The 64,279-nt window shown below is 32.8% G+C and overlaps 2 protein-coding genes across 2 annotated transcripts in view; both read right to left on the bottom strand.

Annotated features, from left to right (window-relative positions):
• Nucleotides 1-12,217, bottom strand: part of LOC134695099 (ubiquitin-like modifier-activating enzyme 5) — a 15,889-nt gene extending 3,672 nt beyond the window's left edge. The window contains exons 1-9 of the mRNA XM_063556287.1: nt 11,941-12,217; nt 11,383-11,428; nt 10,310-10,399; nt 9,619-9,728; nt 8,289-8,460; nt 7,720-7,824; nt 5,802-5,929; nt 1,459-1,594; nt 900-978 (exon numbers count right to left, since the gene is read on the bottom strand). Coding sequence (XP_063412357.1) covers nt 900-978; nt 1,459-1,594; nt 5,802-5,929; nt 7,720-7,824; nt 8,289-8,460; nt 9,619-9,728; nt 10,310-10,399; nt 11,383-11,428; nt 11,941-12,074 — 1,000 coding nt within the window. The 5' untranslated portion in view covers nt 12,075-12,217. The remainder of the gene's footprint in view (nt 1-899; nt 979-1,458; nt 1,595-5,801; nt 5,930-7,719; nt 7,825-8,288; nt 8,461-9,618; nt 9,729-10,309; nt 10,400-11,382; nt 11,429-11,940) is intronic.
• Nucleotides 12,218-26,323: 14,106 nt separating this feature from the next.
• LOC134695528 (chitin synthase chs-2-like) lies at nt 26,324-63,959 on the bottom strand. The gene is made up of 17 exons (XM_063556807.1): nt 63,725-63,959; nt 50,150-50,419; nt 48,314-48,704; nt 43,860-44,929; nt 43,040-43,139; nt 42,135-42,304; nt 41,219-41,298; nt 40,422-40,530; nt 39,189-39,342; nt 38,537-38,747; nt 37,605-37,805; nt 36,039-36,323; nt 35,181-35,293; nt 32,926-33,090; nt 30,136-30,392; nt 29,550-29,752; nt 26,324-29,156 (listed from the first exon to the last, which is right to left on the bottom strand). The coding sequence occupies exons 2-17, from the start codon at nt 50,353-50,355 to the stop codon at nt 27,685-27,687; spliced, it is 5,187 nt and encodes a 1,728-aa protein (XP_063412877.1). The 5' UTR covers nt 50,356-50,419; nt 63,725-63,959; the 3' UTR covers nt 26,324-27,684.
• Between the last annotated feature and the right edge of the window lie 320 nt (nt 63,960-64,279).

Here is a 64,279-nt window from a genome sequence, read left to right as displayed (position 1 = left end):
AAAGGCGACGATATTTACCCTACTGGATAAGCAAGTTATTGGTGTGATTTGTGTTTCAGTTTGTAGTTTTTTACATTATGTTTAGTTTTGTCTTTTGTATTATTCTACATGGCATTGTCAGTTTCTTATGGACTTGTGAGTTTTTAATGTCCTCTTGGTATTTTCGGTCTCATTTTAGAACAATGATTTTTAAAAGATTCAAGTAAAAAAATATAACGAATTATTGAAATCTTGAAGTTTGGAAATTTTTTAAAGGTATAAAGAAAGTAGTATTAATAAACTATAAGTGAGATGAGGAGAGAATCTTTCAGATTACAGAAATGTGATGATTTCAACCATGTAAATAGATATAGGAAGATGTGGTGTGAGTGCCAATGAGACAACTCTCCATCCAAATAACAATTTAAAAAGTAAATCATTATAGGTTAAAGTACGGTCTTCAACACGAAGCCTATATAAACAAAACGAGAAACACGTATATATTACATAAACAAACGACAACTACTGTACATCAGATTCCTGACTTAGGACAGGTGCAAACATTTGCAGCGGGATTAAACGTTTTAATGGATCCAAACCTTCTCCCTTTTTCTGAAACAATAGCATAACATCACAACATAGAAAAAACACGATAAAATATCAATTGGCAGACTTAACTCAATCAAAACACGTATGATAAAAGGCTGTACCTTGACCTATAATGGTTTACTTTTATAAATTGTAACTTGTATGGAGAGTTGTCTCATTGGCACTCATACTAAATCTTTCTATATCTGCTTGAATATGAGCTGGCTTCAAAAAGATCTTCCAAGGTAAAAATATTTAAATGGATAGAAAAACTAAACCTATTTTCATATGACTTTTTAATGTTTGATGCCTGCCTTGTGGAATTTCCTTACCGAATGGGTTCTCATCGTGTAACGGTGCAGTATCTACTTCTTCAACCACTACAGGTTTGGGCTTCAATGCTTCTCTTTTCTATAGAAAAACAAAACAAATATAAACATAGAGAAAAATATTTTAAAGTATCATTTACTTTAAACCCTGGGAGAAAATAATTTAAAAAATGATATATCTTTTAATCATTCTTTCATATACCTGTATTTAGATAGGGTATGTATGCAAGCATAATAACAAATATTCTCTGGTGCTAGCTATAATCCACCATTTTCTCAATAAGGAAATGCCTGCACCAAGTCAGGAATATGATTATTGTTTCCCACTCAACTAAGATTTAACTCAATTGCTAAAATTGTGAAGATTTCAGTAATTAAGCATCAACTAATGATGCTAGTACCTGATATATGTGCATCGTATTGTCAAAAACTACCCATATTTATGTAGCAGAAGCAATAAATAACTAAAAGTTTACATTTAAACAATTTTGTAAAACTGCTATATTTTGGGGTCTAAAAGAGGTCCTACTGAACCTTCTCCTTTACCGTATGTTATATGTACCTTAAATTCTTCTTGTTGCTTTCTGCAGTTACAGTCATCACATTCAGGGTTAGGTTTCATTGCCATCATTGGGAAGAAGTCTTTTAATGCATTGTAGCCTAAATAGTAGGTCACATTACCAAACTTTAATAAATATCTGAAAGGAGAAATTTTATCATTTGAAAAAAGATGCAAAGACAAGTCTATATGACATGTCTTATATGAGAGTTGTCTCATTGGCATTCATACCACATCTTCCTATATCTACAACAAAAAATGTTTATACATGTATATTCTTACTGTAAATGAAATGATTTTTGCAGATATATAAAATTACACCACTGCATCAAGTGTGTTGTGATATTTCTCACAAATCTAAAACATGAGGCATAAAATATTTGAAATTTAACTATAGAGAGTGGCAAATTATCGTAATACACAAGATATAGTGGTGGAATCTTGTTTGTCTAATGATTTAAAGAGAATATCTCGTCAAGTTTATCCTTCCTCTTCAAAGATTTGCAGAAAGTTGTGTTCTCTATATATGTGACGTCATCGGAAATGGTCATCTTTTTTTTATGATGTCACAAAAGAAAATTCAGAAAAAAAAGTTAATTATTCAAGATAATTTGAAGTCATACTTAAAAATTCAATCAATAATTTGCCATGTACAAAGTTTCCTCTAGCATGTCTAGAGAGGAGAAATATTTTTTCAGACTGATTGCGCCATGTCAAACTTGCAAGAAAGTAAGGCCAGGATTTTTTAATTTGTTGGTTTACAGATCTGCCGACCCGATTTTGCCGATTCCTAGTATAAAAATAAAATTGACTTTTCATGCTTTTTTATTCCCAAGACCCAAACAAATACATTATCGCTGAAAAATAATTAAATTTTTCTTTTTTTATGAAATGAAATGCATGAATCACTAACAAAATTGATAACACTCTCTGTTGTGAAAAAATAAAACTTCCAGTTTACGTTTCTAAAAATAGACAAATCAATTATTACTGACCTTGAAATGTCGTTTACCCAAATAATTTTGCAGAACGAAATTTGTGTTTAAAACCCATTACACAATAAGTTCGTTTCCCTTATTTGTCTAATCAGTCTGTAAGATGCATAATCTCATAGAAATAGACTTGTCCAAATGTGGACAGGTGGAAAGCACCTTGGAAGTAAAAGTTCTGAATATCAACAAGTCATTTAGAATTTTCTTGTTTCATGGATAATAAAAAAAAATATCGTCCATTTGGATTAAAAACGGGGATGCATGACACTAGATTAACCCGATATTCTCAATTTTTCCGTGGACGAGTCTATTACATTTTTGACACGTGTGTTGAAACTTATTTTCGACGATTTAATTTCGTCTTTGTCTGTGAACACCCCCCTTTTTTTACGGCAAATCATTAGACAATGTCATGCGATATTTATGACAGCTGAGCAAGAATATTTCATCGAACTAAAATTTGAAATGATGACAAAATATCATACAAAACATTTTGTAAGAAAGGTGAAATGTATATTTATTTTGCATTTTTTTTTCTGTGTTGAAAGATATTTTTTTTTCCCCCGACCGACCGACCTGACTTTTTCATGGGGAAAATACGTAAACCAACAAATTAAATAACCGTGGCCTAAGAGGCACACTATTTCTAAAGTAGTCCTGTTTATGCCCCACCTACAATAGTAGATGAGCATTATGTTTTCTGGTCTGTGCCTCCATCCGTCCGTATGTCATCCGTCCTTTGTCCCGTTTTAGGTTGAAGATTTTTTGGTCACAGTAGTTTTTGATGAAGTTGAAGTCCAATCAACTTGAAACTTAGTACACATGTTCCCCATGCTATGATCTTTCTAATTTTAATGCCAAATTATAGTTTTGACCCCATTTTCATGGTCCACTGAACACAGAAAATGATAGTGCAAGTGGGGCATCCGTGTACTATGGACACATTCTTGTTATAAGTGATTTTCTATTGTCCTGATCCGAGACCACAATTAATTCGTAGTGCATTTCTTTTAGAACATAAATGAAAATAAAAAAAAATCCCACCTGCGCTTTCTCAATGAAATTTTTACAGTGTGTTGTACTATTTTTGGGACAAATTACGTAAAAATTATAGAAAACTTCATTGCCTCTAACTCAAAATATGGACAATTTTGAGTTTAGGGTGTCTTGAAATCTTTTGACAGCTTCCGAAGTGCTTATTTTTAACCTTTTTCAGCTGGACCAAATCACTTCTTTCCTGTAAAATTCTGGGCCCAAAATTTTTTTTTTACAGTGTAATTTCAACCCCCCCCCCCCCTTTCTTACAATTTGAGGCATTAAACATGGAGAAATAAATTTGGAAGGGGTATAAAAATAAATGGCAAGTAACCCACTGTTAACACTAGGGACTATATTCGTGAACAACGAAAATCAAGGGACGACAATTATGGTCTCGGACCTAATAGGATAGAAAAAGTTGACAAATCTTAAACAAACTTGGTGTGATCAAAGCTTAATGTATTATAAGACTGCCTACAAAGTTTCATAGCAATAGGATATATATTATAGACAATATGTTAAATTCTATACTAATCTTTGTGTGTTAAATTTTAACGTTAAAATTGAAAAATTTCACTTAGCAACATTTTGGGCTTTAAAAATTAAAATATTGCAAAAAAATACTTTTTTAATGTCTTAATATATCATTTATTATGTACTGAAAGCATTAGAGTACTCATTTGATTTATCAGACTGAGCATAATTTTTCAAAAGTCAAATTTATATCAGCCTGGGCATAAAAATTGAGGTTTTTCAATGAAAGGGGGCCTTACATGAAGATGTAATATTTTCCAGCAATTTTAAATTTGTGAAGCTTTTTGGTTAAAAATAATCCTTACATATGTATTGAATGTACTTTAAATGGAATGAAAAGTCACAAATAACATATCATATTAGTTTAAAAGGGTCTTAGGCCAAGGAAGACTGGGAAAAAAACAAGGGTCAATTTAGGCCGTGCCACATATTTATATAAAAAAATGCTTATTGTGGCTATAAGAAATTAAAAAAATGTGTCTTTTTTATCATTTCTATACTCATGTGACATGATGCAACAAATCTGAGCACAAAAAGGCTCTTACAATTAACTTTTCTTGCAGACAGTATGGTCTGATACAAAGATTTTTGCCTTTTTAGTGAAAAACTTGAATGCAATTTTAGTCTCAACAGGCTTATATTTAAACCACTTGCTATCCTACAGAAGAAAAGAAAGATATTATGTGAAATGGAACAGGTACAATAGACATTGTAAAGTGCTTTTGAAATAAATTTAGTGAGGTCTTTATTGTGGACTTCTAACTTTATGTACCAAGAACTCTACTTTTGACTTCATCCAAACAGGGCGTTAGACAAGGGTCATATATACAACACATTTTGCACATACTGTCTGAGATAATCTTCTTTTCTGTAGATTCTGAGTTCATAAACAAATAAAAGAAGTAGATAAACTTAAGGCATAGAAACACAAGTATTGACGTATGAAAACCTGTCAGATAGAAAGTCCAGATGCCATGTATGCATCAATATTGAAAAAGCCTTAAAATGCCTATTTTGACCATAAAATGCCAAAAATTGGTCATTTTTGCAGAAATTCTATAAAATAAAAGTTTAAATCCTTCAGTTTCGTGCTATTTGACAAATTGACACCACCAAATCATTTAGGGAGGTTTCCAAAGTACAGATTCTATATTTACAGACTTCACCTCTTAGGTCCGAGACCACAATTTATTCGTACAACATTTCTTTTAGAACATAAATGAAAATAAAAAAAATCCCACCTGCGCTTTCTCAATGAAATTTTTACAGTGTGTTGTACTATTTTTGGGACAAATTACGTAAAAATTATAGAAAACTTCATTGCCTCTAACTCAAAATATGGACAATTTTGAGTTTAGGGTGTCTTGAAATCTTTTGACAGCTTCCGAAGTGCTAATTTTTAACCTTTTTCAGCTGGACCAAATCCCTACTTTCCTGTTAAATTCTAGGCCCAAATTTTTTTACAGTGTAATTTCAACCCCCTACTTACAATTTGAGGCATTAAACCTGGAGAAATAAATTTCGAAGGGGTATAAAAATAAATGGCAAGTAACCCACTGTTAACACTAGGGACTATATTCGTGAACAGCGAAAATCAAGGGACGACAATTGTGGTCTCGGACCTCCTAATGTATTCATATTACAATATATAAACTAGGCCATATGGTGACCTATGATTACTTTAAAATATGATTCCCATGAAGCATAATTTACCCACCCTTTCTATGTTTGCCCCTAGGGATGCAGATTGTGATATCTAATCATTCTATATATCTTACTTACTTTAATGTGTTTTGTATTAAGAACCCAGCAACAATTGCCATAGTGGTGGGAAGACTTGCTGCACAAACTCCTTCTCTTTTTAATGTCTTCTCATCTGTGTGTGTGGCTACAACAAGAGGTGGGGCACACTGAAAATGTAATTACCATATCAGGTTATTTAAAAGTACACCACATTTTTCTGGTTATTTTGAATATTTATCAAAAGTATTACATACATTCCTTATAATTTAATTCTAAATTCCATATTTAAGGACTAAATCATGAAAAAAACATTGATAATGTCACGATCACGTGACAAGAATGTCTATGAGCTGATAGACTAAAAAACTTTCAACCAAAATTTAAATTATAAATGCTGGTTATTCTGTGTGCAAAACATTTTTTATGTTATTTCTTCAAATAAAATATTACAGCCATTCCTACAATAAACATAATAAATAACTTACTGACTCCCATAGAATATTTACTCATAATTCTAACGCAACATCGTTTGTAATGTTCATTTTGATTAGGTAACTTACATAGAAAATTGATGTTCTGAAAATATGCTCAATCGCAGAAGATGAATGACAATCAGTGTTCTCCCCAGGCCATTTTAGCGCCGCGATTTTCAGCGCTATTTCAATTTCCCGCTGTCCTATTGCACTTACCGCAGCGCTATCCCACTCAACCGCGTCGCAATATTTTTTTTCGCATTTTTTCATTTTTTTTCAAATTTCCCGCTTATTTTACTCTTCGGATCACGTGATTGACTGGTTTACGATTTTTGAATGAATTATTTCCGTTGTATTAAAGTAACTCCGCGGGACCAGTCTAATAAAAATGGCGTCTTTGAAAGATCAAAATAAACAAAGATTTCGACATTGACATCTATTTTTTCAATTAAAAGAATATATAGAGGCATATATGAATGAAATGAGATGAAATGAATTGACCGAATTTCCCGACGACACTCACAAACTTGTTTTACGAACTTTGAACAAACAATGATTTTAAAAACGATCAAACACAGGGGTTTGTTGCAAATTATTTGCCGGGTTTCCTATCCATACAAACCCCGAAAATGAGCAAGTCTTTGAAGTATTAATTATCACCTATTCAAACTTATAATGGTTTAGTCAGAAATTCTACCATTTGAAAACAATTGAGAGGATATGTTTAGAAAAACAAACCCCAAGCTGATACGACTTGAGAAATTTCACTTTCTCGATGTTCAGCTTGGATGAGGCCATTTAAATATTATAAAAGGTTAAGGTCAGAAAAATGAGAAATCTTTATGCTAAAAAATGTCAATTCCTGTCAAACGTCGTAAGGTAAACTGTACACTGCTACAGTGGGTTACAAAACCAAACAGAAGCTGACAATGACTTTATTGTTGGTCCTACATGTTCTGCAACATTACCTGTTAGTGCTAAGAAATCTTCACATAGGTAGTCTGGTGTAGACCCATCATGGAAAAAGACTTCTCCTTCAGTTTTATACACTGATAGTATGAGGATTTAATATATGAATTTACAATGGAGGAAAAAAAAGAATCTTCTTCTATATCATGTGTATCCAGACAAAAACATTAACAAACAAAGGGGTACATTGTAACTATCATGAGCATGATGAGGACATCATTACAAGAGAAAACATCAATAGCATAGTATAATAAAAACACATCAAATCAATTACAAACAAAACGCGCGCCGCAATAAAGTTGCTGAGAAATGTCGAAAATAACGCGCTTACCACAGCGCTATCCAAAAATCCTGGGGAGAACACTGACAATTTTTAAATCAATCAATCAATCAATCAATCGTTCAATCTATCTACCTGATCTAATGCAATACAGTCTCTCCTACATGTGATAAAAGTTCATACAGAAATTTCATTAGAATATTTTTTTTTATTTTAAAGTTTTATTCACACTTACAGCAAAACATGATGTATCACCAGGTACTATAAACTGTATGTGACCAGAGACAGCATTCTCACTAACTCCTGACTCTATCCAAGACTGGCCTAATTCATTACATGCCTACAAAAGAGGAAAAAGGTTACTAGAAAATAACTCCTTTCATTCTTATAGCCTGGCCTATTTTGTTTTATAACAGATAACAAAAGTTACTATACTACACCCAGTACTCAACTAGCATACTGTAAATTCATTTATTTTTGTGAGGTACCATGTTTCATGGGTTTTAGAAAACTTACCTTATTTGGAATATGCATGTATGTGATTTCAGGGTTTTGTCAAAGTATGCAAACAACCTGATAGAAATTTTCATTTTGTTGAACATTTAAATTCGTGGTTAACGTGTAACCCCGAAACCCGAGAAAGTTGATATTCAATAAATAATAATGAATCCAAAAAGTAATTCCTTTCTACAAAAAAAAGATTTTTATTTCATTAAGTAATATTTTTCTTTGTGGTTTTGTTTGGAATTATCATCATGATCAATTTTAAAAGATGTAATCATTAATTAATTTTCCCTGACTTACAGTATTAATTGTCATCCTAGCTTCAAAGTTATCAACACAACTGAGAACCAGATCAACTGGTTTACCATCTGTTATCCCACCATGGCTAATTCTGTCCATAAAATGTTGGAAGTTATCCATTGTTGTGATGTTATAATTATATATCTCAAATATGACATCTGGGTTTATCTCCCTTTAAAAGAAATATATACTGTTGAATATTAATGGGTTATTTATTGCAAATACAACATGCACATATGTACAATGAGATATATACTGTAGATGTCATTCTTCAGGTACAAAAAAATGTACAAAGTTTTGTTGATTTAGTAAAAAAAATAGTTACCAACCAGTTAGTGATGTTGTAAATATTTAATTTTTTGGATTTATCTCCCTTTAAAAAAAGAAAATTACTGTTGATTGAGTTATGATTTATTTAAGTCCAATTGCAAATATTACAGACATTCTTGTATTCATTTTACAATTATTGTGTTTGTTGATCAATTAATGGCTTTCGGTTTTCCTGTTTGAATTGTTTTATCATTTATCATGTCACTGCCTTTTAAAGCAGCTGACTTAAAGTATGGATTTTGCTCATTGTTTAAGGGCACACATTTGAAGGACATAGATGTCTACATGTTGATTTATATTTTTTAATGTACCAATGATAAAATGTAGAAAATGTTTTGACAAGTTAGTGATATCGAAATCCCTATTGTAATAATTTTTAGTAATACAGAGATTTCTTTTTTTAAAAAACAAATATATATTGTTACATACACTAGCGAATTTTACAAGTTGAACGTCATCATTTAAAAATTGATAATGCAAATCGAGTTTACCTTAGTGTTCTCTCTGTGGTTCTTCTTTAATCAAATACATTGTTACATACATTGACAAATTATACAAGTTGAGATACATAAACACAATAAGATGGTGCCAATTCACCACTTTCAAGTTCATCCATCAATTAGAAAATTCGTCAATTATGCACGCCTTTATGACGTCATCTAACAGATAGAGGGGATCGCCCGTATCCCTGCACTATTTACGTTCATCAAGCGTCTTAGTGATCGTCATTGTGCAGGATTAACTAGAAATAATGTTTTTTCTGTATGTACTTAATGACAGCAGTGGTGATTGTCAATTTTTTAGAATTCAATTTACCGTATAATTTGTACAACATAGAATTCTAGTTTTCCAACCACTCGCTCAACATTGGAATGGAAGTGACAATGCCACATAACACACAAATGACGCTCACTAAAACCAGAGTTTTTGACAGAATTGCATGGAACTCGAAAGTTGTCTATTGAATGTCACCCTCTTAACATATAGATGATTGGTTTACCTTAATGTTCTCTCTGCTGCCTCTACTTTACTCATTCCAGCTTGATTTGGCTGATAAAATAATCTGTTCATGTTGGCTAACTCTACCTTGTCGTAATCAAACAGTAATAGCTGAAAATATATATATCATTAATAGAATCTAAAGCTCAGGTAGATTTGTTTTCTTCATTGGTCAAACATGGCAAAAGACAATTCTGCTTACTTCATTTTTGTACTTAATTGAACTGGATATTCATTTCAAAATATTGATTTCAAAAGCTTTAATCATTTTACAGTGAGTGCATAAAAAACAGCAATTTTTCCATTAGACTCTAAAACAGCAAATGTGACGCTACCAAAATTAAAACATAATTTGAGTAATGTCATTTATATGGTAGTTAGCATTGTGTACAAGTTTCATAACATTTGGTTAAGGCAAATTAAAATTAGAGAATGAAAAACCAATTTTGGAATGTACATGTGCAGACTGACATCAGTAAAACTTTATGCATCCTCCGCTACAATAGGTGTACTAAAATCAGTACAATTGTTTGCAAACATCATTTCCTGCAAAGAATTCAAAATAAATGTGCAAAATCTTTTCGTTTCATTCTCTGTCATTTGTCTGTACCTTTATCAAATAGTTTTAAAGAATAAACTATCTATCTAACCTTCCCTATTATTGCCTATGCCACATCTAATTAACAACTGACCTTCCCTATGCCACATCTAGTTAACATTTCAGCGGCCACAGATCCTACTCCTCCAACTCCCACTACTGCCACAGTATAATCTCGGATTTTCTGGAGAGAAAAATTCAAATTTATAATACAGTAATGAGTATTCACCGTTTCAGAATCTAATGCATTCTGGGTAATAGTTTCAAAAACGTACAACAAAACATTTTGATTGGTCAAAAATGTTCTAAACAATGGAAATTCAACCAATGATTTAATTTCATTTTCATTTTGGCGTACGAAAAGGAAAGTACCCATGGTTTTTCTGATTCTGAAACTGCCAATTTATGAGAGCTGTTTTATTATTAAGATTACTAATTGGCTCTTACATGCTTAAAGACAATTTCAATGTCAAGCATGGTTCCTCCTAGTCATGGATGTTAACAATATTCTGCTGCACTTTTTAATAGCAAGTGAACTCAGAAGGCTACAGAGTCATTTTCATATGAGGTTATAATGCATGCAACTATAAGATAATATCTTTTATATGGGGACAAAGTCCCCTTTTACAGTAGAAAATTCAATAAAAAAAACCTTTTCATTGTACTTATGAACTCATAATCGTTAAAAAAAATCGCGTTTTTGGGAATTTCTGGATCTGCTCAGAAATCTTCTTCTTTTTTGGTCTTGTTTGCATGAGACTTTGAATAAAATGTATATTTTTCAGTCTAAGAAAGGAACTTAATACTAATTATTTTTAAAAATTGTTAGTTATAAAAAAAAGGTTACCTGATGACAGCATTTCTTTGTTTACATTGAATATGTCGTCATAACTTAAATAATGTGATGTCATGTCACGAAAATCGGAAACGTTACGGTATTGCTGTTTCTCTTTTTAACATGTTTGATTAAAAAAAAGAAATACAGACTTCGTCCCATTTACAGGTAATGCCTGGGACCTCATATCAATTTTAAACATCTAAGGAAATATCTAGTTTTAGAATTTACAGGAAATAATTTACATTACTACATAAATTCTGTGAACTTGTTGTTATTTGAATGTTGTATATGTATTGTTTGTATGTAAATTATGATTCTTATATATTTACCTCATAATCATCAACGATTCCCATTCTCTTCAATGCCATTAAACGACTGAAAAAAGAGTATAATATAATTATAATGATATGGACATGTATGATAAAAATGTTGATGTTTGAATTGTTTAACATGTTTAACACTATTGAGGGGGGTAGGACCTTTATCAGGACTCCCGGATCAGGTGATTTTAACCTCCGAATTTCAGGATTGATCCTTTCGGGATCACTGAAATCTTTTTTTGAATTTCGTGATGTCTGGATTTAAATTTTTTTAACCCCCCCCCCCCCCACCACCACCACCCTTATCACTTTGGGAATCTTGTGAGCCAAGGTTCCGTGTTGAATACCATGCTTTGACCTGTATAACACTTTATACTTTGACTACAAATGTGATATGGGTGGAGAGTTGTCGGGGCGAACTGACTTTGATTAGGGTTTGAAATGGACTGAGTTATTGTTATGAAAGTCAGATTTTGAAGAATGGGGAAATATTGGCTTTTCAAGATTATCAGGATTTGACAGAAACTGAGGCCCTTTAAGACATTGGTAAAATATCATTGAGTTTACCTGTACGGATTTGAATCAACAACTTCTGAGCTCATCTGAGAAATTTTTGTTCTTACTGCACCAGATTGTCTTGATTTTTCCAGTTCCTCTTCTAATTGTTTCACCTTCTTTTGTAATTCTTCGATTGACGACATTGTACTGATGTTAAATTTGTAAAAGCAAATATAAAAATATGACTAAAACGATATTTATCTGGGAAAAATTGAACGAATATTCTGACAGCTGTCAACGTGTGTCAAATCCGGAAGTTGCACAATTTCTGACATTTCCTGCCTCCGGGTTTTAGAATTAGGAAAAGGGAGATAATTCATAAAAATAATTTTGACATTCACAGTACACTTATATTATTATAGTTATTTCGTACCATTTTGAAAACTCGTACCAATATCAACTCGTACCAATCTAAACTCGTATCGCTGCTAACTCGTACCACTGTCAACGTATATTTTTTCAATCATTATGTTTTTCTTAACCTTTACTTTTACCTATCCTGTATTTGCCACCTCACCACAATTATTTGTTGACTTTAATTTAAACTGTAATTGTAAGTACTGCTACTCGGGGCGTCTTGATTGCCGCACATAAAAATTTCGTCAAATGCGTTTTGTTTAAAAATTCTTTTTCACTTTTTTGGTCTTACCAGTTTTGTATATATTTTATGCATTTCCTTAATAAAGATATATATGTACTGAATGTTCTAATCAACTGAATCAACTAGTCTATTCAAATCATGTTAAGTATAAAATTGATAAAGGAAATAAGGAATGTGTCGAAGAGACAACAATCAGACCAAAGAGCAGCCAACAAGGGGTATTCAATGCAGCGAGAAACTCCCGCACCGCAGGGCTGGTGTGTTTCAGCTGACCCTTAACGAAAATGTATACTATAGTTCAGCTGAGACTACTATATATGTGTTATAGTAGTTTCACTGAGTTAAGTGATAATGGACGTCATACTTAAGGGCATACGATACAGTTACAGGGAAGATAATGACGTTGCTAACGTAATTTGTTATTTTCGCGACGTGTAACTGTGACATATCGGGAAAAGATGCATTTTTCGACTGATTTTTATCATTCAAACCGATTTAATTTGAAAACGAGTTCATGGACCCCCATTTTTCAAAACGGCCTTTTGTTTCATTTTGCAGGGAGATTATGTGACCCAAATTTTATAAAACTGTAAATAGAGGATTTTTTTAAATTTTGATAAACATGCAGTAAAAAATCACGTTTTTCCTCAATTCATGAACATTTGATAAATATGAGGTATTTCTGAATAAAAATTTGCATATTTTTTTAGGATATTTATAAAATACAGAAATTACCGATTATTTAACAAAAACAATTTGTGTTTATCTTTTATAACAAAAAAGTTATGTCTTTATTGCGAAAAAGAAATTACGGCCACAAATGTGAATTTTGAGCAAATATACAAAATTTCGACCTCATTTTACTCAAAAAGTAGCATATGAAGGTATATTTGTTATTACCTATTTGATTTAATCAGGTAAAAAATAGCCTATCTGCAAATTTTCATGAACTTGTAAATACAGGATCAAAACTGTATCGTATGCCCTTTTAACTCCGAAACATGAACAAGAAACGAAAATTAAAATAATGCAAGACTAGCAAAGGCCAGAGGCTCCTGACTAGAGACAGGCGGGAAAATGCGGCGGGATTAAACATGTTTTTTTTTTTTTATATCTTTATAGTTAACCATCTACTATACCTCTATATAGCTAATTGTAGAAAATAACAAACATATAACAATACGCACAGTAAAACTCGGTTCAAAAGGGTAGAATCAATTTGCGCCAATTGCAGTTTTCAGAAGTCCGATATGTTTCGTCTTGTATTCATTATATTAAAATATAATTATTCTGCCATTGCTACTAGTACGAGCACTGTGAATAAACTTATTTGTATTTGTAATTGTGTTTGTTACGTAGTTGTTTAACCGACTGTACAAGACGCTCATGGTACTTGATGTCTTTGATTAAATAGGTAATCGGTAAATCAGATATTCTTTTCTTTTTATTTTGATTTGCAAAATCAATTCATAACTTTTTATTTACTTTTTAATTAGTTTTCTATGTTGTGCTTTGTGCATGAACACTTGTCTATTTGACTTTTTTAGCCATGACGTTGTCAATTTGTTTTCGATCTATGAGTTTGAATGTCCCCTGGTATCTTTCGCCCCTCTGGTATATACTTTCGTCCTTCTTTTCTAGTTTATTAAAGGTACATCCAAAAAAGATCCGAGTTCATAGGTTCGATAAGGTCATAAAATGGCCCCATCGCTGGCTAAAATTAAACATTTGGATTAATAATGACCAATACAAAAATAAATCATAGCTTATTTTGTTCACGCATCGTTGTCAAAATAATGGAATTTGATGCCACTGTCATACAAGTGAGAGGTTTAGTTAGCTATAAAACCCGGTTCAAACTCCCATTTTCTACATAAGAAAAAGCCTGTACCAAGTCAGTATATATATGACAGTTGTTATCCATTCGTTTGATGTGTTTGAGCTTTTGATGTTACCATTTGATCAGGGGATTTCGAAAATATATATTACTTTTGAAAATTTACGTATTTGCGCTCTGTTCATTACGTCACAATTATCACTCATTTTTTAATTTCGTCGAAAATTGATTGAAAATGGATATATTTTGATTGATTTCTTGGTTAGGAAACATAGAGCGCAGGCGTCGACAAAAAACATCTTCTAGCATAATATTTGTTATGGCATTCTACATTTCTGACACAAATATGTAGTTTGCAGCTGTCGACGAGGCCTGCGCTCTATGTTTTAGGGCATATATTTAGTTGAAATTTGCCAAAATCTCAGTTTTATCATGTAAAAATCCACGCTTCAGAATACAAATTTAACAACATGTGTACTATTGTTTTTCTGTTTGTCTTTTAAATTTTTAGCCATGGCGTTGTCAGTTTGTTTTAGATTTATGAGTTTTACTGTCCCTTTGGTATCTTTCGTCCTTCTTTTAACAAAAATACTTCTATCAAACTTCCTCACATCAAGAGACATTCTTGTGTTCGTTATCGGGAAAAATTAAGAGAACACCCCATTCCGGTATAAGTGTAATCGCCCAGGAGTATATATAAGTGGGTGAATTAAGAATACAATCTGGGTTTGTCGATATCCTACAAAAGAAGACCAGTGCAAGGCTATACCGCATGTCCATTTAAAGTGAGACATTTCGCCGACCGGAGAGAGGCGAAATTTTTTTGGGCCCTTTCTGTTATGGGGTTCGGAAACATGAAACGGAAGAAGCTTATTTCAGCATTACTATCTATAATAAAAAAAAAATATAACAGAAACGCGTTTTTTTTTATTAGCTAGTCTAGAAAGTAACAAAACAAGTTTCAATATTAAAGTTAATCTCTGTTGGTCAACCAAAACTTGCTGATTCTCCTGTGACCTGTACTATCAAAAGGCTTCAACACACGTTCTTATGTATATATATATATATATTTATATATTTATGTCCAACAGCAAGTTATAAGCTTCTAAAGGACGATAACATATTATAAGCATCAATTAGGATACATTTATTATACATAATCATTAACCATAAGAATAGGTACAGAGAAGACTAGACCAACATTGTTACTTAACCAAATGTTTGACGTTCTAATGTCACAAGTGATCACAAGTTATATGTAAACATTCTGCTGGAAGACATGTCAATCTACCTGGACACATTATTCTTCCATTTTTAAGTCATTGGTCGGACCTACCGTTTAGGGTTCGAACCCACGACCTACCGCAATAGAATCAATGGAACACGTAAAACGTCACGCACGCTGTTCCTACAACCCCTATGATTTAAAACAGAATATTTGAAATTTCCTCCAAAAAGCAAAATAAAATGTTAACAAACACTTACCACTATAAAAAAAAACTAATTCAGTATATGTTTTCCTTTATGTTCTTATAGCTCTTAGTCATATTCTTAGTAATATCTAGTATATTTGAGGATTAAAGCAAAAAAGCTATGTGAAAAAACGGATGTCAAACGTTACATTTTGGAACAACTGTTTTATCTCTTATGTATAGTGATCCTATTTCTTATTCTCTCATCTTCCCGAAACTTGACAGAAGCAACGAAGAGTGTCAGTTCTTGGTTAAATCAAAGCCGTTCTTTTGTCGAATTGTGTTTGACTTGGTGGTTGCATATTAAGCTGGAATAAGAAAAATGTCAAATGACGTTTTTCGTTGACATAACGGCTGAAAGGTAGTTTAATAAGTAGACATAGCTAAAAATGTCTAAAAAATGTGAGATAATTATAACATCTACCGAAAAAACAAACATTTGCCTCATTGTTCGTGAGTTCAAAAATTGTAGATTCTATAAAACCATCTCACACAGTCGTTTTTCAAGCGGTAGCCATTTTGTCCAAGTTGATATTTCATTTGTCCAAGAAATTAATGCGGGTTTTTTACCTGATATTTCAATAAGTAATGTATAATTTGGATAGATACACGAAAAGAACATAAAGTCTAGATTCTTATTTTATATACTGCATGTTTTGGTCTTACAGGAATAAAAATAAAAAAAACATTACAAAACGGTAGCCATTTTGTCCAAACGTCGAAAAACGTTAAAAAAAAATACAAACAAACGCTATTTTTTCGACGTTACATGTGCAAAATTTGTCCCATAGTATATTCCTGGTACTTAAAACGAATCGCGTGGTGAAATTTAAAAATAAAATTGCTGGTTGTCGAAAAAAAAACCACGGTGCATGTTGTGCATGAAACAGAGGTAACTGAAAGACTTATCGGAAACAGCGGCAAAAACAGTTTCATAGAATTAATGCAACCCGTATTATACGGACGATTCAGGAGAAGATTAGTCCATTTTAAAAGCAAGCAACTTTCAAATGACTGGGAAAGTGATTTTCAAGATCGGGTTATAATAATTTTATTTAATGGTAAGTTATGTGTCAAGCAAATTTTTAATACAAATCAATTCAAATTAATCAAGGGTGATATGTTTTAATTTACTTGTAGAGTGTCGGATATAGTTGTATTCGGGTTGAATCAAGATATGAAAAATTTACAATGACAGATGATTTGCACCATGCAATTTTAGCAGCCTGCGATTAAAGTTTTGTTATAATTCATTTATTGAATACCGTATACTTCTGTCTCATTTTTCGCCTTCCTTCAAGTTAATTACTGGTAAATTAGAGAGTATTCCACGATGTGAAATACTTTGTCAATATTGTAATTTGAATGTGACTGAGGATGAACGCCATTTTTTGTTGCAATGTCCTCTATATGTAACTTCAAGAACCATTTTACTTGATGATTTATTTATGGAATATCCAAAACTAAGAATACTTAATTCGCAAAACCTATTTATATGGATTATGACAAATGATGATGATAATTTTATTAAAAAATTATGCAAATTTTTAACTTTAAACTTAGAAGTGAGAAATAAAAATTAACCAGTTTTGTAACGACATAAATAAGCTTTGTTTCAATTTTTTTATTTTGATTTGTAACCGGGACACTTATATTTTCGTCACCGCTATGGTAGAATAATTAGATTCAGAATCGCTGCTGCAGATTAGACACACTGTATGTAGTGTGCATGTAGATTGAAACTCGAAACTCGCATATTGATAATGTAAAATAAATTCCCTCCGCTCCCATTTCGATGTAATAAAACAAAAACTCAACACATAAGTAATGATAATCATATTTTGGCATAAATAACAATTTACAATCATACATATACAGTAGTTGTCGTTTGTTTATGTAATATATACGTGTTTCTCGTTTCTCGTTTTGTTTATATAGATTAGACCGTTGGTTTTCCCGTTTGAATGGTTTTACACTAGTAATTTTGGGGCCCTTTATAGCTTGTTGTTCGGTGTGAGCCAAGGCTCCGTGTTGAAGGCCGTACTTTAACCTATAATGGTTTAATTTTTAAATTGTTATTTGGATGGAGAGTTGTCTCATTGGCACTCACACCACATCTTCTTATATCTATATGTCATAAATAAATTTCTCATTTAAAGTCCATATTCTTGATAAATATTAATTTCCAAAATATATAAATGCACCAGTCACTTCCCAAACAGACATCAAATTCATCAATCTGCATTATCTGAAAAAGACTAACTTCTTCTATTTAATAAGGTATAACACATGTACAAAAATATCAAATAATACAAAAATAAAATGGGCGGGAGGGTGGGTAAATTTAACGTGTTGAACTGACCAGTAAACTTTTCGAAATGACTAGGAAATATTTATGAAAAGTTACCTGAAGTGAACAGGTATTTCTGTTAACCAATCAAATGCGTATAAATTACGAACGATAAATTTTTGTACAAACAGGTAACGAGTAATGTCGAAAGGTAACGAGTAATGTCGAAAGCATCCGAGATGGAATTAAGTATTTTTAATTAATTAAAAATTTACCAATTCCCTCCGCTCCCATTTCGATGTAATAAAACAAAAACTCAACACATAAGTAATGATAATCATATTTTGGCATAAATAACAATTTACAATCATACATATGTCATAAATAAATTTCTCATTTAAAGTCCATATGCTTGATAAATATTAATTTCCAAAATATATAAATGCACCAAACCAACGGCCACTATAAAGTGTACAGTATTAAAGAAAAAATTACATTATAATATAAACATACCTGATAATACATACAACAACAGTTACTTCTGGAATCCTGCAAACTAAATTTAGGTTCACAGGTAAACCAGATGTAGAAGTAATGGTCTAGCCCAGCTTTCGTGACCATCATCTTCTGAAAAATAAAATTAAAAACCACAAAGTATCTTGAAAAAAAATACATTTAAATACAACATTGTATAATTACAAATGATTAACTACACCTATAAAAAAGTTTCTTAAAACTGAAACACCAAAATAACTTAAGTGTAATCTATCTTTACAAAAACATTTACTTTTATAAATAGATCCTGGTTGCTGAACAAATTGCTTATAAGTTTTGACAAATAAAATATTTCTCTTTAAAGTAAGCTTACCCAAACCTTTATTACATTCTATTACAGTTTGTTTTGTGTCATCAAAATCTATAGGTCTTGGCAAAATTGCTGAAACTATTATCTTTAAAGAAGGAAAAACATTGCAAATAAAATCAATTAAATTATTATAATATTGAATAATCAATTTACTGGATAAACCATTCCCAACATCATTTGTGCCTACATGCAATAACAAATGTGTGTATTTTCTTAAAAGTGATTTGTTGTCTTTTCACAAATTGATGAAGAGTGTATATATTAGCACCAGATATAGCATTGCATTCCAGCCAGTTAATGTTATTTACATATTTACAAGTAGAATCTGACAGCAACAAAACCTTATTTTTTGACACAATGTCTACAAAAAAATAAAATAAGATAAGATAAACAAACAATATTAATTCAGAATCTCATCAGCCATAGCTCGTGAAATAGACAATTTGTCATGTAAATCAAATTCTAAATAAACTTTATATGCGTCACTACGCCAATCCCCGTGAAATTGTATCAACTCGGAAGGAACTTTACTGTGAAAAGCCCATGTAGCCCCTCCTCTCCGAAAAGAATGAGAGGAAAATTTGGAAGAATTTAAACCACACTTTTCTAAAATGTCCCGTAGTCTTTTCTGAAAATTAGAATAACATAAAATTTTAAATCCTTTAGATTGTGGAATTAAAAAAGCGGGTTTTTCACCATCGGCTGGTATAAGAGTGCACATACGACTGTACGCGTTGTACGGACAAAGTGGAGACCCCTTTATCTTAACCAATGGTAACTCCAGTTTCCTATTACCGTCGTCAGAAGAATACAACAAACTCATTGTCACTTTCCCTGGAAAACCTAATGGAGAAAACAGCTCAGAACTATGAATGTCTTCTTCTGACGACGAATTCGGATTACCAGTTGTACCAATATTGTGTAGTGAGTTATAGTTAATGCGCTGAGCCTTTCGCGTATCGTACGGCATTACAACTGCATCATCCAGGTTGGGAGAAAATGAACATTCACCTCTGTCAACTCCCAACTGCGTAACTATCAGCGTGGACACCACAATGCATAGAGCACCAACCAACATAGATGTAAACCAAACCATGAATTCATAAATTTAACGTGTTGAACTGACCAGTAAACTTTTCGAAATGACTAGGAAATATTTATGAAAAGTTACCTGAAGTGAACAGGTATTTCTGTTAACCAATCAAATGCGTATAAATTACGAACGATAAATTTTTGTACAAACAGGTAACGAGTAATGTCGAAAGGTAACGAGTAATGTCGAAAGCATCCGAGATGGAATTAAGTATTTTTAATTAATTAAAAATTTACCCATGAAGTTAAAAAAAAATTGACACTTCTAGAGTTTGATCGTCGTTTCAAAAGTGAGGCATTTGCCTCATTTGCCTCAACTACGTACGCTGTTATGAATATGGGATAACACCAGTTTACTCGGAACTATACAGACTTGGGTTAACTATAACCAATGTTCATTCGGAAGACGACTACGTCATATCAAGAAATTCCGGGGTTTCACATAGTATATTTGACAGTCATTACCCTAGTTGTTATCCAGATCGGACGTCCCCAGTTGACGAGCGGCCTAAAAGATAACTCAAGCCAAGGATTATGATATTATAGGTAAAACATCTCATACACTATCCCTATAAAATCATCACAGTGGTGTCAGAAGTCGGCACGATTCCACTGATTTCCACTGCGGTTTGTGGGTGACATTTATTCCCGCCGAATATCATATTTATTTTCTTCTTTGTTTTTTTGCGAAAGGAAAATCTTTGTTTCTTCTCTCCCGCGATTGTATTATTTGATGGCGCGCTGATTTATCAATACTACTGATATTTGCGCGAGTGATATATTCGTTTGATATTTATATTGTGATTATCAGACTTTCCGTGTGATAAAATTCCCATCCCCCTTTTTGTAACACATATATATAAAATACACAGATTTGCATACACCTTGAGAATAAGACAAAAGAACCTTATAAACAAACTAATAGTGGATAGTTTTTGATTATCTATTTGGTTTATATCAGGTTTTGTTTATTTATATTAATACAAATCAACACATTTTTTTTTCATTCATCGATATTCCGTTGAGCGTCAGATCTTCTGATGTCAGATATCATTTACATTTTTTTCTTTAGTTTTTCATAAATTATTGATATAACTGTGTGCGTCAGATCTTCTAATGTCATAGTTGTTATCATTTTTTTCCTTCATTTTGTTTAATTGTCTTCTCGGTTTTACCGTCTGAAAAGTGTTCACTCATTAAAGAAAGTACTACTATTTGTTGTGAATTGTGTATACATACATCATTGTTTACAATTTCACACCTGTGTTTAAATAGGTTTTTTCTGAGTTTATGAATTTGTATATTTGATATTGAAAAGAAAGACAAGTATAAAAATATTTGATTGTGTCACTTATATAGATATAGGAAGATGTGGTGTGAGTGCCAATGAGACAACTCTCCATCCAAATAACAATTTAAAAATTAAACCATTATAGGTTAAAGTATATGTTTATTTATTTGTATGCATATGTGAAAGTTTGGAATATTTAGGTCCCTTGACTTATATGATGATATAAACAGGGTTATTAAAATTAATCAATTCCTGAAGCAGCTTTGCGCGTCAGATCCTCTGATGTCATAGGTGTTTTCAGATTTATTAATTTTTTGCTATACTTTTGTTTTCATTGGCAAATCAGAATAAAATCAGTATACCAGTGTTTTTGTATATTGTAGTGCAAGGATTTTGTGTTACACAATTTGTATATATTGTATATGTTTTTTGTGTCATTCCTTGTAATTTTCGTTTTTAAAAGCTTTTATTGTAATCGTAGTTGGTAAATCACAACTCAACCTAAAATATGAGTAACTCAAGTAATTTTGATGGAACAGTGTCACTCGCATGGTCTCTGCTGAAAGCCAATATTGAGTCTACAGGTTTTGAGAAAGGGTGGAAATGTGAACAAAAATTACAAGCATTGGTATCTAGAATTACTGGAAAAGCACTGAAATTCTATAAGAACCATTCATACACGATACAGATAGACTACGAAACACTGTGCAAACTATTTAACGACCGATTTGACTCAGTTGGTAATCCATTACTCATTAGGGAAAAAACTAGAGAATATCTTTCCATATACAGATGAGTTATTGGACGAATTTACAGACAGGATTGAAGAGTTGGTAGAAGGGGCATTTCAAAATGAATCAGAAAATGCAAAAGAATATTTGGTGATAAAGTACCTAACTAATGCTTGTTGTGATGAGGAAGGGAGAGAGTTAGTGAAAGCAGTCGCCGAAGGTTTTGTTTATGTAGCAAAAAGTTATCTTTGTGTATTGGCAAAATGTAATAGATATTTAAAGCTCAATAGCTTATGAGAACCTGAAATGGAAAACAAAAGAGATGATCCCAATTTACAGATTGAAAAGAATGAAGACCAGGATCCAGTGGTAAGAAACCAGGGAAGAGAAGAATTAGCTGATTTAGAAGAGAAAGTTGACAAAGTACAAGTACATAACAATGAACCAGAACTGTATACCCCTTCTAAACATTTGAGTGAAGTGGAATGGAATGGAGCTATGTAAAAGGACGGAGCTGATACCAATTTGATGATAGAAAACACGGAAGACAACAGTCAAAGAAAAGAGCAAACACCTCATAAAGGAGAAACAATTGAGAAAGTATCAAACCCTACAAAAGAATACTATACAACACCATACCATTCCAAGGATGTCATGGCGGATGCAGTTTACTCAATGGAAAGTCCAAGTCCCAAGTACGAACCAGATTGTTTCAGTGAAGATGATGATAAAATACAGTCAGAGGAAAGTCCCAGTAACAACTACAAACCAGATGCAATACGTCATGCCGATGAAAAGGGGCAGAAAATACCTTCCAATTCCCACTGTTTCAAGGAACACAAACGTGATTGTGAAAAGAAAACAAATCCAAGTAAGGTCAATGCAGATATACAAAAAGAAACATCAAGGTTAATAACTCGACACAAACTCCATCTTCTGGTTCAATCAGAAGATGGAGTTTCTGTAAAAGAAAATAATAACTTAGATAAAAAGAGGTCAACAAGCAGACAGGAATATATTTTAGAAGAAACCATATACGTCAATGACGATTCACAGTGTATACTAACATAAGAACAAGTCAGGCAAACTCAAACCAAACACGAGAAAGGAGAAAATAAAGACCTAAAACAGTTAATCAACAAAAATTCATACCAAAAACAATTTAGTCAGTCAGAACTAGAATTGCTTAGCAACATCATTGACCGCCTTACACCAAATTCTGTATACCATCAAGATAACCTATTGACGCTTGCACTTAAGGACAAGCAATACCGTTACTGGATGACATCACATGGCAATACGGAGACCCATTATCATGATGAAGGAGAAGATAGAGAACGAGATAATAATATAGAGGGGAACAGTCTTCAAAATACTTTGGATAACTGCGTCAAAAGACAAATATTGAAGACAGAACAATAGACACAAACTGATGGACTATCTTCAGGAAAATAATCCAGTCTTATAAAAAGAAAGGAGGTGAAAGATCAGAGAACACAAGCAATAGATGTTAAACAAACTTCAATACACTTTGATCAAGAACAGAAAATGAGCATGTATTTTAAACAGACAGACATCAACCATCACAAAACAGTCAAAGCAGAAGATGAACATATTGATCCTGGTTTCCTTGAAGGAACACAATTAAAAGAAACCCCACGTACAGAAAAACTTCAGAAAGCAATGAGATGTACAAGAGCAAACGGGAACAACAATCTAGTCAGGGATAGTTTGAAAGATACAAAAAAGAAAGCTTACGTAAAGACTGAAACGTCCAAACACAAGAAAATAAAAAAAGAACAGCAGAGAAAACTAATAAAGCACAACAAGTTGATCACCGAGAAAAAAGAAAGTGATACAAATAAAAGTAAGATAATCCTCAATGCTCTTCAATTTTGTACTTGTTTCACTTAATAAATATTTTGATATGAACGTCACTGATGAGTCTCATGTAGACGAAACGCGCGTCTGGCTTACTAAATTATAATCCTGGTACCTTTGATAACTTTTTACACCACTGAGTCGATGCCACTGCTGGTGGACGTTTCGTCCCGAGGGTATCACCAGCTGAGTAGTCAACATTTCGATGTTGACATGAATATCAATAAGGTGGTCATTTTTATAAATTTCCTGTCTATAAAACTAAATTTTTCGAAAAACTAAGGATTTTTTTTTATCCCAAGCATAGATTACCCTTGCCGTATTTGGAACAAATTTTTGGAAATTTTTGTCCTCAATGCTCTTCAACGTTGTATACGTACTTGTTTCACTGTATAACTATTTTAATATGAAAGTCACTGACAAATCTTATGTAGACGAAACGCGCGTCTGGAGCGCTAAATTATAATCCTAGTACATTTGATAACTTTTTAGATAGTGTTTATCTTCTTTCCCAATTTTAATAGAGTCTAAATATGTCTGTCTGTCTATCAGTCTGTTAAATGTATATTTAAAATTGATAATGGAAATGGGGAATATGTCAAAGAAACAACAACCCGACCAAAGAGCAGACCATAGCCGAAGTTCATGAATGGGTCTACAACGCAGCGAGAAAATCTTGCACCCAGAGGTGGTCCTCAGCTGGCCTTTAAATAAAAAAAATGTGTACTAGTTCAGTAAAAATGAACGCCATACTTAACTCCAAAACATATAAATGAACTACAATTTAAAAATTTCAGAGATTCTTGTTTTTAGACAGGCGCCAAAATGCGGCGGGATTAAACATGTTTTGTGAGATCTCAGTCCTCCCCTATATGCTGGTGAATGTGGAATAAAGAAACACCCCGCAATATGCACCATAAAACTCAGTTTAAAAGACGTCCGAGTCCGATGTCTTTCGGCGGACTGTTGTCTCTTTGAATTTATTCCTTAATTATTTCCATGAACTGATCAGGAACGCAAAAACCAAATTGATCAATCATGCATCAAAAGTATGGATGTTATTGATTCAGTAGTTTCATAGAAATATTTTTTTAAAGTTTAACGACCACGAAGGAAGCCAGATGGATGACATATGTCAGATAATCATTTGGCACGGTATAAGGCCGTTTAAATATATTAAAGTGTAATATTTTTTCATTCACCTAGGCCTAGATCTAGTACTTGCAAGTAAGCTTTGCCTAAGTCATCTTGTGATTTGTAGGAAATACAATCTCTGTGAAGTTATGAAGACTTTTCCATACCCCATTGTTCATTATTGCGCCCACGTGAAAAACAAAATCAAAACGCCATACACATTTTATTAAAAAAATAGATAAAATATAGTTATCAGTTTCAGTTCTAAAGACCAAATCTACAGTGCAACCGTATGTCTAGATCTTTATCTACAGTGCAACCGTATTGTCTAGATCTTTATCTGAAGTAATACAAACATAAATAAGTATCAATTAAATGTAAACACAAATTTAAATATGCGAAACCTATTTTAAAATAAATCCTTCAAAAACTACATCTCTAAGCTAAACTCGTGTATTATGATATTTGAATCAAGCGTAACTATAACAATAGTAAAACCGAGTGAATGTCTTCTTCTATCAGGAAGTTCGATTTATAGAGGTTTCACTGTAAATATACAGTACAGGTCTGATGAAACTTAATAGGTTGTGTGGCACATGAGCGACCATTTTTCATCAATAGCGAGGAGTCAAGACGTCATTTTGTTTTAGAATACATTCCGTTTGTTCATAAGGTAAAATACACATCTTAATCAGCCTTAATTATACCAGACATGCATTATGGAACGACCATTTAGCTTTATAAAAGGGGGAGGGATGCTATGTTTTTTCCTAAAATAATATTCTGATCCTCAATTCGACGAACAAATTATTGTGATTACAAAAACATATTCTGAATCCAGATTTTCTCCTTTCTTTATCAGTTGAAAGTACTAAATTTTGAAGAATTTCTTTTTGATTGATAGTTTAGTAAAACTGATAAAAATATTCAAACTCAGACAAAACTCTATAAACCTCGCGATGAAGTGCAATTTTAGAGGGGGGGGGGGGGGGGGCTCATTGACCTAGTGGTCAAGTAGTCGAACTACTATGTACTATATTACTAGTCTGTCGACACTGGGATTGTGAGTTGAAATCCCGCAAGAGGCAGGTGACTCTTAATTGATAAGCATTGTCAGTTTTACTACAGAACCAGTGATTTTCTTCTAGCACTCCAGGCTCCTCCAGTTCCATTAATGATAAATGACCGCCACAAAAACGGCGTAAATTTAAAACATAAATCAATCAATCAATAGTAATCGTTTTCATACCATGAAACTTGTTAATGTATGTGATCTGAGGTCTAGCGGAAATCTATCATGGTCTACACAATGTTTCAATGAGATTTATCATGGTCTCCAAAATGTTTTAATGAGAGAAAAAGAAAAAAAAATTAGAATGAGGTGATACGTTTGATTTCTTTGTCATCTAAGAAAAAGTCAAGATTTGAGTAAAAACATGTAAGTTGCGTTACGGCACGTGCACACAGTATAATTGAAAAGAAATGCAAGTATAAAAATCTCTGACGCATATTAAACTTAATTATATAGAGTATATAGCGAACAAATATAAATCTACCCATGTTGCGTTATAAAAATAAAAACTTTGGAACATACAAGGAATAGAATGTAGTCCACTAATTAAAAATGAAAATACTTTATAAAGACGTCATGGTTAAACAAGAACAAAATTATAAAAGGTATATTCCTTACATGATTTATTTTTTATAGATAAGATTGCGATTATTAGCACCATTTAGGGTCGACATCAAAAGTTTAATGGAGGATAAAACAAACTTATTTCACATAGTTTTTCACAGACCACCCACCAACTATTTTCTTAATTTGGGAAAAAATGATTGACCAATATGGATACATGTAAAATTGATTTCAAATAAACAAAACTTGCAGCAATTTTTACCCCCCCCCCCAAACTATTTGAATTAAGTTTTTGTTATTCTTCATTGGTCTTTTGAAGTCCCCCCTTACTAGACATAGCTTTTTCAACACCAAAACTGTTTATAAAAATACATGAATGAAATGAATGATAAATAAATATTATTTCAGGAAAAAACAATTATTGAGTACAACATTTTAACTCTATATAGACCTACAAATAGATATACTAGTATTCATGTTCAGTGGAACACATGTTTATATTTAGATAAAACAGACTCTTTACAGAACAAAAATACCGACATGCATTTAACACATACAATTCTTTTCTCCAATTGCAATGGCTCTGTTTTCTAGTCATTAGAAACTGTATTACAATGGTATCTATCTTTAATCCCTATCATGTAAAAACATCATTAAATGTATAACAAGGGTAAGACCAATGCTATCTTTTAAAGGGATGCCATAATATAAATACCAATAAAATAGATATTATTATTATATTTTCCTTTTGAAAAAATAAATTCAACACAATTTGTGATTCTGAAATAGCGAATTTAAATATGTTCAATACTAGGACGCCATTTATACTACTGTGAATAAATATCGCTGAGCTCATTTTAAATGAACTTTCTACACTGTTTCTGCTTTAAACACGTCTATAAGTATAAATAACAATGGAGATTTTAAAACAAAACGTCTGCATCAGCTAAACTGTTTTTCGAACTACCATCTGAATTTACTCGGAAACTTCCCCTAACCGGACGTCCACTCGGATCATCGCTGTCATTTGAGGAATCATCTTTATCGTCATCGTTGTTATCTGAATCACTGTCCGATGCACTTTCTCTTTCATCTTTTTCATTGACAGAAGGGAGCCGCTTAGGTTGATTTTCTGTACCTGAAGTTTCCGTATTTGGTTTCGTATCTTCATCGAGATCCGGTTTCATATTTTCGATTTCACTATCGAGTTTATCTAGTCTTTCTTTGTGCTTAGCTTGTGAGACAATATTGGCAAAGTTTAACTTCGATACGCCACCTAGCTTAGGTAATACTGATCTGAGTTTTTCTCTCGCTCTTTCCTTGCGTAAATGTTTAAGCTTATTCAAATGCTCTGTTTTTCTTCTTACTTGTTCTTTGATGTCGTCATTTTTCATCATGGTGACGACAGTGCGAATGGAACTATGGGTAAGTCGTTTCGGACCAAACTGTTGCAGAACAAAGTTCGTCCTATTTATCTCAGGATTCCTCTCCATTTCTTCCATAGTGTTGTGCGAAGTACTCATTGTTTCCTCCGCGTCAACAGCCTTCTGAAGTTTGGAATAGTTCCTCATGAAATTCCGACTTAAAGTGCTACGCGCCATTTCCGTTTTTCGTTTTGCAAGTTTATTCCACAAGGTTTTCCCTTTACGTTGCCCAACCGAATCGTCCCCGTATTCAGATTCGTTGTCTGTTATGTCTGTTGCAAATGACTTCACGGAAGAGGTGTCAGAGTCTGTTTCTTGCTTATTACTCTGAAATTCTCTCACAAGTTTCAAGCCCTCGATTACTTTTATTTCTTTGTCTGCTTCTTCCTCAGCAGATTCAAAGATAGAACCTAGGAGTTTCTTTTTGAAATTTATTTCAGCTGAAGGTGAAGCTATGACGTGTAGAAGGGTGGAATAACGATGAAAGAGCATGCAAATGAATTGTACTAACAACATTATTCCAAAAACAGCAGTAAAAGCGAACGAAATAGGCTCAATATAACCCTGACCATAACCCTTTTCATTCTTTTGCTTCCCGTTGTCACAATTCAATGAAATAGACAATGACCCCAGCTCTTGTTTGTTTACTTCCGTCAACGTGTAAACAATGGTTACGAATAGTGCATTCATCAGAAGAAATGCCAAACAAACTTTGTTCCTAAGTTCTCGCAGATCTTGTTTGATTTTCTTTTTGACTTCGTTGGACATATCTAGTGGTTTCAGATATTTTTCAATGAATTTTTCCCAAAAATTAATTTCATTCGGAAGCATATACTCAATTTCACCATATCGAACGTCAGGATCTTCGATCCAGAATGGACAGACCAGTTCATCTCTAGGTTTATCTCGAAGGTCTTTGAGAATTTCTCTAGAGTTTTCTCGTTGCTCTTGCCTTGCAAACATAGGATTATCTACAATGACAATGCTAACGTTTAGAATAATTACATATAATCAAATGTGGTTTTTAGAGATGATGATTTTTTTTAAGAATTGGTCTATAAATGTTTTTTGTTTTTTTTAAATCGAACCCATCTTATAATCTTTTGTGTGAACATTCTTGTCAAGTTTGCTTAACACTTGTCGTGTGGTTTCTACAAGTTTCAAGAATATGCATGTCCCAAGTCAGTAATTTGACAGTTGTTTTCCAATCGTTTGAGCTGTTTGAGCTTGTGATTTTGTTATTTTATAAAGGACTTTCCGTTTTTAATTTCCTTTGGAGTTCGGTGTTTTGTAATTTCACTTATTTCAGAGAAGATTGAGAAAATGTGCAAAGTAAACTGTCGACTAAAAAAATGATAACTTACTGATTACTTCACCTGCCCTTTCAAAGGCTTCTGGTTGGCGAGAAAAGGGAGTGATATCTTCTTTCGTGTCATTTTGCTTGTATGATGCCACGCTTCGTTGACTGAATGATGTTATTCTGGTATCCATGTCATCAAGTTTCTCGATAATAGCCCGAAGTCTTGTATCTTCTGTTTCCGTTCCAGACTGAGGACAGCACATGCATCTGTTTAATGGAAAATGATAATTAACCTGGAGTGCTTCGTGTTTCACTAAATTTCCGTCCTCCTTTCCAGAGCCCTGAGATCATCCCCAGAATTTGATGGGGTTCGTGTTGCTCAGTCTTTAGTTTTTTATGTTGGGATTTGTGCACTATTATTTATCTGTTTATCTTTTCGTTTTTAGCTATGGCAGTGTTAATTTATTTCGACTTATGTGTTCGAAGTTCCCTTTAGAATTTTATCCATTTTTAATGCATTTTTATTTTGATGTACATATTATTTTTTAACTTCTCTGTAACCTTTGTACTTGCATGGTTTTATGAGAATAAACTATATATATATATCTATCTATCTAGGTTCCTTTCGCTTTTTTCAAAAGTAAAATTACCTGAATAAATTTCCAAACGAGAACTGGTAATCGGATGTCTTTTTATCAGTAGTTCCAGGGCCCATAACCCAGCTGCGAATATCATCCAATCTTGTCCGATTTTGCGGTAAGCTCGCAGGCGTTCCAGCTGCCGTCCCAGTATCTCTTGTTCCCCATGAAATATCATCTAGGTTTCCCAAGGCATATATCATCATTAGCATGGACATGGACGGGATTGCCAAGAAATACAGAAGACCATGTGCTAAACACCATACTTCCTGAAAAACATCGATAAATATGTATTTATTTAAATGGGTACACATATACCCTTATGGAGTACTTGATATCAGCCCAAGTTTTTGATAGGATTCGTGTTGTTCAGTCTTTGGTTGTCTATGTTGTGTTTTGTGTGGTCTGTGTGTATGCTTGTTTTTTTTTAGCCATGATGTTGCCTGTTTATTTTCAACTTATGAGTTTGAATGTGTCTTTCGTATCATTTGCCTCTTTCTTTTTTAATAACATATTTTTTTGTTTTGCGACTGTCTTAATGGTTTTGATTGCAATGAGCTCGCTCAGAGTGAAAATATTAGGGTAAAATTCCTTATCACAACAACAAAACGATTTAATTTCCATTTTGCGCTTTCATTTCTTTAGGCATATGCCATTTAGTAGTGGATGACTCAAAGTCAAAGTAATAGTTTCATTTTGATATGATATGTCTTAATGCTGACTGTACATGTAATAATACACAATGCGCATTTCGACAATACATGTCTCTTCAGTGATGCTCGTGGCCAAAATATTTGAAATCTACTTTGTCAGCAAAGTTGCGATTGTACTACACAACACTATTTCATATTTATAATATGCCAGTTAAACACACACCCCATTGTCAGTTTATAAATGAATAAATTATTATGAAACTAAGGTTCAACTCCCTAAGGCAAAAGGGATCTTGATTTGGCTATAATTGTTTGTATGCTCCTTTAGTCATATAGCCTTAAACGTGTTTTTTACAAACATTTAGGTTTGATCTTTCATGTGAATGGTTATTTTTAATTCTAGATAAGCGCTTCAGACTCATACAATTTAAAAAGTTTTTTTGGAAGTGTGATTTCCTTAAATGAATAAAACGTATATTAGGAAATGAGAGAGACACATATTTTTCACTAAGGAATATCATAAAAGTACTGTAAAGATCGGTCCATTATCCCAATATATTATGATTGTTGATAAAATTTGGTGTTGAACACAACTTTTAGCATAATATTTTGTGAATAACAGCCGGATTATATTTGGTTGACAAAGCTCCAATTCCATTGACTGTATGCTGAAAGAGGGACAAAAGATACCATAGGGACATTCGAACTCATAGTCGTCAGGCAAACTGGTAATAACATTCAATGATTATCGAATTCAAACGCACAGTATTTCCCTCATGCAAAGCTCTGATTCCTTTCACGAATTTTACTATACTTTTTGGACCTTTTGGATTATAGCTCTTCATCTTTTATATAAGATTTGGATTACAAATATTTTGGCCACGAGCATCACTGAAGAGACATGTTTTGTCGAAATACAATTGGTACCGTTGATTTGATTACTACCACTGGGTCGATGCCTCTGCTGGTGGACTATTAGTCCCCGAGGGTATCACCAGCCCAGTAGCCAGTACTTCGGTATTGGCATGAAAATACGGATTGTTTGTGTTATTAAAATTTGCTGTTACAAAATATTACAAGTTATTATAAATTAAGGAATGTATCTCCCTCATGCAAAGCTCTGATTCCTTTCACGAATTTGACTAAACTTTTTGGACCTTTTGGATTATAGCTCTTCATCTTTTATATAAGATTTGGATTACAAATATTTTGGCCACGAGCATCACTGAAGAGACATGTTTTGTCGAAATGCGCATCTGGTGCAACAAAATTGGTACCGTTGATTTTATTACTACCACTGGGTCGATGCCTCTGCTGGTGGACTATTAGTCCCCGAGGGTATCACCAGCCCAGTAGCCAGTACTTCGGTATTGGCATGAAAATACGGATTGTTTGTGTTATTAAAATTTGCTGTTACAAAATATTACAAGTTATTATAAATTAAGGAATGTATCTCCCTCATGCAAAGCTCTGATTCCTTTCACGAATTTGACTATACTTTTTGGACCTTTTGGATTATAGCTCTTCATCTTTTATATAAGATTTGGATTACAAATATTTTGGCCACGAGCATCACTGAAGAGACATGTTTTGTCGAAATGCGCATCTGGTGCAACAAAATTGGTACCGTTGATTTTATTACTACCACTGGGTCGATGCCTCTGCTGGTGGACTATTAGTCCCCGAGGGTATCACCAGCCCAGTAGCCAGTACTTCGGTACTGGCATGAAATACGGATTGTTTGTGTTATTAAAATTTGCTGTTACAAAATATTACAAGTTATTATAAATTAAGGAATGTATCTCCCTCATGCAAAGCTCTGATTCCTTTCACGAATTTGACTATACTTTTTGGACCTTTTGGATTATAGCTCTTCATCTTTTATATAAGATTTGGATTACAAATATTTTGGCCACGAGCATCACTGAAGAGACATGTTTTGTCGAAATGCGCATCTGGTGCAACAAAATTGGTACCGTTGATTTTATTGTAACGAGTGGAATTGAACTTCTCATGGTAGTGATCACGATACATGAACTTATTTGACCTCTAGGCAGCTTAGATATCTTTTTTTGATTATAAATTACACTCTGCGGGCTATTAAGTCTTATAGACCTACTACACATTTAAAAATCAAATTGACACAAACCTGTGGATGCAATAACGCTGAAATCACAAACGCCGAGGCAACAAACACCAAGAAGAACGTTGTAACAGAACACCATTTAGCTTCTACCGTTTCTTTAAGAAGACCAACTATCACAATCATCATCAGAAGAGCGTAAACTGTAGACAATATGGCGGCATAACTAAGCTGAAATATGAAATAATCGTCATAAGATCTATTACAATGTATTAGAGTAGACAATATGGCGGCATAACTAAGCTAACATATGATATTTTCATCGTGAAACTATTATCATAGACATTAAACGGCATAACTAAGCTAAAATATGAAATTATCATCATGCGAACTATTACTATAGACATTAAACGGCATAACTCAACTGAAATATGAAATTATCATCACGCGAACTATAACTATAGACATTAAACGGCATAACTCAACTGACATATGAAATTATCATCATGCGAACTATTACTATAGACATAAAACGGCATAACTCAACTGACATATGAAATTATCATCATGCGAACTATTAATATAGACATTAAACGGCATAACTCAACTGAAATAAGAAATTATCATCATGCAAACTTTACTATAGACATAAAACGGCATAACTCAACTGAAATATGAAATTATCATCATGCGAACTATTAATATGCCACGTCCACTTGTATTTTTGTCCATCTGATGAGTTAAGCCTTTTTCAACTGATTTTTATAGTTCGTTCTTATGTTGTAAAGTTATACCACTGTCCCAGGTTAGGGGGAGGGTTGGGATCCCGCTAACATGTTTAACCCCGCCACATTATTTATGTATGTGCCTGTCCCAGTTCAGGAGCCTGTAATTCAGTGGTTGTCGTTTGTTTATGTGTTACGTATTTGTTTTTCGTTCATTTTTTTTTTAACATAAATAAGGCCGTTAGTTTTCTCGTTTGAATTGTTTTACAGTGTCTTATCGGGGCCTTTTATAGCTGACTATGCGGTATGTGCTTTGCTCATTGTTGAAGGCTCTACGGTGACCTATAGTTGTTAATGTCTGTGTCATTTTGGTCTTTTGTGGATAGTTGTCTCATTGGCAATCATACCACATCTTCTTTTTTATATTAAACGGCATAACCCAACTGAAATAAGAAATGATCATCATGCGAACTATTACTATAGACATTAAACGGCAAAACCCAACTGAAATATGAAATTATCATCATGCGAACTATTATCATAGACATAAAACGGCATAACTCAACTGAAATAAGAAATTATCATCATGCGAACTATTATTATAGACATAAAACGGCATAACTCAACTGAAATATGAAATTATCATCATGCGAACTATTACTATAGACATAAAACGGCATAACTAAACTGAAATATGAAATTATCCTCATGCGAACTATTACTGTAGACATAAAACTACATAACTCAACTGAAATAAGAAATTATCCTCATGATAACTATAACTATAGACATTTAACGGCATAACTCAACTGAAATATGAAATAATCATCATGCAAACTATTACTATAGACATTAAACGGCATAACTCAACTGAAATAAGAAATTATCATCATGCGAACTATTTAATTCTGTTGACAATAAGCGGCAAACCCCAACTGGAATATGAATTCATCATCATAGGGACGCAAAGTGACAAAATATGGCGGCATTACCCAACTGGTATACGGAATTATCGACATACGGACTTCAGCTATAGATAAGTATGTGGTTTAACTCAACTGGTATATATAAAATTGAAGTATGATTAAACTTCCAATACGAACACTGTTTACAATATGGCAGCATATCTCAAATGGAATTAAAAAAAGGGTGTATATTTAGAAAAAGTCCCTATTTTTTTTCATTTCTGAATTACACCTAACACAAATCTCATCTGTAAATCAACTGATAATTTTATATGAAAAGTTCAAGAATCATGAATTGCGAAATTAAAATTTTAAAAAGTATTGATAGTTCACGAATTTTAACCGTAGGTTGTCCAATTAATCTTTAATCTTGAATAATATTTACAGCTAGGTTATGGGTCATATAAAGGGTCTAGCTAGGTATCAAACCAGGTTCAATCCACCATATTTTACATAAGAAAATGCCAGTACTAAGACAGTAGTATAACAGTTGTCATCCATTCGTTTGATGTGTTTGAGGTTTTGATTTTTACCATTTGCTAAGGGACTTTCTGTTTTGATTTTTCCTCGGAGTTTAGTATTTTTGTGATTTTACTTTTTATGGGTCATATAACTTCTGATAAATAATTACCTGAACTTCTTTCTTGGAAACAAAACAAAGAGCTACCATGATAACAACGGGAATCAGATTGATGAGAAATGCTGTCCACGGTTGAACAGAAGGAAAAGCTGTATACAACGCACCTGCAACAAACGGAACAAATGGAATCTTACATAAAAAAATCATCAAGATCAAAGCATTTAAAAAAAACAAAAACATGCTTATTGACGTTTCGAACCAGACGAATGTAATTTATTAGATGTTTATTTTTCATTTACAAGCCCTGGGCGATACCAGTGCCTATACACTGTAAATACGTTGGGTATTCGTCAGTGCTTCAATACGGACATGATAAATGATGTATTTCTTATTATTAAAAAAGACAAAGGTTCAATATCCCTCAGGGAAATAACGGAATTATGGAGAAAAAAAAAGTAAGAACTCTATTGTTTCGTTGTTTTCCTCTTATAGTTGATGTATATTCATCGGGATTTGTTTTCTCTCCATCGATGTTTTAACTTTTGAACAGTTGCATTTATTTAGACAATGATATCAGGTGAATAACGATATTATTAAGAAACAAATGTACAAACTCCTTTAGGCAATATGTACTTTAAATTAATATTATTATTTATGTATTTGTCCTTTTTGGGCACATAGCTGCTATCGGGTTTACATATTTATACATTTCTAGCCTTTAAATGTCGACCTTAGATGGGGTTGGCTGTTTTAGTAATACAACTTTTCCGTGTATATAAATTCTTAGCTTTCAAATATTTGGCTTTGAGCCTTCCTTATAGAAGTAAATTCAGGAAAGTGCGTTTGACTCATACAGTTAATAAAGAATGTATTTCCTTTATTGTATTATTAAGTAATAATAATGATTACCTAAAACCATAAGCAATATAGTTCCAGGTGTGAGAAGAGATGAGGCAAGCAAAAGCATTTGATATCCCACACACAGAAGTGAGATGTCGTCATTCTTTTCTGTGACATTCTTCCAATCCATCAGTAGATCTATAATGTTCGCCATTGTTGACGGAGACCAACGTCGACGTTGATTGTAAAACTCGTAAAACCCTTCCGGTGCAAAGGTCAAAGCGTCAGACGCAGCTACATATTCAACTTTATATCCTTGCTGGAGCAAAAGTGTACACAGCCATCTGTCTTCACCTGAAATTTTAAATTTACAATGTATTCTATGTCATAGGTAATGGAATAATAAAGTCTTTACAATTTTTCAGGTTGCACATGTAATGACCATAAAATGTGTTACTCCGTTTTTCCGTTTCCTTTGATCTCGATGTAAGATTTCCAGGATTTGGCAGTTGGTGTCCATTCGTTTGATATGATTTAGTTTTTAATTTTGTCATTTGATCATGTTGATTAGGGACTTTCCCTTTTGAATTTTCCTCGGAGTTAAGTATTTTTGTGATTTTGCTTTTTAGGATTTGGAGTAATAAAATCTACGGAATTTTGCGGTTAAATAAATGACGTTTTGGAAATCTGTAGACTGATGCCCGACTGTCATTTGACAAGTTTGCCTATTCCGAAGACATATCGAATATTTTACATAAGAAACCATTGATTGAGTTAGATACAAATAGTCGTAGCATTGTATCGAACAACAATTCTGCATGCCTTAAAACCAGGTTCAACCCACCACTTTTATTCCCCTTTAAAAGTGTCCTGTACCAAGTCAGGAAGATGGTCATTGTTATAATATTGTTCGTTTCTCTTTGTGTTTCATTTTAACGTTGAGTCGTTTGTGTTTTCTCTTATTTTTGAGATATTGAGATAAGACGTGGCACGGTACTTGTCTATCCCAAATTCATGTCTTTGGTTTTCATGTTACATTTGTTATTCTTGTGGTGTTTTGTCTGATGATTGGTCTGTTTCTGTGTGTGTTGCGTTTCGGTGTTGTGTCGTTGTTCTCCTCTTATATTTAATGCGTTTCGCTCGGTTTTGGTTTGTTACCCCGATTTTGTTTTTTGTCCATGGATTTATGAGTTTTGAACAGCGGTATACTACTGTTGCCTTTATTTATCTAACATAAAACGACAACCAATACTGTGATTGCATATACTAGCATAAAAATAGTAATACAAATTTCTTTTCAGTTTTGAAAGAATAATGATTTGATAATGTGTGAGCATAACTGTCATAATGTTTTTAAAAAGAAATGTACTTGACCAAATTTAATTGCATCGAATACCAAAAAGACACAGAAATCCTATATAGCTATCAAAGTGACTATTCTAGTGAGTTGCCATTCGCCGAGGAAAACATACCATGTCGAAACTTATATAACTATGTATGAGAATGGCAATTGATACCAAAGGATAAATAAACTGACAACGTCGTGGCTAAAAAAAAGAGAGACATGTTTTAAATAATGTCATTACCCAAAATCCCATGCATTACGATCACAATGTCTGCTTGCTATGTATTTACCTTGATCATACTGAACATGCTGATATGCTTCAGTTGGTACTGTTGTATACTTGGCCATGACATTGTCATCCATCAATGAAAAGCCTCTAAACAAACTGAAACATCCGGGACTGCACAACACACAGCCAATCATATTCTCTGCTGCTTTCTGTAGCCAATGACTGACGGCGTACTCAAACTTTTGGTACCAAATCATCGGACCTTTGAAATGAAATACAATATGAGTGGCAAATCAGTATGAGTGCTACACTTTAATGTAATTGAATCATGAATTTATGATAAAATTCTATTCATTTTTTTAAATTAACAGCGAACGTCATACGCCACAATAGAACGCTCGAAGAAAGAGTATACAGTTGTACTCTTTCCTTTATTTAAATCTAATAAAAAATCTACTGATTTTAAGCTTTGATAATGGTACAGATATACATATCTTAATTCCAATTTTCCTTCCCAAAGAGAAGGTGTAAGCAATGCTCGGTTATAGAAAACCTTTTAACTTTATATAAAAAAAGTAAATAAACTGTGTGATCGACAGAACTATTTGATTAACCCTGTCTTGCACATATCAGTTAAATGTCTTTACAAATTACCTCGCACATGTCACCTGTGAAGATTTGTTTACATTTTTCTCTGTTAATTTGTTTTCCATTTGATGGTTGAAAGACTTTCCGTTTTGATTTTTTTCTTGTAGTTTGGTATATGTGCTATTTTGCATTGTACCTGCAGATATTTATACGAAAAGGCTGCTGAATGATAAAGACAACAGTATGCTACCGCTGTTAAATAGTCATAAATCGATCTAACTGAAACAAATCAAAAACTAGAACCGAGGGAAACTCTCCAAAGCTACCCATTTGTTTAGTTATCTAATTTGAAACTTTAAAAGCTTCAAAAGCTTCGTTAAAGATTTTTGTAAAGTTTTCAATTACCTGCCCCTATCGGATGAATCCTTCCACATGCTGCTCCTACGTTGAGATTTTTCTTCATTCGATCAACAAGAAGCTGTACTGCAGACGGTTGAAAGTCTACGTCGCCATCCAGAGCTAGGATAAATGTGTTCTGTGCAATTGTTTCTTTGGCTTTTTTGCTTTTCTTTAAGTTCATTAGTTTGTGTCCAAGGAAATAGTACATGTACATGACCTATACAATAAAGAAACAACTATGTCTAATTCATTTATATTATGTACCAAGCTCGAGTACATCAGCTGAAATATAAATATTATATTATATATAGACTACTACTAGCTGCATTGTGGAGCTTATGTATTAATATTCTAATGGGGATAACTTCTTTATGACTGCTTCGATAACAATTTTAAAATGTTAACATTTATATATTTCTTGATGCAGGGTTGGATTTGTAAATGAAAATAGATACGGGTGTTTGAAGAATGTCAAGCAGTCACAATTACTTTATCAGTAAAAGTGCAGGGATCATGTTAAACGTTTAAATGACGTGAAAAATCGAAATATAGTAAAAGTGTTTTTATGGTAATGGAAATGATATAGATAAAACTTATTTATTACTTGCTATGTTTTTATTTTGAAATTATTTTTTTTTATATTTTATTGGTATGTTACCTGGCTCCACCTTTTCTTGTGTCGAATTTTCTGCTTGTCCTTCAAATGTGCGATGATTTTGTTTCCACCGGGCAATTTCCACTCCAGCTTACCACCATACGGTGTTGGTATCTTTGTTGGTGCTTTGATTTTGGTAATAACATTGTGAACAGCTCTAAATCAATAACATTGTAAACAGTTCTGAATTGATTAAGTTATTTTTTCAGAAAATATCATATCAAAAACAAACAGAACAGTTGTATTTTTTCTCCCAACTATACCATCTTACTACGAAATTATCTTGAAAACAATTTCATTGTTACACTGTATAAAAATCTTAGCACAATATATGTAGTCAGCACTTTTTGTGCTGACATGATTTATCATTGATATTGTTATATTGATAAAGTAACTGTTTACAAAATTTAGAATTTTTTGAAATACTTAGGCTTTTCTAACTCGGGCATAGATTACCTTAGCTGTATTTGGCAACACTTTTAGGAATTTTGGATCTCAATGCTCTGCAACTTCGTACTTTATTTGGCTTTTTTTTTTTTACTTTTTGGGATTCGAGCGTCACTGATGAGTCTTTTGTAGACGAAACCTGCGTCTGGCGTATATATAAAATTTAGTCCTGGTATCTATGATGAGTTTATTTACATGAAGTTTACAAACTACCAACAATGATTAAGCATTTTGATTTGCAAATCCAGGAGACTTTCGAAGGCTCAATGATACGGCACACTCTAAAATTGTAGTAACTATGTCACTTTTATATATGTAAAAACTCAGTATCGCATGAATCGACTTTGTCAATCCCTTTTTTACATTGCTTTTTGGAAAATTTCGAGAAGCTTTATAACATTCCTAATATAGGCGAAGCAAGATCTTGATTTACAAAACAAATATGTATGTTCAAAGAAAAGAAAAAAAATATGCAAATCAGAACCTAATTTGAACATTTAGTTCATGGGGTATGTACTGTTGTTTGTCTGCTGGTTCCTTTTGTCTTTTTTAGCCATGGCGTTGTCAGTTTATGTTCGACTTATGTGTTTAAATGTCCCTCTGTATATTTCGCCTCTTTTAATGTACAATGCAAGCTAACGTTTTATTACTTGACCACAGTATTCCTATTTAGGTCAAACGTTAAGTGAAGAGGTAAATGCACGACTCCGATTAACATCGTATTTCCTTAGCAAACTTCGGAAAAGCATAAATTAACGAATATCAACTTTCTGTAGACTTAAAACTTACGTTGCAGCGACGTCGATACATTCAACCAACATCTTTACATAGCTGTTGACAGTATAATCATATTGCCCTTCACCATGCGGCTCAAAAGCATCATCAAAGAAGATATGTGCTGAATGAAAAGTTTAAAAAATATTGTAAAACTGTAGAAAATGTAAACATAAAAAGTTGTGAAGGGAAATATATTCAAATCTGGTTTCACACTTAGACACACCATTTTCTTTAGAAAAAGCCTGTATAAAGTCGTCTATCATTTGATTCGTTGGTTGATAAAGTCCTCTGTTTGTTTATTTCAGTGTTCGTAGACTTCTCCTTAATGAATTTATCTTGGGTTTGGTATTTTGTAAATGCATATTTGTATTGGGAAAGATACAATTGAAGATAATGAACTGATAATTTTTTTTCGAAAAACAGCAAATGCCACTCATGTTCCAAATCATCGATCTTTAGAGAATAAAAGGGTACCTATACATTTTAAATAGATAAACGGCCTATGTTAAACTTTGTTAGCTGGTGTTATTAAATTAATTCCAGTGCCATTTTCAACACAGAGACCGAACATACTCGGGTTATTCTAGCGAGAAAATGACTACTCTAGTATCTTAAAACATAAGACCATTAAAAATGTTGTTCTTTAATTGATACAGCCACATTTTTTGGTTTATTCCCTGTGTCTGATATCTTATTTTCATGTTGCCACGACATTTATCTAAAATTGAGATTGGAAATGGCAAATGTGTCAATAGAAAAACAACCTGACTAAAGAGCAAATAATCAGTTATCTGTATATTATGGCCTACCTTCAAATTCGTAATAATCTGGGTCTCGTATTCCAAAATAAAGCTGAAGATTCCGTCTAGCACATTGATCCTCGTCCATTCTGTATAATAATTGAATATGAAATAATTCAACGGATATGCATGATACATAGTGATCAAAATTACAACGTTGACTGATGTACCCCTATTTTTGAAATTTTTACGTATTATGTCTGTTTGTTTTGTTCAAGCATCGTTGTCAATATAATGGAACTTTGTACATCTGTCATACAAGTGAGAGGTTTAGCTATCTATAAAACAAGGTTTATTCCTCTATTTCCTACGAAATGCCTGTACATATTTTTTGTTTTTATAGTGATTAAGATTATTACACAATGTTGAACCCCTCTTTTTGACACGTTTAACTATTATGTCTGTTTGTTTTGTTCATACATTAGTGTCAATATAATGAAATTTTATGCAAATGTCGTTCAAAAGAGGGGGTTTAGCTAGTTTTAAAACCAAGTTTAATTAATAATTTTCTACACAATGACGGTACCATGTCAGGAATATGACAGTTGTTATTCTTTGGTTTGATGTGTTTGAACTTCTGATTTTGCCATTTAGGGACTTTCCATTTAGAATTTACCTCGTAGTTCGAAATTTTTGTTATTTTCTTTAAGGTATTTATGATGAGTTTTTGTACTATCTACTACACCTCTTTTGTTGTGTGTTTGAAAAATTTATATGAATGATTGTTTGAAGTCTTTAGTCCTTGTGTGTTATATCTGAGATTGATGTTTACACAGTTTGTGCTGCTGAATCCAAATGATTGCCATACTGAACTGTAATGTTTTTTTGTTTTGGATGCTCACCCAATTTAATCAATTCACAGGAACTATAAACAATTGTCGTACATAACGTTTATATATAGATTTCATGCGTTTATTTTTCATACCTGCAAATAGACTTGAGAACCTGTGTCATTTCGTTTAGTGTTTCATGCCACATAGTGGCACACATGTATATCATAGGAGTGCTATCCTTACGTAGAACTGACCAATCATCATTAGGATTGTACTCGGGGTTCTCCGTCCAGTCAGGTATTGGAACCTTCGAAGGCTTATTCTATTTAATACAAAATATAATTTAATAAAATGAAATTTAATCAAATATAATATAATTTAATAAAATAAAATATAATTAAATAAAATATAATATAATTTAATAAAATATAATATAATTTAATAAAATAAAAAATATAACAATTTCTAATTCATGCTTATTTTATTTTACTTTCATTGTGGTTTAGGTGTGTGAAACATATCTCTCTGTGTATGTATATTTTTGATAGACAGTGTCTTAATCCCTCTGTGTCAAATTAAGGCACTTGTCTCTGAATCCCCCCTATATACCGTAATTTTGCCAAGGTACTTAACTCACATGTTTGACAAAAGTGCGAGACCGGGTGACACTTTATTTAAGTAACTTGTGTTGTATAAAGGACATTTTTTCAAAGACATAGAAATGTATCGTTTTAGAAAAAAAGCTGAAGTATTTATAACAAGAACTTTACTTAAATAATCCAACTCGACTTAATCTTTGACTACCGAATTTAAATTATCACCGGGTTCATACTAACAATATCAGCACGATGGGTGCCACATGTAGAGCAGGATCTGCTAATCTTCCGGAGCACATTAGATCACACCGGGTTTTTGGTGTTGTTCAGTTTTAAGTTGTGTTTTGAGTAATTTTGGTTGTCTTTTGACTTTGCATGCGTTGTCAGTTTAGTTTAAAGTTTAAATGTCCCGTTGTCATAGTTCGTTTCTTTCTTTCATTGACTAAGTATAGCTATATTACCGATTCTATCGTGGTCTTAAATTCCTCGTCAGTTCGTCTTCTATTCAACATGAAAGATTGGTCCAATAAGACTCCGCAATACAATGGCTTAACAAATAGTCTGAAATTCATTCACATAGACAAGGCATTAACGATATGTTTTATGGAATACAAGTTTTGTATCTGCGCGAACTCTCAGATCTGTAAGTTTTTGTGTTTTTGTTTATAAAAGTTATTTCAAGTAGTGCTAAGTTAGATATTATGTTAGTTTTGAAATATTTTATTCACCCAAAGTAATTCAGTATTATTTACCCTTATCTGTTTGCCTAGATTTTGCCTAGATTGACAATTCTAAGATTTACTATGAACATAATTTTTCTAAATGTTTGGTTCGTCGTGCTCAGTCGTAAGTATTCTTTCTTGTATTTTGTGTACTGTTGTTTTGTTGTTTTGTTGTTTTCATTTTTAACCATAGGTTTGTGAAAATTATTTTCGAATTATGGGTTTAACTCCCCCATTAGTATCGTTCGATTTCTTTTTGGACTTACGATTCTAGGAGTTTTCGATTTTTTTTTCATCTAAAGGCCATCGTCGTGCAAATTGGGTCGCGCTGAATCGTAGGCTTGACAACATTCAAAATGTATAATTCAGTTTAAGATTAACAAATAAAGGGAACAGTAGTATACCGCTGTTCGAAATTCATAAATCGATTAAGAAAAAACAAATCAAGGTTACAAACTAAAACTGTGGGAAACACTCAATTCAACCCATATTAAATAACTTCCACAAACAAGTTTCCAATAATATAAAATATAAAAAAAAGTATTTCTATTTGACTTACTTGTCTGTTGACTGGAGTCGTTCTTTTTTTGGATTCCAAATATAATTTGTGATCAGTAGAAGAGATAAATAACTGATTATTCCCCCGGTAACTAGTGGCCAAATATCGGTAAATCTGTCTAATAGATTTAGTATTGGATTGTGTTCATTATCTGTCCAGTGCGGAAATTGAATTTCACATTTCCCAAACCAGAATTTCCCAATATTGTCGTTGTAATCTCCGGTACCATTCGAAGACATAAGCACAAATAAAACGACCAGTGCTATTGGCGTTGCCATGGCTAGAGGTAACCCGAATGCCATTCTCTGCGCAACTACTTTGCAAGCTGCCTTCGCTATCTTATAACACACTCCGTTCATTATAATATACACAAGAGCTATCATGAACGGAAACAATTTTTTAAAAGTCGGGCATTCATTTAAAATCGTTCCGTCCGTCAACATGGTGTTCATGATTGACGGCTGGCTGTTAGCTAGGAGATCATCTTCTGAATATTTAAAGTACAGCATATCTATACAGTCTTTTCCACATATAAGGCTACCATGTATTACTGGAAGAATACACGTAGACAAGATTATCTTCCAACAGATTGATACAAATAGAATTTTACTCTTACTTTGCATTAAATATCGTTTAATTTTTGGTAAACCATCTGAGTAGGATCTTCCTTTTGGCACAAAATTTTCCCACCAATACACAGATATAAAAATAGATGATAAGACTAATAAAATGGCAATAATTTGTCTCTGGTCTTGCGAGACGTTATTTCGAAATGACGCTGGCGGATTTAAAATGTAAAAACACGTAAGTCCAAGCCCTCCTATATGTATTAAAGCAATAACGATATTCATAATAACTGATGCAAATATTTTCCCAAATTTCATTTGATCTTCTGGTTCCCTTTCATGGCTAGGTAATCGGTTTCTGGATGGATAAATAATTTTCAAGAGTCCCGGAATCGTACCGACATTTAGAATAACAATAGCGGATATAACCGGATCTAGATTTGGCAAGACTACGAACATTAAGATATACAATCCAATGGTATGCATGGTTTCAACTAGGAGAGCCTAAAATAATATGAATACAATCAAACAAGTTATATTAAAATAATCAGAATAATAGGATAGGAAATAAGGATAATAATAATATTAAGGAACAATAATTTAAAAGCAAATAACAACCTGAGTGTCTTTTTAAAAGTTTTTTGATGTGTTTCGTGTCGATCAGTCAACTTTGCATTAAATATCCTTTAATTTTTGGTAAACCAAAAAAAAAAAGTTTCTTACTAAGTTTTAACAATTCTTTATCAAATCTTCATCAACACCACCAGTCTATACTCATTCAAACAAAGGATAGCATTCCAGTCATTAGTAGACACACACAGGCCAGATATAATGGCGTTAACGAGACCAATGTGGACAAAAGCTTTCAAAATCCATCAATTTTACCAACCGACCATTACGAAATAATCAAAGACTGTAAAGAGGGAGATAGAGGAGTGTTAATAGCAAGCAAAACAACGCTTATATCCACAGAACAAACCAAATTAAGAACTGAAAGCGAGATTATTTGGACTAAAATACAAATAGAAGGAATTAAAAACCTCTATATTGGATCCTTCTACAGAAATCCAAAAAGCACAATAGAAGACCTTGAATCCTTCATGGATCACTGAGTATGATTGATACAAAGAACAACAACGTTAAACTAATGAGCGACTTTAATCTTCCAAACATAAACTGGGAAAATGGAACGATCAAACCAGTAGCTCAGTATGGTACAAACATCAACCAAAAGATGCTAGATATCATAAATGACCACAATATTGAACAGGTTGTATCAGAACCCAACAAGAGAAAACAACATTCTAGATTTATGTTTCACCAACAACCCTAATCTTATAAAGAAAGTAGAAGTAGGACTAGGAATAAGCGACCATAACCTTGTTGGGATCACTATAAATACACAGGCAAAAATTCACAAAAAAACGCCTAGGAAAATATACATGTATAAAAAGGGGAACATGGAAGGTATAAGCTAGATCAGACCTAAGATCAAAACTTGATAAGTGTAAAGAAGACAGCAATAAAGAAGGTGTAGACATGGGCAAACTTCAAACACCTAGTTACAGAATCAATTGAAAATAACATACCATCAAAGCATACTACCACGAGATGGAATCTTCCCTGGATAAGAACAGAAACTAACAAAATGATGAGACAGAAACAGAGACTTTACAACAGAGCCAAAAAATCAAACGATAAGAAATAATGGAAAGATTTTAAACTTTATAGAAAAAAAGTAAAAGAGCAACTTCAAAACAACCACGACCAATATGTCAAAGACATTCTGACACCAGCAGAACCAACAAAAGCACATACAGGCAGTTGCAGAGAACAAAAAAATGCTACAACCAAGAAATTTTGGTCGTATGTAAAAGTTATGAAGAAGGATAGTAGTAATATCAGCATGCTTAATATGAATGGTAAGGACATCATAACTGCAGAAGAAAAAGCAAACATCCTAAATCAGCAGTACGAATCAGTATTTTCTAATATTGATTTTAAACAGTACTTAGACATACGATTCTATACAGATGTTGAATTTAGACTACCAAAATTACCAATAACTATTGTACACATGAAATCAATAAATATGTCATTACCTGGAATTATCAAACAACTGGAAAATATAAATCCTAATAAAGCAACAGGACCCGATCTAATGCCTTGCAAAGTCCTGAAAGAGACAACAGAACAAATAGCACCATACCTGGAGATAATATTTAATAAATCCATCAAATTAGGAACAGTACCAACAGACTGGCTCATCGGTAATGTCATCCCGATTTTTAAAAAGGACGATGAAACAGATCCAGCAAATTATCGTCCTGTCTCTCTGTCCCTTGTAAAATTATGGAGCACATCATCTTTAGTAGCATCATGAACTACCTGGATAACAACAAACTCCTGTCACCATACCAGTATGGATTCAGGAAAACCCACTCGTGCGAACAACAGCTTATAAACACCACATAAGATCTAGCTAGAATAAGAAATAATAAAAGCCAAGCAGATAGACTGATACTGGACTTCAGTAAGGCCTTTGATACCGTGCCAAATCGCCATCATGTACACAAATTCAGGAACAAGGGTATTGACAAGTACATAGTAATTGGATAGATAACTGTCTCCAAAAAAGAAAACAGACAGTACTCCTGGATGGCTGTTAATCACAACCTGCAACCGTATGATCCGGAGTTCCACAAGGCACCGTCCTTGGTCCGCTTCGATTTCTCCTATACATCAATGACATTGGGGATAATTTAACAACTGGTACCAGCATTAGACACTTTGCAGATGATTGATTTTTATATAGAGACATCAAAACCAATAATGATACAGAAAAATTACTGAAAGACTTAACTGAATTAGAAAAGTGGTTTATTGATTGGAAAATGTCATTTAAACCAAAGAAATGCTACGTTCTACAGACAACACATAACATCCGTAATAGAATTATGAGACCATACTTCTTACATTCTACAAAGCTGGAACTAAAAGAACATAACCCATACCTAGGGGTGGAGCTGGACAGGAAGCTCTATTGGAACCACCACATTACCTCAACAATTAACAAAGCTTCACAACAACTGAACAACAGAAGAAATTTATACAGATGCCCTCTAGAAATTTAACAACATGCTTACATTGCTCTGGAAAAACCACATCTGGAATACAGTAGCTCAGTATGGGACCCCCATTGGAAGAAGAATATCAAACGGATAGAAATGGTACAGGGTGGCAAGATTTGTAACCAAGAACTACAACTACCAACCCGGCTCTATGACCGCAATTATACAATCTTTGAATTGGTCGACTCTTGAAACGAGAAGAACAACAAATCGCTTGATATTATTTCAGAAAATACTTTACTACCAAGTAGTCACAGAAATTCCGAGTTACTACCTAGTCAACAATAGGAAAACACGTCATGCCACACAGTCATCATCATGCAGCCACAATGCAACACCTCCGAGTACGAATTCAGTTTCTACCCGAGAACAATCCTAGACTGGAACCATCTACCAGGAAACATCGCGACTGACACAGACTCGAACACTTTTAAGGAAAACCTCTGGTCACACTTCCATCCTGATACCAGAGACACAGTGATGCTGTAAAGATCATCCTTATTTTTATCCTGCACCAACCACAATTTTAAACTTGTATATAGTTATTTATTTTTCGGTTTTGTTGATCACAGCTTGTACAGCACCTGCACTTGATGACACAGCATCAGCGTGATGGTATATTTTCCGTTGCTGATTAACGAAAGAAGAAGAGTAAAAAAAAAACCCCGCAAGAACACTCAGCTCAGACAAACACATAACGGTTCTTCAGTAGGTTTTCTTTATTCTATTTTTTTCTTTATCAAAATATCATACTTACTACAACCAAAGCAACTGGTTTGATCGAATTAGTCTTCTTGAAAAGTAATCTATTCATACTTTTGATCAATGTAAATACGTAAGGCGCTAACATGCAAACAAGCACAGCCCATATCCACGTCACTTCCGTTTTACTGGCACTTCCGGTAGGATAGATCACACTTCCGTTGAAAGTTTTTAGAGATGTTTCGTCCTGATTTATTGGCACATTTATCTTAGATAACATGTATATAAGCGTTAATTTGGACATCACAGCTGTCAAACATACAATAAGAGCAAATACCGTCACAACGATAGTTCGCGTGATTTTGAAAACGACATTCCAGAAGTCTATGTTTGATTGGCTGTTCACATCTTTGGAACGTGCCTCGAACACATCCCATCCTTCTTTTCTATTAGAAAAAAAAAGATACATTAAAGAAAGATCATTAGTAAAGAAGAAAATTACAAATATTATCAATTAGCTTCAGTGTAAGACAAACTAATAACGAAAATATAAAAATGTGACTAGAGCTCTTATTTTAACCCATTTCCTACCGACTGAAACTGCCAAAAAAAGTCAAGTTCTTACTAATGTGTTTTTATAGTACTGATAATGTTCTCACTGTTGAAGGTTGTACTGTGGCCTTTAACTACTTACAACCACTCCATTAGAATTTCGATGGATAGTTTATGCATAGTCAATCATATCACTTCTATATTTCTATATTGACAGATGTATGGTGAAAAACTGAAAAACTGCATATACATTTGTGTGGTGTCATAACGTCAACAAAATGCCTTATAATACTATCTAAGTTCGGACAACACATGTTGTGTGGAGATGTTAGATTGATCTGCAGCATGTTGAAGCGGAGCTGGAAGCTTAGAACAACAAAAAATTTAAAAGTTTGACAGAACAGCAAATAGAGAGAACAGACAAACCCGTTAACGTTTACAACGTATGTTTTGGTACAGTATAAAAATATTTTTATTAATTGAATAGTTTTAGTGGACAAAATGAAACATTGGTTATTTAGTTGATTGCAATATCGGAGATAAAGCTTCCATCAGAAACTGACCTTTTACATATTTTAAGTGCAATTTTAAAAATGCAGCATTTTAGCAAAATTGATATTTACAAACATACAAATATATTCGTTATCATCATGTTTTGAGTAGGCTGATATAAATATTAATGCCAAACTGTCAAAATCAGCTTTGTTTCTTCCAATGCAAGAATTGTGTTGAAATTTTGCAACTGTTAACGACTGTGTCTTGTTATTGTGCTGCAATGACACCAGACAAAAAAAAACAGGAAACGAAAGAAAAGACAGTTTGAAAAATAAACAAAATCAATTTTAATATTTCCAATTAAAAAAACCCTGATATATTGGTTGTTGATATATAAAGAATCGAAAATATTGGACATAATGTAAAAAGAACAGAGAAAAATAATTTAAAATTAAAGAAAACAGAAAAAAGGACCCGCCATTATACGCTTCATAAAACTTACTGTTTTACAGTTTATTTCCTTGATGTACCCCGACTCTAGACGTAAAGCAAACATCAATCAATTAATCTTATTATAGGTAAAAGAGGGTGTGAGTAGTGTTTTCCGAATTGGAGATATTGGTCGAAAAGTGCAGAATATAGCAAAGAATTAAAAAAGAAAAATAGTCAAAAAAATATAAAAGAAAAAATATTGGGATACTGAAATAAAAAGAAAAGAACATAATGAGGTTTTTAGAATATTAAGAAATAAAGAATAATGGACATAATAAATAAAGAACAGAGAAAAAATATGTTAAAGAAAACAGAAAAAAGGACCCAATATCATTAGCATCATAAAACTTACTGTTTCACGGATTTTTTCCTTGATGTTTCCTGCCTCTGTCTCATTTGTTCAGTTTCTGTCTGGAATGTCTGATTTGTATCCTCCATCTCTTCATCACTCTGATCCGAGATACTGTGAGCTAATACGTCACTTCCGGCGTCCTGGTCTTCGTCGTAACCATGATTCAGATACGAGTTATGTTGTGGTTTGGTTCTTCCGTATTCCATTTTTATATTTGCTTATCAGTGAATTTCAGAATTGAATTTTTTGTTTGCGTCAGATCGTGTTCACCTATAAAGATATATAACACGGCATTTAAACATGCTTTTCAAATTCAAGATAAGATTTAATTTTATGTTTTACAAGTGCCAAAGTGCATGATATGAAGATAAAAAAACGTACTGCAATATACTGATCCATATATTTCCCTTTGGCTCAAAATCTGTAAAAATTATTGCAAGTCAATTTTTAACCAGTAAAAAGACGCTCTGAAATTACAGACATCTTAATATCTTAATATAAAAATAAGAAGATGTTGTATGATTGCCCATTCAATGCGACTACTCCCATACAGACAAAATGACACAGTAATTATAAACTATAGCCTATATGTCACCTTACACCCAGCTCCTTTCTTCTAACAGGGGTGATCTGTGATGAGTCTCTTTGTTATGCATGCTCTCCTTTGTTCTGTATACATTTTGGTGGGAATGTCAACTATACAACTTATAATTATTTATACGGAAAAGACTACCTATCAAAATTCACGTAGAAAAAATCCATTGTATATGCGGGGATTCGAACTCAAAACCCTAAGCATATCAAGTTACGACACAAACCACTACACCAGGACGACTGGATACGAAATAATAGGTATTTGACCTACTTAAAGGAAGCAAGATCTTTTTAGAAGTGGGGCGAGTTGTCAGACCTTTATTCAGTGGGGTTTAAACCTTTCTCGTTAAAAAGTGAGTTTTTAGACTGATTGTTCAATTTGATTTTTAAACTTTTTCAAAAGGGGGTCGAATCGGTAAACAAGAGTGGGGCGATTTTTTTAAAAAGTGGCGATATGGTGTGGGTCCATTGGCAAGTGGGTCGAGTTGATATTCAATCATTGTTATCTACTCATCGTGTTTTGGGGTCTTACAGGGTATACATCATATAGTAATATACAAAGTATATAATAATGGTTATGTGGCGTTCTAAACTAGATTTTATAAATTGTAAATGTTTTTCGTCTATTCTTTAACAGCTGGGATGTAAAATAGTTATCCATCTCGGACTTGCTGTGTCAGTGTTATATCATTCCCTGGCATCCGGCCATCGGAGTGATCTTACACTGACACACCAAGTCCTTGTGGGATAACTATTAAGTAAGGCCTTCAACAAAGAATAAAGTCCAAGCTGTATGCATAGTCTGTTTTACTTCTTGGGAGTCCAAGAAGTTATATCTGCATGCAGTTTTTCCACAAAAATACTTTTAAGTCAATATAAAAATGATTTCTCTACGTTACAGAACTGACTGTTCTCCCCTATTTGAAAAAGAGGAGGAGAAATTAAGGGTCCAGGCAATCAAAACCCTTGCCACTTTTATATTTGGATCCAAGCAATTTGAGTTCAAGATTCCACACATTTTAAACATACCAAAAGGATGTAATATAGAAAGGAAGAGGTATGCTACGAAATAGGTAAACCTTGGTTTCAAAGGAGGAGACATGAAAGGTAAATTACAGCGTAATAAATTGAGTGTGTAGCGAAAGGTAATATTATTGGTTAACTTGCTTGTTAGCTGAACTGCGAAGTCATTATTAGATTAGGGATACTACCCTCCTTCCGAAGTAGCATAGTCCAACAGACAGATCGATTGGTTTTCTGTCGGACTAGTCTATTCCCAAAGAAGGGTAGTTTACCTAATCTAACAATGACTTCAAGGTTCAGCTAACAAGCAAGCAAACCAAAGATATTACCTTTGGCTACACACTTAATGGAATCTGCTGTAAGTATTGTTCAGACAAATCTTTAGATGCTTGGTAATTTTAAAAGATCTTGTGAATCTTTTTTTGAAAGTTCAAAAAATGAGATGTAATTTAATCAACTCTTTTAACTGGCTGGGATGGTTTGATTTTTAGTTTTCAAATGTCAGGATATAATGATAAATGTCATCTTTGATTTTGTTTTTAATACTAACACATAATTACACAGAGTTAAAGTGTGTGAATTATGTGTGTCATGAACTATTTGGACCTTATACATATTATCGCAATCGGTTTAGAAATACAAATTTATAACTTCTTGTCAAAAAGACTTTCTGCCGTCCCGGCAATGTGGTGGAAAACCCCAAACAAGGATAATCCCGGTTATATTGATAACAGCATGATTTAAGTTCACTTTCAAACAAAAACCTTTCAACCACCTAGTACAATGGATATAGATATTCAAGTGGTCCTTATTAATTTACTTTGTTTTCATTTAAAAATACTTGGAAAAGCAATGAATGAGATTTCCAAAAATGTTATCAAGATTATTGTGTGTGTATCGCCAGATTTATTGTTTGTATTTGGATAGATTAGCAACCCTTTTATGTATGCAAATAATCAATATTGATATGATTTGTACATTTCACGTTATATTATCAGATACTTTATATAATATAATCACATTGGCAATTAATAATATTGATAGGCAAGAAACTTCCTGATTCGATTTTGAGAAATTTATTTTGCATGCCTTAAAGATAAAAAGAAGCGTAAACATATATTTGATTATTGATAATACGAATCACTATTAATTGAAAAAAGGAAGGCATTTTAAAAATTCCTCGCGAAGAGAGACTTTGCAAAAATGCAAAGTACTAGATGATGAGAAACATTTCTAAATAAATTGTTCTTATAATTCAAATATTAGATTAACATTTTTTAATTGCATTAACAGAGAAAGTAATTCATTTGCTAATCTCACTGACAATGACAAAGTTATATATATATATATATACTTAACCCATCAACACCAACACAAGTGAATAAACTGGGATCCTTTATAAATAAAAGTCAATTGAACTGAGGACAGGGGACCCTTTAATATTTACCTGAATTTGTGTATTTATATTGAGTTACTTAGTTACTGTCTTTATTTGTTTTTGGTGTTGTTATATGTCACAAACTGTGATATGGCAATAAAACTTTAAATTGAATTGAATTGAATAAAAAGTATTTATTTTAACATAAAAATTAAATAATAGTATGTCACCTCCTGTCCTCAAGTAATATTGGAAAAATGGCGAATTCCAAAGTTTGGGGGTTGGGAATCCCCCAAATTCGCTCGGATCAAAACAACAAGTGCACAAAATGTTATTTTGTAGAGTAATCTATGCAAGATTTTGGAATTTCAAACAGCACGAACCCCACTGAAAAACGGGAGTGCTCCGGAAATGTTATCAGATCCTTCTCCACATGTAACATATTTGTAGTGTGACTGCGATAAGTTAAATTAAGGAGTTAGGGTAACACAAAGTGTTGCGGTCAATGAAGGCATCCACGAAACAAGACGGTTGTAATTAACGAGTGGTCCTTTGTGATAAGTGGGAAAGCTGTATAGCTTGTTTATATCCTTTCCTGATTCAAAGTTGGATACAAAACTGCCTCGTTTTGGAAGTTGAGAATCTGAAATGGAGTTGATCTGCAGAAATTGACAGATAAATGTTTGAGACTTGCCACAGAGGCAAACAAGGCTCAGACATTGCACTTTTTTTTTGCAGAAATATGATAGACTCTCGTCTACAATTCTTCGTTGTTTAAAGATACTTGTTTACTGAATCACTGACATATATGTTGATACATGTATATACACTGACTATGCGGTATGGGCTTTGCTCATTGTTGAAGGCCGTACGGTGACCTATAGTTGTTAGTGTACATTTTGGTCTCTTGTGGACAGTTGTCTCTTTGGCAATCATACAACATCTTCTTTTTAATATACACTGATTTATTTTGACTATATGATGAAATTAGATTATGTGAATTCCAATGATACAACAATTCACCACAGTCCAAATTAAAATGATGTAAGCAACATTTGGTCATCTTTAAGAATTACCATGAGCCGTATAACCACCTATACATTTCAGGGTTTGTCAATAAAATAAAGGCAGAATAAACCAAAGAGACAAACTATAGGTACCATGATTATAATTTAGTACACCAGACGCGCGTTTCGTCTACATAAGACTCATCAGTGACGCTCAAATAAAAAAAGTTGTAAAGCCAAACAAATATAAAGATGAACAGCATTGAGGAGCCAAAATTCAGATCTGTTGTGCCAAATAATGCTAAGGTAATCTATTCCTGGGATAAGAAATCCTTAGTTTTTCGAAAAATTCAAACTCATAAGTCGAAAACGAACTGACTATACCATGATCAGAAACGAGTGCCAAGATAAAGACAAATAATTGTCTAAAATCACAACATATAAAACTAAAGACTTAGCAACACAAAGCCAACAAAACCGGGAGTAATCTCGTTTTATCCTGAAGCAAATCCCGCTCCAAGTAATTAGGAAAACATATGGTCGATGTCAAAGTCTTAAGAAACTTAGTCAATTAATATAAAAAACTTTTAATTATTCTTTTTAACAAGTGGAGCACATAAAAAATCTCTTTTCATGTATTGTTTTACGATCACTTTCAGAATCTAATCTGTAATACATATTTAATATCCAGTTATAATTCTAAACGTGGTCTAGTTTGGTATTTACACGCACCTTGCTAACATCAAAGTCATCATGCTTTAAAACTAAACAAATGCATATGTTAGTACTCCAAATCCATAATCAATATTATAACCTATGCATTATTTAAGTTCAGTCAATAACATTCTTTCATTGATTAATAATGTATGGTGCAATGTTGTGCAGGTTATAATTTTTTAATCAAATATTAGACGAGCTTGTCATAATTTGTAGAGGTAAAATTCCTACATTGATACTATTTATATGATTTCGTGGAATTCACATTTTATTTAGAGAAAAGAAGTTGCTTTTTATATATGACTATGCTCATTTTTGAAGCCCTTGCGATGACCTATAGTTGTTAATAAACTGAAATATTTGGCACTGAACGTTTTTTGTGCAGAAAAAAGTTAAACTGGAATATTTGTCAACGAACGTTTTTTTGTGCAGAAAATAGTTAAACTGAAATATTTGTCACTGAACGTTTTCTTTGCAGAAAATAGTTAAAGTGAAATATTTGTCACTGAACGTTTTGTGTGCAAAAAATAGTTAAACTGAAATATTTGTCACTGAACGTTTTGTGTGTAAAACATAGTTAAACTGAAATATTGTCACTGTACGTTTTGTGTGTAAAACATAGTTAAACTGAAATATTTGTCACTGAACGTTTTGTGTGCCAAAAAAACCATGAAATAATTGTCACTGAACGTTTTGTGTGCAGAAAATAGTTGAACTGAAATATTTGTCACTGAACGTTTTGTGTGTAAAACATAGTTAAACTGAAATATTTGTCACTGAACGTTTTATGTGCCAAAAAAAACATGAAATAATTGTCACTGAACGTTTTGTGTGCAGAAAATAGTTGAACTGAAATATTTGTCACTGAACGTTTTGTGTGTAAAACATAGTTAAACTGAAATATTTGTCACTGAACGTTTAATAAGTAACACTTGTCAATCATAGGACGAATTTAGGTGTCTGTTTTATTTATATCGCATATCGAGCTTAGTCATTTTCATTTAATGACACATCAATATAATGTTCTTTAAATATTACGGTAACTGATAAGGAATAAAATTATTGGTTTTGAATTTAAAAAAAAAACACGGTCTTTGTTTATTGAGAGGTGTAAAGGAAGGGTATCTGCACCGAAGAACGCTAAATAAAGTTGCCATTTCACAATGAACGAACAGTCAAAATTATGCTCCATGTTGATCTTTTTACCAATTTCACGAACGACGTTGAATATATATAAGGAACCTTTTTCACGGCTGCACGTGAAATATAAATGGCAAAACCCGTTGCACGAAAATAACCCTTTACCACCCTCTTTATTGCATAACTTAAAAACCAATAAAAGGTATGAGACAATGATAAAAAAAATCCCCAAAAAACTTGACACTGACGGTCTGTCAATAAACCCACAGAGTGCTAATAATCATGATAAATATTCGATTTTAAGCTTACACAAGACAATTAGATTAGTTTATTTTTACAATATAAAGAAGTTTTTCATTTCAATCTATATCTTGGGTTTTAACTATATTTATACCATCGGGACATAAAGTGTAGGCGTGATTGAGTATTGGTGAATCTCCAAAAATCATTGTCTTAAACTGATATCATGAAATAGCACTTATTCTTTGCAAAATGTAAATTTATCTTTGCTTTTTATACATTGTGACCTGGATTGACAGTTGTCTCATTGGCACTCGTACAACATCTTCTTATTTATATATATACTGGGAATTTGTTTTTAAAACTGTTTACAATACAATGAAACATGAAACTGGGAATGTTTCAGAAATAGAAAATACGAAATACATGTATAACAATAAAACAGGAATGTAAGAAAGACAACAGACTGACCAAAGAGTATATAACACAGCCTTTTATGCCTCCAATCAGATTTCAGTGCAGCTTTATAATCTATCAACCCCAGGCGGGCTTTGGCTTCCCTCAAACAAGAATAGTCAAGCTATAATCCCCGATATGGACGCTACATTAAACGTCAATCCTTTTTGTGTTAATTAATATCTCATTTGTATCAATGTGTATTAGCTTAATGGTCACCAAAGTTAACTCAAGATAAATATGAATTTCCCTATAACAAAAAGTAGTAAACTAAAAAATAAATTGAAAAATAAATATTTTATGGTTTAAAAAAATGTTTTTAATTTCACGATTTTTTCAAATTATCACAAAAAGAACACAATATCCTGAATGGATATAGGAAGATGTGGTGTGAGTGCCAATGAGACAACTCTCCATCCAAATAACAATTTAAAAAGTAAACCATTATAGGTTAAAGTACGGTCTTCAACACGGAACCTTGGCTCACACCGAACAACAAGCTATAAAGGGCCCCAAAATTACTAGTGTAAAACCATTCAAACGGGAAAACCAATGTTATGTCTCAAGCTAACACGAATCATAACCTTGAATCAAATTAGACAGAACTTCAGTTTTACGACATATTTGTATTATGTGATTTCAAATAGACAAATAGAATCGATGGCGTTGTGGTAGCGTGCTCGCCTCGAGTTCACCTCTGATCCCCTGTGAAGGACGAGTGCATCAATTCAATTTAAAATTTAAAATTTTGAGTTAAAAATGTTACTTAGTGTTTCAAGTACGCTATTTACACAGAGTCTCTTTAAGTTTTAAATTTCAATAAAGGTTTTGATTGAGATCCAAAGAACAACAGTGAAATGCTAACCTATTTATTTTATTGAAGAAAAAAAAAGTATAGTCCTAGTACCCGTTAATGTAAAAAGATATCGTACAGTGACCAATAGTTGATAACTTCTATGTCATTTGGTCTATGGTGGATGGTTGTCGCATTGACACTTATACCACATCTCATTTTATATACAATGGATGTGATGCTGCTTCTGGTGCATGGTCAATAATCGCAAAACATACAGTTTTTGATATGTGACTACATGTATTATTAACTCAATTTATATTTCACATGTTTTTTGTCAAACGTATTTCTAATTTTTTTTTTTTTTTTTTTTTTATTGTCTATTGCAATTGTGTGATGAAAAATCAATGCACTAATTATGCCCGTAATGGGTTCACTATTGGAAATAAAATATATCTTATCTTATACACAATTTTTATAGACTGAAAATTATATTACGTATACGTTAAAAGTATTGAAATAAAGCACATTAAAACAACAGATATGAATAGACGATTTATCGATTACACAATCATTATCAATTAGCCTTTATCTCACATGATGGGATTTTTTTGATTTTTTTTTTAACATATTTTGATAAATAGGGACACGAGGGTATGAAGGGGCTATACATTTGTACATACAGATACATGTACATACAGACATGAGAGTATACCGTGGATTTACTATTATTCGTTGGATGGCATATTTCGCAGATTTCTAGGGTACAAGGCAAACACGAATTCAAATGTGCAAGTAATGATTTTTTTTATTCAAATGTATGCAGGCTTTGACAAAACCAAAACGAAAATGCAATTTGTCTGTAATCCACGAAAATTGGTATCCACGAAAATATATGAATCCACAGTAATGGACTTACAGAAAATGTAATCCCAAAACATTAAGAGAACAGAGAAAACAAAAAGAGTAATTGGATTCTTCATATAAAAAAGAAGAGAATGATGGGCAAATTTTTAAAGAATTGAAAATAATAACAGTATTAAAGGTGACACGTGGCTGAAAACACATACTTTTGTTAAATTCATAACTACTCTAAATATCAGCACAACAATGTTAAATCTGCAAATTATGGAAGCAAATGTTTGTTTATTAATGACTAAGATTGAAACACATGTATTGGGATATCGAGACAATCCCGCTGAAAATTTGCAGAAGCACAATTTGTTTTTCAATCGCTGGGATTGAAACTCATGCTATAAGGATATCGAGACAAACCCGTTTTCAGTGTGTAAGACCAAAATGTCACCTACTACAAGTCATCACTCTCAGCGGCAAAATGGAAAGGGGTTTATATAAGTTTTGTTTCCCAATCCATCTAAAATAAAAATGTCTTAACTAAGGCCACCTAGATTGAACTAAATGAAAAACCCCAATCCAGACCCCCGGACATCTGGATGTCACTGCCTATACAATGCATATATACATGTTCGTATCTTTTTCCCCGAGGTTTTAGATCTGCGAAATATTTCAATTGATTAGTAACTTGTGAATGCTTTTGAATCTAAAATCAATACCGATCTAATAATGGTTTAAAGATGTCAATAAAAATTATGAATTTTCTTCACACGTTTTTTAAAATTGATTTGACAAGCTTCTTCCTTGTTTATGATTGACCTTGGAGTGAACCTGGTAAATATCAAGGTCAACTACATTTGTCCGCTGTCCTTTACCTATTTTCCTTATAGCTACATGTATGAAAAAAGGGCTCAGTTGCTTTTTCTTTGTTTCGCCTTGCTGGATCTGCATGGTTTTGATAATCTGTCTTATAAGACTAATTACAACCAAGGAATTGTATATTTAAATAATAAATATACAATTCCTTGTTACAACATTGAAGAAATTAAATATGATTTATTAAATCTTTTGGAAAATCTTTTTTTAGGAACATTTGGACTTAACTTATACTACTGTATATATAATGCTCTTAATCATTATGTGATTCAGATTAAAAACATTACGTTCTACAAACTGTGTATATAAAAAAAAGAAGATGTGGTATGATTGCCAATGAGACAACTCTCCACAAGAGACCAAATAAAATTAACAATTTTCGGTCACCGTACGGCCTAGTTTGTTTTATAATCTTTGTAGCGAGACTTATATTGATGTTAACAAATAGGCACCAAATTGCATGATGTTTTTGTTTGTTTGTTTAATTTTTTTTCACGTAAGAACTTATTAAAACATAACAAAACGTCAAATATCATACTGTATAAGCAAGTAAGAAAATATTTCAATTTTCTCATTACGATGTAATGGAATGAATCATGTTAACGTCCAATGGCAAATATGTCATGCACGTTCAGAACGAAACCAAATAGACAATAATTACTAAAGGTTATATGTCCAGTTATAGAGGTCGTCTGGGGTTAAGAAGCAGAACGAGGTTAAGAGTGTTAAGTGATATTTGTTTCCGGGCAGCATACATGTAATGGATAAAAGATTTTATATATTAAGTATTTCAGTATAACGTATTTATTGAATATACTCTGACAGTCGCGGCGTGTGAATTAACTTTTCAAAGACAATTTTCATTAAAAAAAAAAGGGGAAGTCTATACATTACCACAAAAATAATGTTTGCTTTGCTGTCTTTTTAAATTATAGCTAAGTTATCGAAAAAATATTGAAAAATATCGGTTATATAAAAGATTAACAATTTAAAAATGGGCAAAAAACTAATTCTCAACATTGTATTTTTTTTTCTATCCTAAACATAACATTGCAAATTTATCAGTAATATAAAAATTAACATATTTGGATTTTGGCAAAAAACAAATTTTCCACGTTATAAAACTTTTTCTATCCTAAACATAACGTTGCAAACTTATCAAAAATTATAAAAGTTAACTATAAATAATTTGGATTAGGGCAAAAAACTAATTTTCCACATTGTAAAACTTTTTCTATCCTAAACGTAACATTTGCAAAGGTTATCTACTGGTATCTAAGGTTAACATTTAACAAAGTGTAGTATGTGCAGAGTTTTATCATAAGTTATATTTACATACGATTACACGTACGAATTCGCGTCGTTTTGATAAAAGTCCAAAACATGTACCCCGGTGTGATATTTATCTAAAGATGGTTCTTAAAACCTATTTTATATTGCATTTTAAGTTCACTACACTTGTGGACTGATAAACGTATAAAGGCATGGCTCAGGCAAAGTATACGTGTAAAATAGTTGATTTAAACGATTCTCCTAAATTAAAATTCTATAGAAATGTTCAATCTTGTTTTAAACTCTGTTTAGCTTCACAAATATCATTATTGAAAAAATAAAACAAAATATTGACTGCATTATATACAGACATTCTGTGTGATATTCAAATTTTTCCTAGACTCTTTCTAACGGTCTCTTTCTATAAAAAAGTATAAACTTATATAATACTAAATATAGCTTTACAAATATCATTATTGAAGAAATAAAAAAATTGTAACAAATTATTGGTTATAGAAGTTGACATATACCTGTACGTACTTGACATGATAATTTGCGGTATTTCGAAAATATTATGTGATGTGCATTATATTTGTACGAAAAACAATGCATGATAGAGTAAATAAATACTAGAACGCAAAAAAATGAATGAAGATAGATCATAGATAGATGAATAGAGATCAATAGATAGATGAATAGAGATCAATAGATAGATGAATAGAGATCAATAGATAAATGTATCATATCTCAATAAAATTGATACTACAGAGAATATTTAGACTACTTAAGTTAATATTTCAAATTTGTAAAATTAATGTATTCCATATCTTAATTTTTTCATTCCAAAAACGTTATGTGACCCATCCATCTTATCAAATGACGGAATTCTGTAATGATCGCCTTCCCTCAGTTAACTATAAACTATTATAATAGTATTTTCAAGGCATACCCCCGGCCCGCCCTTTTTTCCAAAGTTTAGAACGGGTTAGAACGGGAGTTATATAAGCAGTCAACGAACCTGTGCAGGTTGGAAGCTCCTATTATCATCTTTCCAACAATACCTTTTTAAAATTGGAGCAAAATGCGATTTAAACGTTGATTCTGATAACTTTCTACTTTTTAATGGACACAGTGACTGAATAACTGAATTATATTACACCTGTTACAGTTTTATTTTGTAAAGCAGAACACAAACTGTCACTAAAGGACAAAGACTGAAGGTAATTATTTCACGACGTTTTTAAAAAACGTCCGACCCTGCCCACCTCCCCCACCCGAAAAACCAAGGTGAGTAGGGTCAGTTTGTTCATACATGTACAATTGTAGAAAAAAAACTCGTTTATGTATATATGTACATGTATTCGGATATAAAGTTTGTCGTACATTAAACTAGAACAACGCAGAGTGATTGCAATACTTTCTGTTTCTCCATGTTGACATGGAGTGACAGAAAATAATTCTATTAATATTTTGGGTTTCATTATTTTTTAATCGGGGAAGACTCAATTTTTTAAACGTTTCTTTTTTTTAATTTTGCATGACCTCATTCTTTAATCAGAGTAATGTATACCACATGTGGAGCAAGATCTGCTTAACCTTCCGGAGTACCCGAGATCAACCCAAGTTTTTTGGCTGGGTTCGTGTTGCTTAGTATTTATTGTTCATATATATGTGTTTTCTGTACTAACATGAATGTGTTGTCAGTTTATTTTCGATTTATGAGTTTGAAAGTTCTTCTGGTATATTTCGCCTCTCTTTTAGATTTTCTAAATTGTGCGCATCTCACATAACTTTATATATTTTGTTACCATTTTTTTTTTATTGTAATTTTTGCGTATAAAAAAAGATATAATATATATATAGAATTCAACAGGTTGCATTTAAGTTCAATGACAGTTTTGCCGTTGCTACTCCGGGTGTAAGAAGTCGTCTATCTTGTCTCATTTTAAGTTTATTTAACATAGTCTCAAGAAGAACAATTCAATACGGGGTTATCTGCTCTTTGTTTAATTTTGAAGTGGAACGATTTAATACGGGGTTATCTGCGGACACTTTGAAAGAACCAGGCAAAAACGATAAACAATATTTTTTAACAATTGATAATAGATTAAGGTGACTGTGTTAAAAAATGCATGCAGGAAAGTATTATCTTTGTTCCTCAAGCCGTTTCTGTCAATATTTTAAAAACGACTTAATCTTTGATCTTAACAACATTAGATTATTAGTTAAGGATAAAAAGTTTCGAACAACCTCTTCCTATATCCGTCAAGTGTATTGTTCATCTACCAGAGAGACAACAAATGTAAGTTTTTAACGACCTTGACTGGCTATACAGCCCTTGCACGGTCGGTACCAGAGAGAATAAAATTTGTGTTCTTTATATACATGCAGTCATGCATGATGGCTCATGTCAATCTTCGACGAGTTTAATGTGTTTGTAAACAAAATGAAATTCGTGTCGGTAAATAGTTGGTATCAGGGGAGACAATACACTTGCTATTTTTTTTTAAAGCCATTATACATATTTTTATTATGCAGAAAGTGAGAAAAAATGGTTGCCTTAAGCAAATATTTTTATGGGAAAAGTGTGGGGGGGGGGGGGGGGGTATTCAGTTTTTATTTGGGGGGAGGTTCATTCAGTTCTTATTTTACCCATTAAATAGTTTTTGAAATTATAAATCGGCAAATAGTCTCTTTTCGGAAAAAAATATTTGCCTCAAGTTAATAGTTTTCGAGGAAACTGTTTGGTTCAGTTCCTTTTTTACCCGGTTAATAGTTTTTGAAACTATAAACCGGAAAATGGTCTCTTTACGAAAGAAATAATTGTTGCTAGCACTTACAAATGTAGCACCAAGTAAACAAATGTTTGAAACTCTACATGCATATTAACCGGTAAAAGTCTCTTTACGGTAAAAAGTAATTGCTCCCAGTAAATTGTTCATACCTAAGAAATAGTGTTTGAACCTTTTAACCAGTAAATAGTATTTTCCGGACATTTCTGTAAAAGTTTCATTGAAATGTGTACGTTTATAGTTCAATTAAAAAAAAACACACATATATTGAGGTATACTAACAAAAGACTTACTGCACAGAGACTCATCCCATCAGTAAGAACTGTAAAATTATTCATACAGAGAAAGTTCCGTGTCCCTGCCATTATAGCTTAAGTTTCCTAATTATAAATGGAGACCTACATGTATAATAACAACGAAAAAAGAACTTACTGCACAGAGACCCATCCTATCTGTAAAAGTACTGTGAAAACATGCATACAAATAAAGTCCCGAGTCCCTTTGCTATCTATGTCTTAAATTTCCTAACAACACTTCAAAAATAATAGATGTTGCTCCGATATCTCCAGAATGATCACTGCATGTGCCGTTTGTCGAATTCACTTAAAATCAATGAAAAATCTATAAAAATTTGAACGATTGTTATAAATGATCCTATGTCGTTGAATTCAAGATACGAGCTCTGTGTCATATCAGATTAGATAAACCCCTATCCTTTATAGTCATAGTAGTACTTCCTTGTTTTATCTATCATTGGTATTTTAACTGGCTATTAGTGAAATCGACTTCCCCTTAAAACGAAGGTTCGTGTCGCACGCAGCATGACTCGGTTGTTTTAAACTAGTCTAAGAGTTACTGTATTTTTTTTAATGTTGTCAAAAATACATGACCAATTTGGCCAACGATAAATGGCTGACCCGTGTTAAGAGAGAGACATATATCCTGCACGTCAAAGACAGTCACCCTTGTGGACATCGAAAAAAAAGA

This window comes from Mytilus trossulus, chromosome 13, assembly GCF_036588685.1.
Source record: "Mytilus trossulus isolate FHL-02 chromosome 13, PNRI_Mtr1.1.1.hap1, whole genome shotgun sequence".
In the NCBI taxonomy this organism is placed as follows: domain Eukaryota; kingdom Metazoa; phylum Mollusca; class Bivalvia; order Mytilida; family Mytilidae; genus Mytilus; species Mytilus trossulus.
Note: the sequence above shows the minus strand (reverse complement) of the source record. Positions and strands in the feature narration are given on the sequence as shown.

Excerpts from the sequence above, each read along its gene's own strand:
- LOC134695528 (XM_063556807.1), bottom strand. The coding sequence starts at position 50,355 with ATGGAATACGGAAGAACCAAACCACAACATAACTCGTATCTGAATCAT. Across the intron at positions 48,705-50,149 it reads AGGAAAAAATCCGTGAAACA|AAAAGAAGGATGGGATGTGT; the intron begins GTAAGTTTTATG and ends TTTTTCTAATAG. Across the intron at positions 37,806-38,536 it reads GATTCATCCGATAGGGGCAG|GTCCGATGATTTGGTACCAA; the intron begins GTAATTGAAAAC and ends TTCATTTCAAAG.